This window comes from Artibeus jamaicensis, unplaced genomic scaffold (genome assembly GCF_021234435.1).
Source record: "Artibeus jamaicensis isolate MK-2021 breed Jamaican fruit bat unplaced genomic scaffold, CSHL_Jam_final contig_233, whole genome shotgun sequence".
Lineage (NCBI taxonomy): Eukaryota > Metazoa > Chordata > Mammalia > Chiroptera > Phyllostomidae > Artibeus > Artibeus jamaicensis.
This window is the reverse complement of record NW_026521486.1, coordinates 23,413,672-23,477,642: the sequence shown is the minus strand read 5'-3', so window position 1 is coordinate 23,477,642 and position 63,971 is coordinate 23,413,672. Positions and strand designations below refer to the sequence as shown.

General features: G+C 36.6%; 4 protein-coding genes across 7 annotated transcripts; 2 read left to right on the top strand and 2 right to left on the bottom strand.

Moving 5' to 3' along the window:
• The first annotated feature begins 2,948 nt into the window (after positions 1-2,948).
• On the top strand, positions 2,949-21,000 carry CLEC1A (C-type lectin domain family 1 member A). 2 transcript variants are annotated; one of them, XM_053662235.1, is made up of 6 exons: positions 2,949-3,243; positions 13,528-13,626; positions 14,999-15,175; positions 17,756-17,907; positions 18,607-18,722; positions 19,800-21,000. In XM_053662235.1, exons 1-6 carry the CDS (start codon positions 3,129-3,131, stop codon positions 19,978-19,980), a joined length of 840 nt encoding a protein of 279 aa, XP_053518210.1. In that variant the 5' UTR covers positions 2,949-3,128; the 3' UTR covers positions 19,981-21,000. The 2 variants fall into 2 exon arrangements, with proteins under 2 accessions (XP_053518210.1, XP_037023760.2); XM_037167865.2 differs by having other exon boundaries at positions 18,604-18,722; positions 19,800-20,999.
• Positions 21,001-24,691: 3,691 nt separating this feature from the next.
• Positions 24,692-34,693, bottom strand: CLEC9A (C-type lectin domain containing 9A). The gene is made up of 6 exons (XM_037167772.2): positions 34,447-34,693; positions 33,134-33,214; positions 27,798-27,944; positions 27,284-27,435; positions 25,890-26,011; positions 24,692-25,228 (listed from the first exon to the last, which is right to left on the bottom strand). Exons 1-6 carry the CDS (start codon positions 34,535-34,537, stop codon positions 25,096-25,098), a joined length of 726 nt encoding a protein of 241 aa, XP_037023667.2. The 5' UTR covers positions 34,538-34,693; the 3' UTR covers positions 24,692-25,095.
• A 4,950-nt stretch (positions 34,694-39,643) lies between these two features.
• On the bottom strand, positions 39,644-44,161 carry CLEC1B (C-type lectin domain family 1 member B). 2 transcript variants are annotated; one of them, XM_037167857.2, is made up of 6 exons: positions 43,968-44,161; positions 43,463-43,561; positions 42,134-42,253; positions 41,823-41,974; positions 41,410-41,516; positions 39,644-39,850 (listed from the first exon to the last, which is right to left on the bottom strand). In XM_037167857.2, exons 1-6 carry the CDS (start codon positions 44,071-44,073, stop codon positions 39,706-39,708), a joined length of 729 nt encoding a protein of 242 aa, XP_037023752.2. In that variant the 5' UTR covers positions 44,074-44,161; the 3' UTR covers positions 39,644-39,705. The 2 variants fall into 2 exon arrangements, with proteins under 2 accessions (XP_037023752.2, XP_037023753.2); XM_037167858.2 differs by lacking the exon at positions 43,463-43,561.
• Positions 44,162-56,218: 12,057 nt separating this feature from the next.
• Positions 56,219-62,998, top strand: CLEC12B (C-type lectin domain family 12 member B). 2 transcript variants are annotated; one of them, XM_053662201.1, is made up of 6 exons: positions 56,219-56,300; positions 58,340-58,438; positions 60,245-60,463; positions 60,959-61,113; positions 61,296-61,411; positions 62,935-62,998. In XM_053662201.1, exons 1-6 carry the CDS (start codon positions 56,219-56,221, stop codon positions 62,996-62,998), a joined length of 735 nt encoding a protein of 244 aa, XP_053518176.1. The 2 variants fall into 2 exon arrangements, with proteins under 2 accessions (XP_053518176.1, XP_037023668.2); XM_037167773.2 differs by having other exon boundaries at positions 62,848-62,998.
• Positions 62,999-63,971: the final 973 nt, after the last annotated feature.

Genomic DNA, 63,971 nt, shown 5'->3' with positions numbered 1-63,971 from the left:
ATGGTGTTAAGGAAGATCGCTCTAGGTTGTTCAAGGCACTCTATGCCTGATGTGTTAACACATGTTCATACCACAGGTAACATGGAAATGCCCGTGGGAATGATCAGAAAGCATCCACAATTTTCCAAGACACAGAAAAGGAAAATAGCCACTAGCTGAAATTATGGTTAAAGGGTAAATTCAAGATGAGTAATGAGAAAACACTATCTGATCTTCCTTGACCTATTGCAATAATATTTAAAGTGTTCTTCCAGCATTCACCTTATCCTTCTATAGCTAGTGGGTTGGCTAAAAGTTCATTCATTTTATTTCCCGTAAAATGACTCTAGTAGCACTTAGTTGTCTTTAACTGCATTTGAAATAATTTTGTTAGGTTCTATTGTGACAGCTGTCATATCAGTGTGCATTAAAAAAACTTATCAAAATTGGTGAATTTTTGTGTAGCCATTTTAATATTGAAGATGAAAGAAAATAAGCAACATTTTTGGTATATTATGCCTTATTATTTCAAGAAAGGTAAAAATGCAGCTAAAACACACAAAAGAGATTTGTGCAGTGTATGGAGAAAGTGCTGTGATTGATCAAATGTATCAAAAGTGGTTTGGGAAGTTCCATGCTAGAGAATTCTTGCTGGATGATGCTCTAGCAAGAGGGGAAGTCGATAGCGATCAAATCCAGACGTGGAGATCGATCAACATTCTATCACATGGGAAATAGCCATCATACTCAAAACATTCAAATAAATAAAGTTACTGATGAAAATGAAAAGTGTGTCTTTTACAGAAAAAATATGGATTTTGGGGCCAACACAATATTTCTAAACATAACAGAGTGATTCCATTACATTTAAAACAAATCATGTCAGCCTTCAACTAAAACTCTCTATGATTTCCTATATATCTCAGAGTGAAAAAAAGCAAAAAAACTTTAAATCGTCTATAAGATAATTACTGTGGCCCACTTTACTCCTTTGAGCTAATTTATTTTCTCATTCCACTTAGGACACTGATTTCTCTTTTGTTTCTCACCTATTGCTGGCATGCTTCTACCTCAGCTTTTGAGGCTCCCTGTTGCCTTACCTGACTGATTCTTTTTTTTTAAAATATTTTATTTATTTATTTTTCGAGAGAGGGGAAGGAAAGGAGAAAGAGTGGGAGAGAAATATCAATGTATGGTTGCCTCTCATGCGTCCTCTGCTGGGAACTGGCCTGCAACCCAGGCATGTGCCCTGACTGGGAATCGAACCGCGATACTCTGGTTCGCAGGCCCGCGCTCAATCCACTGAGCTATGCTAGCCAGGGCCACCTGACTGATTCTTACCCCAGAAATTTGCAGGCCTTTCACCTATTTCAAGTCTCTGCAAAAATATTATTTCTTAATGTGACCAACTCTACCTTATTTAAAATTAGCAACCTTCCTACCTGTACATTTTTAATCTCCCTTATCCTCCATATATTTTCATACCTTATCATAGTCTAATTAACTCTACTGTTTACTTACTATCTTTCTTTTATACCATCTGCTTTCCTCCATAGTATGTAGGCTCTAAAGGGGCAGAGAGTTTTATTTTATACCGATATGTCTCATAAAATAGTAGCAGCATTAATGTAAGTGTTCAAAAATATTTTTGTCATTGTTGAAAAAATTATTTCAAGACAAGGAGCAAAATGTTAATACAGATTGTTTGGCAAAAATTGTCAAGGATCTCCATGAATCACTGCTGTTTGGAAAATAGTTCTAATTGCTATTTCACTAGAATCATAATTATCAGCACCTCCTAAATGAATATTTTTCAGGCCCCAGGTATTTGGATTTCTAAAATTCTGTCTTCTTTCTTCATTCTTACATGTGCTTCATTTACTGTTTTCTTCAAAAATTTTACTACCTTCTTTTCTATAAACTTTCTAATACACCAACTGAAGGAAAATGACCAAATAAGTTTTTATATCCTACTTTTTACAAGACATTGTGCAAGAGAAATATCTCTTTAGTTTTGTTTCATTTAGAATAAGTAATACATAGCTTGCGACACTTGATGAATCCACAATATAATTCCTGATGCATCCCTTGTAAATGCTGGCTCCCCTAATCTGAGGACTTTCTGCATGCTATATTTAGCATGCTTGATTTAGCCAAGCTATTTTTCCAAATGTAGAAAAGTATTAGTAGAATAATATAATACTATTGTACTGATTTGGAATTTTTGGACATTCTCTGAAACAAACTTCTCATTTCCTTCCTCATTTAGGATGTTTGAGCACAAATTGTTACCTAGCTTCCTAACATCACAGGAAGACTAAAGTCTTCCTAAAGACTTTCAGTACTAATTCCAAAAGTCTTTACTTCCAGTAAAATGTGTTCATGATCGTACTGTACCTGATATGCTATAAAATGTTAAATTGAGCCCACATACTGTAAGAAGAAAGAATATTGAGTTGACAACCAAAAAGCACTTTTAAAGTGAATTCTCTCACCAAGCTGCTATGCGACTTTAGAGCCATTTCTCACCTAGCTCAATCCCCCTTTTTGTAAAATGAAAGAGTGAATCAGTTAGATACCCTCAAAAGCACTCTTTTGTGCTGACATTCTATGTATAAGGTGCTTTTATACTATAGCCTTCAAGAAAGGAAGAGGTTGGTCCTACAGTCTCTTCTGCTTTCTCAAAGAGACAGATGTTAAATTTAATCTAAGTGACTCTGAATGTGTGATGGGTAAGAAGTATGTAACATCTCCCTCTGAGAGGGAGATGATTTCCAGAGTCTGGAGGAATCTCCCTGCAATTGCAAAGTGCTGCCTTCTTTACACAGTTAAACAGGAAGTACAAACAGATGAACACAGGAGATCTGAGAGGCGCAGCCCCTTCGGTAATTGTTCAGACACAGCCCGCCCAAATAGAAAACACATGCTATTTCCCTTTTGCCTGACCAATTTGGCATTCAGAGTACAAATTCACGGCAGAGGGGTTGGGCCTCGCCGGGCAGGAACCAGAGTCAGAGGCTTCCCTGCTACTTGCTGGGAGAGGACACCAGGACTGCCTGTCAGTGCCTTGATTCCCGAACTGTCTCATAGAAGCCGGGCAGCGCAGAGCAATCCAACCACAGCTCACCCCCACCTCTGCGGGAATCCCGATGCAGGCCAAGTACAGCAGCACGAGGAACATGCTGGATGCTGATGGGGACACCACCATGAGCCTGCACTCTCAAGCCTCTACTACATCTTATCGTCCAGAGCGTGGGCACACAGGTACTCTGTCCCCCGGAGTCCCAGTTGGCCAGATCCTTGAGAAATGCATGCGATAAGCTGCCTTTCTGAGGAATGTACACTATAGAGGAAAGGCAGAGGAATGTTCTCTTGGTGTACAATTAATGCGAACTCTTCACTTTCCACCTCTTGCATGTGACCTTCTATATGAACATCTCAAGAATTAAATTCAGTATATAAACAGATGTTTGGTTTTCTAAGGTTCTCTTGCTGGCAAAGTGCTTTCCAGTCGAGGGTGTGTTGTTTTTACCTTACCAGTTAGGTAGAGCATAGAGAGGTGAGAGAGCATGTCCAAGTAAAGCACTGTGCCTTCCCCTCCCTGCCATCCCATTGAAGGGATGAAGTCCAGTGCTGTTTTATTCACCATCTGTGATCTAATCTGGACACTTAGATGATAAAGGCCACCTCCTTGTTAGTTTTGCACTCATAGCTTTGGAGTGAGGTTTCCAAGCAGATACATTAAACTTGGTATTTTGTAATAATTGTTCTGCATCATGAAGTTGTGAGGACTTGGGAGAGTCATATCAGCATGAGCTGTTTGGCTTTATCATCTGTGAAATGAGAGGAAGATGCCTTCCTCTCCTTTCAAGAAAGTGAATGCCTTCTAAGGTCACTTCAGCTCTGACAGTCAGGAATCCAGGGATTTGTATGGTGGCCTCAGGCACAAATACACCCCATTGCCTCTTCCCTTTTGTTCTACCGAGTTCTAGAGTGTTACTGAGATAATTGAATTAAATTATAAAAGTATTTAACTTCAGTTACATTTAGCTTTCATCTTTTGCTTTTATTTCCAATGATCTACTCTGTGACATATTAATAAAATATATGTTTCAGTCTATAGAAGAGATAATTCACATGCATAGAGAAGGATCTTATTTCCCGGGCAACTCAGCCTGAGGTAAAAATGTGTCCTGAGGTCCAATGGAAGACCTCTCACTGCCACACAGATAGGATTAGGTTCTGGTACCAGGTAAGTCACTTACTGAAAAATTGTGTGATATTGGACATGTTACTTAAGCATTATGGGCCCTCAGTTTCTTCATTTGTAGAATACTAATGATGATAAACATACACATAGTGATTAACATGGGCCTGATATTGCTTTAAGTGTTTTATACAGATTATTTCATATTACATAGAAGCAACAAATTCTCACATATAGGATGACTGTGAGTACTTAGGGTAATAAGCTATGTAAAGTCCTCAGTACATTGCAGACACACCAAAAATGTGAGTTTCTTTTCAATAACCCATTCCCTTGGGGATTCCTAAGGGGTTCTGTTTATATTTTTGTGTCAGTCTGTATCTGAGAAATCCTCACTGACTGTCTGTATCTTAACATGTCCTTTCTCTTTTAACCATATCCTGCTTTTCTTCACCTTTGTGAATCTGCACACACATTTTTTTCGTGTTGTCTCCCATTTTTCTTTAGCTTTAGGTTTTATTCCTTACTCCTACTAAACCTTTCCATTTAACTTCTATTTATTGCATGATCTGCTGCCTGAGAATCACTGATGAGAGATGCGAGTTTTTAGTTTTTTCCCTAAACTCTCTCGTAGGCTGTGAGGGGATACTGGGGAATTTCCAGCCTCCTTGACGTGAACCAAAGTGACAATGTTGGAACGTCAGTTTCTGCTGTCATTATATATGTGTCATAGGATATGATAGTTTTCCTCCAACAAATCCTGTGAAGAGTTGGAGTTTAGGGCTGTAGTTTTAGGTGGTTTGTGTATAACTTCACATTTCACCTTTGATGAGAGCCAGGAACTCTCACAAGGATTAGTGATCAGCATGATGAGGAACAGGGTGTACAAGTAAATTCCGCTGAGGATTGAGGGTGGAGAGGGAAGTGGAGTGGAATAAAACATCTGGCAACATTTTTGTAAGAAGTGGAAGCTGAAACAGTAGGAGTAGAGGTTACAAAGCAGTGTCTTCCAGGAAAACATGGCATATGAAAATACTAGGTTGGCCAAAAAGTCCGTGTTTTTTTTCTGTAAAGTAAAATGCACATTTTTCATTTTCACCAATAACTTTATTGATTTGGATGTTTTGAGTATGCCGGCTATCTCCCATGTGATAGAATGTTTGTTGATCTCAATTAATGTCTCAATTTGATCGCTATCGACTCCAACTGGTCTACCTGACCATGGAGCATCATCCAGCAAGAAGTCTGTAGCACGGAACTTTGCAAACCACTTTCCATGCAGTACATCAGTCACAGCTCCTTCTCCATACACAGCACACATCCTTTTTTTTTGGGGACATTTCAGTTGCGTTTTTACATTTCTTGAAATAAAAAAGCATAATATGCCAAAAATGTTGCTTGTTTCTTCCATCTTCAATATTAAAATGGTTACATAAAAAATTCACCAATTTCGATAAGCTTGGTTTTAAATGCATACTGATATGACACCTTTCATAATACAATCTAACAAAATTATTTCAAATAAAGTTAAAGACAACTAAGTGCTGCTAGAGCCATCTTATAAAAAAAACAAATAAACTTTTTGGCCAGCAATAGTTATCTTATCCTCCATGTATGATAACTTGTTTTTGTCTTGTGATAATGCAATTATTTAGAGCACTGTCACTGTAGAAGTCTGTTTCTTAGAAAATAGATCTGAAATACTTTTGTTGTTAAAAAGACAGAGTAAAAAATCTCTGGGATTTTTTTCCCTTTTTTGGCAATACAGAGGATTCAGATTCAACATAATGCTGTGGGACAGTTACAACTATAACCTTTTAGAATTAATAAAAATAAGTGAAATACATTTATTTATTTTCTAGATTTCAATTTTTTAATATAAAGTAGTTTGCATTTAAAAATATGGCTAAATGATTAGGAAGATAGAAAGTGAAAATACAAGTGAATACCCTTCTGCCTTCTTTCCAAAAGCTTATGCTGGGGTCATGCTATCCCAGACCTGTTACAAAGCACTGAGGGTATAATGCCAAACATGATATGACCCCTGCCAATGGGGAAACTTAAATTCTAATACAGTTCCCAGCTCAGCAATAAGTGTGATCATTGCCATGATGAAAGCATTCACGTGGACCAATGGAGAACTTGCTCACTTCTGTGTGGCAGGGGAAGAGGGTATCAGGGAAATTTTGAGAGAGGGGGTAACCATTCAGTTGAGTTGACTTTGAGGTGTTCCTCATGATATGGAAGCAGAAATGGGAAGGTTTAAGGAGCTGGGTGCCCTCTGGGAAGACACACAAGAGAAAACCAAGGAGGTCTTCATTAACTTTGTGTTTCAGAGAAGTATAAGCAATATGTGATGGCTGAGGTGTAGAGTTGGAGAGGGGGAAGCTTGGTAACAGGGTAAGTCTAGAAAGTTAAAGAATACCTTTTATGTCACACTGAGGTATTCTGATTCTATCCAGCAGGTAAAATGAGTTAACTGAAGGATCTACACCGGTAGTAATATAATGCATTTTGAGTTTTTAGAAGACCATCCAGGCTACAATGAGGAGGATGGGTTGCAGAAGTACAAAACTGAATGAACTAATACAGATTTTGCACTAGGACAAGCATGGTATTAGAAGAACCTGACCTGAGGTAGTATTGGAATAGAAGAAAAAATCAAATATGAAAGATGAGAGGAGGAAGAATTTAAAGAATTGGTGACTGGGTACAAGGGGGAAGAGAAGGAAATGGAGAGCAGAGGCTGACTATGTTCCAGCTTATACTATGTAGATGGTGCTGCCATTCACTGAGATGGAAACTACAGGCAGAATAGGAAAGACGAATTCAGTGTGAGTGTGAGATGCCAGTAAGAGAAGGGACGCATATGGTCAGTGTTGCCCAAAGACACTTGTGTATGTAGTATGTGGGTTGAAGGCAAGGATTCTGAGCTACATATTTATATGAAAATTGTCAGTATTAGGTAAGAATTAAACTTTCTGAGAATGAGTGATGTCACTGAAGAAGGGAATGTAAAGTCAAATAGCAAAATAAAAAAGAAGAAGAAGAGTGCCAATGAAAGAATTTTAGGAAATGCAATATTGAGGGGCTAGCTGGTCAAAGGATTTCAGTAGGTCAGTGGTAGAAGTGGACCAGGAGAGGGAGGCATCTAGGCAGCCAAGAGACAATAAAACAAATGGAAAAGTCAACAGTAGTGAATAGTGAATTTTAAAAACAACAATCAATGCTGCAGAGAGTTCATGTGAGAGGAAGGCTACAAACAATTCATTGTTTAACAATAAAAAGGAAAATAGAATATCGGTCATTTTTAAGAGCATGGATTTGAAAGCAACTAATAGTTAAGAAAATAATTTGTCATTTTCTCTTTTTTATTTTTCTCCTCTGTTTTGAATAACCTAGGTATAAAGATAAAAGATAGTATGTTAGAGCTAAGGTATTATGGAGCTATGTGAGTATTTTTTAATATTATTTAAAGTCTGGGAGGTTCTAACTCAATTGTAGCTTGAAAAAATGTACAATTGAAACACTTCGCAGGGCTAATATACTGAGGAGTGAGAAAATGACATGAAACTGATGGGTCAAAATTCCTGTGGAAGATCAAAGGTAATCCTATCAAAGTGAATATGAAAACCTATTTGGATTTAATGAATAAAGATTATCGACAAATTCAAGTTTCACTTTTTATTACTTATATTAATTACAATATTTCTCAATTTTCTTGCATTTTTACCTTTATTTTCTCAGCTATAACATTAACACTTCATTGAAGATTCATGACATAAACCATATCTAATCAATTTAATAAATCTTTTAAGCATATGACTAAATATTAAGCCTTTAATGGTAGACACTGTAGAGAATCTATCTTAGGTGCTTAGAGAAGCAGAAGAAATAATCTGAATTAATAATTCTAAGAAAATGTTATGTAGTGCTATGGAATATATGTAGGAAGCCACAAAAGCAAATAGGAACAGATAGCTGTGTTTATTCATGTGCATATTTTTGAATGAGCTGACATTTGCTCTGGTCTGTAAGGCTGAGTCCAAGTTTTCCTGGTAGAATGAGATGAGGCACTGGCTGGCCTTTCCATTGTGAGGGCCACACGTTCAAAGATAAAAACAGAGTGGTAAGGAACTAGCTTGGTGCGGTGTAATCATGGGTAAAACTAAGAATGACAAGAGTTCAAAGGGAAAGATGAAGTGTTAGTTTTGGATTGGAACTTAGATGAGAGTAAAAAATTGGGGGAATCATCAGACAAGTGAAACATGATGAGAAGGTAAATGATTGGGACGAAGAACAGTGAGTCCTCGAAGGGCGGAGTGAATGAGGGAGATTTGGGCAGGTGAGGCAAAATGTAGTATGGGATGGTACTGTGCAGGGCTTTATGCAGCATGCTAAGAAACCTTGTTTCTTTAAGGAAGAGATTAAACTTATATACATTATAATGTCCACTTTGGAGGTAGAATGAAAAATGTATTATTTAAGGTGACTGTTACTGAGATTTCACAATATAGAGGTAAAAATTTACAAGTGACAAAACCTTAGAGTCTTTCTATGACACTATATGAAACTGCCATAGAAGGCAAATATTAATGTGGGATTTGTTGGGTGGGTGAGGAAATGATTTAAAACATTCAGCTCTAGAACGAGAGTCCTTCCGCAGCACTTCTGTCTCCATCACTTACTAGCTATTCAACCCTAAGCAAATGAAGTAACTCCTCACTACTTCAGATTTCTTATGCAACTAAGGTAGAAAATGGCACCCTCTTGAATAATTTTTGGGAGATTCAAATGAAATACCACAGCATCTATAACACCCTTGAGAAGTATATTATCAGCAGCTATATGTCCTTGGGTAAGTTAGCTAAACCCTCTGGAACTCAATTAATTGCCTGCTTGTGAAATGGGGTTGACAACAATATCTACCTCTTAGAGACTTTGGAAGGGGAGGTGAGATCATTCATAAGGTGTGTATCTCAGTAACTCATGGAATATTAGCAACTGCCATTAATGGTAGTTTTGAATTACACATATTTCAGAAATGAAATTCCTTGATTGGGATATAAAATGGAGTCACCTAAGTTTTACTCAAAAGAAAAAAATACAGTTGAGTTCCTAAATCTAATTGCCCTAAATAAGAAACTTGATGTATTCTGGAAATAATGTATGTTTTCAGATGTATATTCTATTGGAATTGTAGGGAGAATAATACCGTTTTGCTTTTAGAGAGAATGGAACTAGCAAATACTTGAACTAGACTCATAAGAGAAAGGAAACATGGATTGTTATGAACACTGAAAAACGCTCTCAACCCAAGGGCCTCAAACACTGTCCCATGAGGAGGTTTGCTATGTGCCACGTGCAAAGATGAAGGGAACGAGAAGTTTCTAGAAAAAAATTAAAAAATTCAAAAATATATCCAAAGATTAGGTGTAAGTTAGCAATAATTGAAAAATATTAAAAGAACAGTGAACTAAAGAATGAGAGATGTATTTTCTAAAATGTTAACCCTTGTTTCTCTGTGAGTCCTGGTTCACGGGAGAGTTTACAAAGTGTGGTGTCAGTGTGACAATTTAACTAGTTTAACTAGTTTGCACAGTGTGGCTTTATGCAAATTACTTAAATTCTCTTTGTCTCTCCCAGCGTTTATGATCCTTTCCATTTTGGAGGCATACTAACTGACTAACTTAGTAATGTCCATTTCATTTCTTAGAGGCCCAGAGAACGGAGGTGTGCAAAATTTTTCCTCTCTAATGCCTGGTGAAGAGTAACTGGTTTAGCGTGACAACTTTCTTCATCCACAAAGTTTCTCATAGCTACAAAGGAATTTGTATTTAAAACTTTACCTTGGCCTTTTATAGTATAGTTATAGTAAGAAGATACAGAAAAGGGCTGCTTTTTTTCTCTATATATCTTATTATTCCTAGGGATGTTTATATCATTCCTTTGCCTGCCCACACCTTTTTCTAAACATGCCCCAGGAGACAGCATAGGGTTCTCTTCCAAAAAATAAAGATGCAATGAAGCCAAGCCAAACTGAAGCAGCTTATTTTTCTTATTTTTAGGTGGGGGTGGTCCCTAGAGAGAGACCTCATTGTAATCAGAGGCACTTGAACTAAAACTCAGGAATATTAAACACATTTAGAGAAAAATACCCAGAGAGGGAAAAAGAAAAAGGGAAGCTTGCAACTCCATAGTCTTTCCATCTGAAAGGCTAGTTTCTTAGAAATAACCATACCTGGTACAGAAACTCCCTAGGGTTTTGTTTTTCTGAATCTTTACATAAAACAGGAAGATATTTTGAATACTTGGGGAGAGGGATCAAGGGGAAGGAAGGGAAGGGAAGAAGAGAGAAGGATGGAGAGAAAGAGAGGAAGAGAAGTCAGAGTAGAAAAATTCTCAAATGATCAAGGAAAGATGATTCCCTGAGAAGTTAATTTGTTAAACTCTGTTTCCTTAACAAAAGACATGCTACATTTCTTTCCTATTTTGTTCTAGAAGCAGCTTTAGGAAGGATTGTGTATTTATTCTTTGCATGGATATAATTATTAGTACATCATGTTTTAACCCCTAAAGTCCATGCCCTCACTTCACAATAAGAATTTATGTTTATGCTTATTAATCCTTTGGACAGAAAATCAACATCTTTCTTACCCCTAATATTATATATAGGAAAACCATTTTCTTAAAGAATAAATAACTTAGTTGATTCCATATTCTTTATTCTTTACCTTTTTATTACTTTGAATTTGTCCAAAAATATTAATCATAAAAAGGGACCCTATTTTTTAAAAATTATGCCTTTACAGGTGTATTAATATAAATAGGTCTGAGCAGGGTAAACGAACATGTAACAGATAATTATGTATAGTAGACACATTCATCCTTTCATTCATTCACTCATTTGACATTAACTGAACTTATTTCCACTGATGTTCTGTGTGCTAAACAAACAATATTCTTTTTCATGATGGAACTTGCTTTCTACTGGGTAAGGTGGATGTAAACCAAAAGAAATAAGATATATATCTGATGGTAATAAAAGATATGGAGAAAAATAAATCTACCATAGTGGATGGTCCACAGATGCACGGGTATCTGTGGAATGTATAAACATCCACCTGGTTCGTGTTCTTTGGCTACGCAGAACTTTAAAAAGTCCTGGGGTTTTGGAGTAGATGTTTCTACTCATGTTCATTTATGCTCTGCTGACCTGAGATACTCTAAAGGTCAATGCCTTGGGAAGTCAGAAGTTTCCAGGAGAATTTAGACCAAACTGACATAGGCCAGATCTCTCAGATCTCTTCATTATTCAGAATCTCACGTCAGTGGATAGAATCCAGTACAGCTAGGAGATGAGTTTACTAAGTCTTCCCCCTACTGACAGAAATATTGATGAAAAGTCAATAGATTTTAAAAAATCAGTGTGTAAGGTTTAACTGGAGATAATTTGTGCCTTTGTAAAAATTAGGTAGTATAAGTAATATTCATTTTTTTATGATTTCATTCTTCATTCAAATATGCATTGGCCCTTCTGAGCCAGGCTCAATTTTCAGTACTGGAAATACAATGCTGAACAAGATAGACAAGATCACTCTTTTAATGAGGTATACTACATCCAAGGGGGGAAAGATAAAGAAAAAAACAAACAAAAATGATGAACATGATACTTAATAATCTTATTTTTAAAGAACCATATACAGTGGGGTAATGTGCTACATGGTCCTCCCCTAAGGTCCTCCCCTAAGGATGTGCCATTTAAACTTAAAGCTGAACCAGGAAGGAGCCTCCCAGCACACCTGGCTGTGGATCACTTGATGCCGGGGAAGAGGCAGAGTTAACACAAAGGCACTGAAACAGGGACAGGCTTGTTAGCTCCAGGGATAAACAGGCCACCGTGGGTAGAGCATTTGCCTGAGGTCAGAGTGCTACAGAAAGGGATGAGAATGGACCAGGTGGGGTCTAGGTAAAAAAGGTTCTTACAGAATTTTATTCTAAGTGCAATAAAGCTATTGGAAGTCTTTAGTTTAAGTCGGGAAGTAGTGTAATCAAACTTCCATTTTCCAAAAAAAGGTCAGCCTGAGTCTTTATGAAAAGTGATTCGGATTTTATTAGAACTGTAATGCAAGCCATTGAAAAAATTTTAGAGGAGATGATTTTTAAGGAAAATGAAGAATCACGTTTTAAAATGTATGAATTCCTGCTCCATGATTTCCCTACCAGATTGTAAATGCCAAAGGACAGTGATGATATTTTCTACTTCTATATATCCTTACCATTTCTCATTCCCTGTTTGTAAATAATATTTAGTATTGTACAAATTTCTATACCTAGAATATATTCTGTGGTGGACTTTTCTAAAGAGGAGATGACCTTACGTATCTTTAATCTTTCTGTTTTAGAACCTGACTTGAATTCCCAGTGAAGTTAGACTCACAAGTCATGAAGAGACCAATGTGTTTGAGGGTCTCTCTCTCCCTTTGTTTTATTTTAATCACAAAGCTGGATGCTACCTGCACTGGTTAGGGGTCTTCCTTGTCAGCTATAACAACAGGTCATTCAGCTTGATAGCTGATCTCATTAGGTGATGGGCTCATTTTCCACTAAGTAGAGCCCCTAAAATGACCACATGGTAAACTTGTGAGGGTGTGGGCAAGGGATATCGTCTATAGCTTTTTTATTACTTAATTGCTTCACAATTAAGATAGCTTGGATCTCTCTCTTGAGAAATTGATGGTCGTGTTTCCATCTCTTTTTAGAAAGCTATAATTTAATGAACAAATAAAATCATTACTAAAGAGGAACTTTTGACAAAGAAATCTCCAACAGAAACAGTAAAATGATCCTTTCTCTTTACTGATATGCAGTTTGCTTCTTGGGAAAAGCATTTATGGAAACTTGGGAGGGATGGTATTTTGCAAAAGTGATAAAAAATTCATCTCTTCTCTGATGATGTAAAAAAATTGTTCTTTGTTAAGGCATTTACATGAGAGTCTTGTATAACTCACATTTTGACAGGAAAAACGTTATGTGAATGGCTACATAAAGGTCAGAGGAATGCACAACTCCATTACCGCAAAGCAGACTGGGCGGGTGTGGGCGGGGCGCGTGAAAGAATCCAACCTTGGTACGTACGTGAGGCTTGGCCCGTACATGAGGCTTGGCCCACAGGTTTCTGACGACGATTTTCTGAGGACAGAAGGAATGTGATCTAGTCCCTGATTCCTGTTGTCCTGTAGAATGTGTTCTTCCCCAGAACCAACTCCTCTCGCTTGAAGCTGACATACATCCAAGAGGATGAAAAAGTGAAACCCTGCCTTTCCTCTCGTTCCCTGTAGAGCACCGGCCTCCCTCTTCAGCTTGGCGTCCAGTGGCCTTGACCCTGCTCCTTTTGTGCCTGGTGCTGCTGATTGGCCTGGCAGTACTGGGGTTTGTGTGTAAGTCTGCACTCTGACTTGGGGGAGGATCCTGGCTCCAAGGTTTGTCTGGGAAGAGGAATATTCATTATGGAATATATTTCTTTACACTTTAATTCTAGAGCCTGTGAATAATTCAATGGACCTTATTCTAAAGTATCTATGTAAACAGTGAGTACTGGAAGAAGCATTAAAATGCAGAAATCATTTGCCAGACTTTTATAGTCTCTTTGAGATAAGAGGTTTTTTATCCCTTTGTTTATATGCCAGTATTTAAAATCAACAATTTCGAATAAACAAATGCTTCATCTCCTTCCTTTCCACAAAAGAGTTGAGGCAGTGATCTTTGCTGTTAGCCTGCCTGGCTCATCAGGCTGGTACAGAGGGAAGACATTTCCTCTATACCTCAACTCTGCCGTGTGAGGAGGACAGACCACGCAGGTCCTTTCTCACCATACCATTTTTCAAAAGGTCCAGGAAGGTATAAAATCATTTTGCAAAAACCTATGAACATTAAATAGGAAAAATTCATGCATGCAGTCAATTACAAACTAGTAAGGACAAGCTCAAAAACTTAAAAAAGGAAGTGGACACATTCTCTTCATCAGATCAAGACGCTACAGCAACGTTTCCAGGAACACTTGAAGAAGGTGATGCAAGATAAAGGGTTACATCGAAGGGCAGGTTTGAATGTCAAAAATTTGGTGTTCATAGGAAATGTTCAAACTTTTGTTATCTTAAATTTTATAATTAAAAAATTAATGTTTTTACCCTGACCCCCAAATTTCTATTTTATTTTAATATAACTATTGTTTTGCAACCACCATTCATTTTAGGGATGTAAAGCTGTGCTCATGAGTCATCGAGGGCTTTTATCTTAAATTTGAGATCCTGGATTTTATACCTAAGTGTTGAAATATTTTAACCAAGTGATATTAACTTACTTATACTCATTGAGCCAAAGTGCGAATGTATAAAAATATAGAAATGATAATGTGACCATTTTAATGACTGAATGAGGTAACAAGGTACATTGTCAATTCTAAATGTAATGCTCAAAGGATATATAGATTTGTAGTTTGGGCTTGAGTGCTGGTTTGAGAATATACATAAAGATTTAGTAAACAGTAAATATGATTAAGGAATTCATTTCTGAAGTTAGAAACTGTTACTACAACTCCACATTTTCACATAAGAAAGCATACTTGAAAAATTTATTTGCCCACGAAAATAGAATTTAGTATGTACTACATTCCAACCTTGAATATAGGTAATGTGAGATCTCAGAGCGTGAGATCATAAGCGATATACTGTTTTGTTTTCTTTATATGTAGAAAATAGAAATAGAAACGAAGAAATAAACTGTCCAGTCTAACTTGGTAACTTGGGTTAGTTTTCCAGTTCCACTTGCTCTCCAATATTCAGAAAGACAGCATTTCTACAATGGAAGAAAAATTGGGGAATCTCTCTCAACAGCTGCAATCCCTCCAAACCCAGAAAAGGAAGCTTGTAGAAACTCTGCAGCATGTGGCTGAGAAATTCTGTCGTGAGCTCTACAACAAAACTGGAGGTGAGTCCTGGTCACTGAGCTCCCTCTGCCCTCACAACATGTGTCAATATAGGTCTGAATTTCCCATCAGTGTATCAGGGAACCCATGTATTAATTAAATAGCTGTATTATTTAACTAGGTGTCCGACACACTTAATACTTTGGGTATACAGATTGTGTCTGGTTATTAGGATCATTTAGCTCAAACACATCTGTGCAATAATACATGAAGGGATTCTTGAAATTCAGACATTTCAGACCAGGCAAGAGCCCTGTGATGTGAATGCATCTTCATATTCAGGGAATAATAAGGCGCCTATTGCCTGGAGGGAGTGAGTAGAAGACTAATAGGAAATGAGGAAGGCCTTATTTATGACATCAGGGGATATCGTAAGGGATTTGGCTTCTACTTTGAGCAAGATGAGGATTCATTATAGGCTCTTGAGCAGAGGAAATACACTGACGGGAATTTTTAAAGGCTTGCTTTGCAAATGTATTGAATACAGACTGGAAGAGGGAAGGATAGGAACGTAGAAATCATATGAGATGGGTATTGCAGCAATCCAGGTAAAAGATAGTGCCTCGAGCTAGAATATGACCGGTGGAGACGAGCTCATGATGGAATAAATGGGTTGTGAGAGAAAAGGGTTGTGAGAGTCAAAGATATCTCCAAAGTTTGGGGGCAGAGCAACTAGAATCACAGAGATGTGATCAAGTAAAGTGGGGGAGAATTCAGTAGTTATACAGGGGAAGGTAGGAAACCAGGAATGTCATTTTGTGCAAGCTGAATTTGAAATACGTATAATTTAGATATCCAAGTGGAGCTATGGAAAGGCAGTTTGGTATACAAGAGGTAACATCTGGGGCAGAGATATAAACTGACTGACTATGAAATCTCCCAAATTATTTATTTGTTTAAATATTTTTACCTTATGGAATATTTCATACATACAGAAAAATACAAACAATCATATAATATCCATTTGTATTGACCACTCAGATTTTAACATGTTAACATTTGACACCAAATTGTTTTTATAATAAAGGTATTTTAATGGAGTTATTGAGTTCCTATCTCACCAAATACCCGCAAGGGACTTGGTTATGGGTCCCCAATTCTCAAAGGCCCAAGGCCATGTTCCCACATGTGTACTAAAGCCACAACTGTCAGGGCTTAGTTCCTATATTTACAAACACTTCCCACAGTAACCCATCTTACTCTTGACCTATGCACTTAATTGTCTAACTTTGGTGCCCATCTCAATTTCTGATACATAGAGATTTACCATTCTAATTCATACTTGGCTTAATATCTATTTTTTTCTAAAATTTTATTTACTTGTGTTTAGAAAGAGAAAAGAGTTCATATCTTATTGGTATACTGAGGTCTGTCAGGAAAGAGTCCAGCCATTGTTAATATAACAAGAACAGTTTGTGCGACATCTATGTAGCCTGGTAGCCAAGGAGGGTGGACTGGAATGAGCATATGTGAACAATGATGACTTCGCTTGTACCCATCAGGGGGTGTGGTAGACGCCATTGAGTGAGCATGTGTGCTGTGTGGCCATCCATTCAAAATGACTGAGTAAATAGAGCAACGAATCTGCATCAAATTTTGTGTTAAGCTTGAACATTTCTCCATGGGAACTATTCAGATGATTCAGAAGCCTTTCAGGGATGATGTAATGAGTGCAGAACAAATAAAACTGTGATACAAATGCATCTGAGATGGTCGAGAATCTGTTGAAAGTGATGCACATTCTGGAAGGCCTGCAATAAACAGAACACTTGAGATGTTCAATGTGTACAGGCTGCAACCAACAAAGATCTGTGTGAGGCCCCAAGGTGCCTACTTTGAAGGGGCCCGAGGTGTCATTGTACTATGTACAATATTTCTTGTATTTTTTATCTTCTCCAATAAATGTCTCCTGCGAACCAGAGGATTGCGGTTTAATTCCTAGTCAGGGCATATTCCTGGGTTGCAGACCAGTTCCCTGCAGGCCAGTTCCCAGCAGAGGATGCACGAAAGGCAACCATACATTGATGTTTCTCTCCCTTTCTCCTTCCCCTCTAAAGATAAATAAATAAATAAAATCTTTTTTAAAATTAAATAAATAAATAAATGTCTCTATTTTTCACAGTATATGCTAAATACTTTCTGGACAGACCTGTATATTGAATTTTAAAAATCTTTTTACTAGTATATAAGAGGATTTTGAAGAATAAATTTGCAAAAACTTCAATTGTTTCTTAAGTGTAATGCATGTTGAGTTTCTGAACATATAAAAAGTTCTTTATGCATTGAACATCCTCTCTCTATACTGATTGCATAGCCAAGAGCAGGGAAGAGCTAGATTCAGTATCCATGAAAGCCGGTAGTCTCTGTTTTAATTTCCACTGTATGCTCAGGACCAATCACAATTCCTGGCATATAGTAGGTGGTAGATAAATGTTTGTAGTTATCATTGCCTGGGCAATTAAATACCTAAGAGAAAGGAAATCCATTATTTATCGTGTTATCAAATACTGTATAAGTTCAAGAGAGGAAAGAAAACAGACCTGGGTAAAAAAATAACTTATCAAAATTGGTTTCTTTCCAAGAGCACAGGTGTAGCCCTTGCCCAGAAAAGTGGAAATGGCATGGGGACAAATGCTACCAATTTTATGAAGAGAGCAAGAGCTGGCAGGACTGTGACTATTTCTGTATTGCTGAGAACTCAACCATGCTGAAGATAAACACACAAGAAATCTTGGTAAGGTCCCAAGTTTGGGTCAGTGTTTGAAGTATTCTCAGAAAGATGTCTTTGAAACAGCTATGCAAGAAGAATCTAGGCAGTCAGGGTTCACAGACTCTCCATTTTATTTCAATCAGGGATATATATAAATTTATACACACTTATGTATATAAAAACATATGAACATTTCTCTTTCTCCCTTTCCTAGTTTGAGACATAATCCATCTTTTCAAATTCTCCTTTTACTTCCTTTGACATTAAATTGTATTCGTTGTTCTCTTCTTCCTGGTCAGTCCCTTTTGCATGTATTTATAAAGGTTACTCCCCCATTCCTGCATTTTTACTTCCATTTCCCAGAATCACTCCTCTTTGTAAATCTGCCTCCCATATTTTTATATAAAATCTTAGTGTTCATCCTGTGATTTGAAAGTAACAAGTCACTTAAAAAGCTTGGTTGATGTGAATCTTGGTTTCAGGATATTAGTATGTCCTCTGTGCTTATAAAGACAAATGAAATTCTTTAATTTGGACAAATTAACTGACCTTAGCATAGATGCTTTCCTTTTATGTGTACTATTTATTATCTGAGTGAGGCAGGAGTCATGTGTTCTCATATTAAAAGTGTTGGCTGTAAAAGTGTCACTACACATTTCTGTATATATATGTTATTGTAACATGTCTAAAAGCTAAACATTTTCTTTTGTGCCTGTTCAGCAGTTTGCCATGCCTCACAGCTACTCGGAGTTTTACTACTCTTACTGGATAGGGTTATCGCGCAACAGCAGTGACAAGGCCTGGCTGTGGACTGATGGAACACCGTACGCTTCTGAGCCGTAAGCCATCAGCATATTTTGTGGGGAAGGCGTGTAGTGCAGCAAATTGGTTCAACAAGCATTAATTGAACATCTACTTTGTATTAGATACTATATTGGTAGGAGGATGTCCAAGGATTTATAAAACTGCTTTCTCCTTAATGGCTTCTAAACCAGTGAGGGAGACAGATAAAGTGTTAACAAAATAGTGGAGAAAGTTCTTTGTCTGGTTGCTTTCAGAAAATTTCATTTCAGGCCCTGAAGTTTCTTGGAGCATTAAAGTGGTTTGGAATTCACTGAACGAGAAATGGGAAAGAGAGAGAGAGAGACAGAGGATGAGAATGAATGGATCTTCTATGGATTAATAAACTGAAGCCCAGGTTGTGATAGCGACTTGTCTAAGGTCACAAAACTTCACAACTTGTCAATACCAGAGATAGTATAAGACCTCAGATTTCTTTGCTTTCTGTGCTCTTAAATGGGGAGCACGTCTTTAAAAATGCAGTGTCTGAGGATAAATTTACTGACAATATAAATAATATTATTATCCAAAGTTAGCTCTATTTATATAATTTGTATATGAGTAGGCATGATATTCCTTGAAATAGGCCAATATTGATAATGTTTATCAATATTGATAATAATATTGATACTAAAATATATTATAATTTAAAGCCATATTTGAAAAAAACACCTCTCTTTTCTATGTACAAATATGACTTATTCTTCCAGGAAATAGGATATGTGCAACATAATCATTTTTATTCTATAGTTAAGTAAACTGAGTCACAGAGAAGGTAGGTAATTGCTCAGATGGCTATAAAATTGCAAGTTAAAGTTGGACTATAACATTTGTCATAGTTTTTGGTAGAAATTGTTTTCATTGTTTTGGGTGACCTGATGCTTCTAAGAATAACTGTGGAAGTTGAAGGGCTGGAAAGAAAGAGCTTGGCAACTCCATCTTCCCCGTAAACTCATTCTGGACACCTTTGCTACAGTTTTATCAAGCTAGGAGTATTTCTTACATACCTTCTAAGTTCTTAGGATTTCTTTTTAGAAATAAACCATAAATTAATTAACTTTTTTTTCTTTTTTAAGGTTTAGGATTGTAACAGATATCACCAGCATAAGAGACAGGGACTGTGTAACCATCCTCAATGGAAAGGTTTTCTCAAAAAACTGCCGAGAGTTGAGACGGTGTGCATGCGAAAAAATGGCTGCCACGGTCAAGGTAGAGAGACTCCTTAGCTCCTCGGAACCGTTGTGTGGAGTTGATTGACCCTCTAGCTGCAACCACAGCTTTGCCCTCCCTTCAGACATGCTGAAGATCAGAAGAAAAGTTCATCTCTTTGTGTACACTTGGTTTCAAACTATTCTCTTTCATTTGACCCATGCTTATAAAACAATTCAACAAAAGTTTCAGCCAAAGCAAGATCAATGCAAAGGATATTTGAGACATAGGGAAATGGGAAAAATCAGGAAAGGCAATCCCTCAACTGGCACAAGAAGGATTTTCATTTCTAGCTCAAGATCACCAGCGCTTCTGAGCTTGGGAGTTCATGAAAATATTTACCAGCATGAAGAAATCTCAATTATGTATCATCAACTGGTCCTGGAAACCCATAAAATTATTAGCCACCTTCTTGATTTTGAGATAACTTCCTAGTGTTCTTCCCACTCAGCATCTAATATCATTTCCCTTTTTCCATGTCTTCCTTAATATTTAGAGGAGTGAGGAACTTAAATGGAGGAAATAAATGTATGTAACATCTTTTGTAGCAACAGTCAATTGGTCCATGAGAGATCTGATACCATGCTACCAAATACACAACTAATTTGTTTGTTTGGTTTCTTTTGCTTAAGTTATTTTTCTTCCCTTCTGAATCTCTCAGTAAATACCCCATCTGCTGTGTCCGTGGCCTGCTTCTCACCAGGCTAATTCTTCTTATTAGAACCTTACCTCTTACAAACCTATCTCCCTATGTCTATTTAAGATTCCAGTGATTGTCTCCTTCCCTGAGGAATTTCTTCTGTGATAGAAATGTTGTCAACTCAGTTCTGTGTCAGAATTACTCTCCCCGGTGCTCTCTTCAGAGACTGAAGACCAGAACTACAGTCAGTCTATTTATGTGCATCTGGAATGGTTTGGTTTTCATTTTTATTTTCTTCATTTGATCCATGTTTATATTCAGGTACTAAAGATTTAATAATAATAAATTAAAATAATGTGAAATATGTGTGACTTTAGAATGGATTTGTGACTTCGGGAAAAATTTAGTGTGTAAATACTCTTCAAAAGATTGTAAAAGTCAGTGTTCTGCTTGCACTTTACTGAGACTTTGGGCTCTACCAGAGTACTGATTATTTGAATATTTGAGGAAAATAAGAAGTCTTTGAGATCATGCTGTCTTCAGGAGGATGGTTTTAACAGTTTTTAAAATGAAATCCTTTGCAGCACACTGTCATCAATATGTGGCTCAAGGTGAGTGAACCGAACTGCAATAGGGCAAGTCATTCAATCAGGTCATGGGACGTGGGAGACTTTGACATACATAGTTGCCCTCTTGTGGAGGTGGCCCTCTCTCAGGATGGCAATATGCACAACCCCAATCACGAATTACAGATTTCTTTCTTAAGATTTTTCCTTTCAATGTTCTGCCTATTAGCTGGGAAATTTTTCAGTGTTAAAAAAATTTTGTGTTGATTTACGGTGTTGGGCAAAGAGAACAGCATTTGTGATCATCAAGCAGGAATTTGAGATCCCTAATTTTTTATTTATTTTTACAAAATTACTTTATTTCAACAAGCTTATTTTATTAAATATAAAGTGGAAATATTTACAATTCCCTCATGTTGCTGAAATGTTAGCTGAAATGAGGTAAATGTGAAATTCGTTCCATAATTTAAATTGTAATATAAAATTTAAGGGATATTAAAAATATGCAAAAAGCAGGTATTTTAAACTATAGAGGAGCACAAACGAGCATAAATAACCTTGTTTGGAGACCTGTGTTTGTGAACAAATGGTAGAGACACCTGCATTGGGGAGCTGTGGATATTACTGAATATTTTCCATGATGAGTGCAGATATTTAATATACACAGTTAATGTAGTAAGCACATAACAAGAAATATGGATAAGGCATCTCATTAAGTGTTATTATTCACTCAATGAAAGTTAAGTGTTATTTAAGCCTTGTTACTGAAGCAAGAAAATATGGTTAATATGAGAAAGTCAGATGACATTGTGGACTGACTTGTAATATAGGGACAGGCACATAGGTTTTGACTCCAGTGTTCAGGACTGGATGAGAAGAGTCTCTTTAAATGGCACTGCCTGAATGAGTCCAGCTGCCCGGAGTGGGTATTAAATAGTATTCTCCATAAAAATCTGCAGTCTAAGGGGAAGCATCTCTTTAGTGAAGAAGGAAAAAATAATTATTTAGCATTTGGGGCTATTTTTTAGCTTATTTCCCTCCATCTTTGCCTTCAAGAATCCCCTCATCTGTATAACAAAGCTCACAATACTAATCACATTATGAGCAAATATTTCAGAAAACAGAAAAAAAGTATGGCACAACATTCTCTCCGCAATTAAAAAAAATTATGAGTAGAAAATAATCATTATGAATTTGAAAATATGGTTTGCTGAGATCGATTTTCCATTGAGAATCAGAGAAGGCAGCCCCCATGAATAGATTTTTCAGCAGGAGAAGACCTTGTATGTTTAGGTAATTCTGGAGAAGTTGCCAGAAAAGCCAAACGAGGAATGTGGCCTTTCCTGGTAGACCTGAATTCCCCAGGGTACACAGTGAGTTCTTTCTTTTCCTGAGGATATTGAACCGGCTCTTAAAACTTATCAACAGGAAACAGGCCATGAGTCCTGTAACAGCAGGAAGCGTGAGAGAAGTATAATGAGAGCTTCTACTTTGGGGATATAAACAGATTATGAAATAAATAGAAAGTCTAGCAGGTTGTCTCAGGGTGGGCCTTAATACGTGAGAGTCAAATACTTTGTAAAGGGACTCTTGTCATTTTTGAAAAATACAAAAAATGGCATAATCTGATTTATAGTGTGCATAACTTCTTTACAAGGTTATTGTGTGACTAGATTATTAGAATCTCATACTACTTCCTATTATTCTTTCAATCTTACTAGTGTAATGTTTTTCTTTTTGCATACTTAATGTACTTTAACCATACCACATTACAAAGCCTCTTTAGGTTTGTAGGGTAGAGTTTTATATTTCCTTTTCTTTCCCCTGTTTTAAGAGCTCACTTGGAACTCAGTGAGCAGAGGACTCAAGACACCCAATTCATTACTGGTGGGACTAGGGTGTGGAACTGGTTACACCAGGGCAAAGGCCCAGTCTCTCTCTCTCCATTGCCTTGAAAAAGCCCTTGATAACCTGGGCCAAAAGCAACCTTACGGATGGAAAAAAATCTTCCACCCATAACACCCGTGTGGAGAGCACTGTTGTCACTGAGGGAATTTGAAGGAGATCTTGCCAGCAGCGGTGCAGATGCAATTCTGACTTGTAAATACTGCAGCGCATACTGGAAGGATGACGTCAGCCGAAGGATGTTTGCCTTTTGCCTCATTGTACTTTTTCTAACCAGAGTTATTAAATGCTTCCTATGATTTCCCTAAACATAGCTCCATGACAAAACTTGGAAGAATCTTGAAGACAAACAGCCTTCACTACTAAAAATTGTTATTGTTCCCCCTTTACTCCAGGTTATAGTATCCAGCTGCCAGCTGCCAGCTGTGAAAACCGAAAGCATAGTGTTTTCTTTGCTCGTCTTCTTCCCTAGGTTCAGCAGAAAAGTAGAGAAAATCCCTTGTATTGAAATCCTCACCATTTAAACTGCAGGTCAAGGGTAACTAAATTAAAAAATAAAAAAACATCCCTTCCCATCCTTACAGGACCTTTTCCTTCAGAAGTCACCTTTTTCAATAGACTTCTAGGTCTCACTTACATGATTTGCACTGTTTCCGTGAATTAGCTTATTTGACTTTATTTATTTAAATGGTGCCTTTATTATAAAGAAAGATGAGAATCTAGTGTGGCTCAACTACTCCTTGTGCAAATGAAAGATTTTTAAAAAGTGTGTTGAATTTAGCAAATATTTGATGAACATCTACTGTATAGTAAGTTGTTGTAAGGATGGTAAGTGGAGAGTAATATAGTGATTTTTCCTTCTGACAGATCATAACATACTTTCATACCCACTGTCCCTTGGGAACAAGCTAACCCATGTCGAGAAGCCTGCAAACTTAGGACACAGATTGTCTATAGATGTATTTGAAGAGATTCATTCACTTTAAGAAAGATAACCTCTCCAGATAGTTGCTGGTACTTTACATATAAACATGATCTTCTCAACATTCCTGGGACATAAAGAGAAAAAGGGTCACTTTTGCCTGGAATGCACACATAACATTGATACCTAGAGATTACTGGCAAGGTACTTCAGGTAATAACAGCAAGTACCAACACAGTGTCAAATTCCATGTGAGGCACTATTATCAGCAATTTACATATATTAATGATTTTAGGCTCAAAAATATTTTGAAATAACTTCTATTATTATTTTACAATAAAGAAAGTGAGGCACAGAAAGATGCAATTGAAAGTGCCGGAGTGCTACGCTTTTGGGACCCAGACGGTGAGTCCTCTGATTTGTGAGTGGCGGGATAGTCAGTGAAGGAGAGGGGAGGCTCACACGCAGCTGCGGTTCACTGGAACCGCGCTGGTGTCTGGTGTCGGCAGCCTGACTTTCCCTTCCACTTTTGTGAAGAGTTCTCGTAGTTCATCTCTCCTGTAGAAATCTATGGTCCTAAAAAAAGGTATTGTCTTATTGGCAGCAGACATCGGCCTTTCTTCCTTCCGATTTGAAAATCCATATCCCTGTGTTCACATCCCCCCAGACTCATAACGATGCCTTGGAAGCCTAGCAAATGAATAAGAGATCTGGCAGACAGGGACCTTAAAAGGCTACATTTATTTATTTACCTAAAAAAAATCAATCATCTAGAACTGCATCATTTCCCCAGTGACTTACAGATTTCTATATGTTTATGGTCACTTTAGATTTTTTTAAAAAGCATGACAAATCACAGTGATTTTTCTTCAGTTTGTTCTCAACCCTTCAGGGTTTTGTCCTCTAAATCAATTTTATTCCTGGCAATTTGAACACTGTCAAAATAATGTCTGGGATATACTGAAGAATATTACCCAGTGTAAATGCAAAAATAAGTTTTGAGTCCCAGGCAGCTAGTTAAGCTCACATATAACGTTACTTTTGCACTTGCTCCTTGGCATTTTGCAACAGGTTTTCCAATGGCCTGTTCCAAATACTATGGCAATGGATCACTTCAAACCCAACTTCTTTCACACAGAGGATGTTAGCACGTACTTCTCACAGATAGCGTATTTCCAACTGCTGCAGTTAGTGGAAGAAAGGCTCTTGTTTCTGAGGTATCCACAGAGCTGGTGAGTTGAAGGCGGTCTCTGTGTTGGGAACCTGGAGAGGCAAATCAGGGTATCCGAGGTTAAGTATGGAGCTTACAGTCATGCTGTTGTGGGTAACTCACGAGAGGTGTGTACCCTTTATTTTGTTCTATTTTCTTTGAATATGGCACTCTTCTGGAGTAATCTTCCAGAGCTGTTCTCGCTCAGTAAAAATATGTTAATATAACTTGAACAAACTATGTATAAAAGCATAAAGACAGGCTCTGAATTAGACTATCTTTCCTGACTCTTAATTCTCAGAATACTAAAGCATCTAATTCTGTTCACCAATTTTCCCTAGGTCTATCTGAAAACCTTAATTATGCAAATTGCTTAATAATTTCTATAATCTCTTTTCCTTAGCACTCTCTAGTCATTAAATTATACAAAGAAAATATACTTGATAATTAAATAATACTGTTCATTCAGACTCAGATTTAGTGTAAATGTCCTGCAGGATAATGGCAGTGAGGATGAGAAGGAAGAAGATTTAGAAGCCATAAAGCTACTCATTAATTATCTCAGCTTTGATTCTAATCAGAAGCCTATGAAATTATGATGCTGGTTGTGTTTCCTGGAGAAAACCTAATAAATAAAAGAAAAGGAACATTTGAATTTCCTCATGTGTTTTTTTTTTCTTGTAACTTTGTGATCTTTCCCCCTGAAACACTTACAGGTCGGAGGAAGGAGAGGAGCCATCTTGCCAAAGCCAAGGTTGGCTAGGTCCATCCTGAGCGAGTCCCACCCAGTAATCATGGTCACTTTTGATCTTCCTCAGGCTGCCAATGATAAAGTCCTATAAGGAACAAGACCTGGATGGTGAATGGGGGGAACCCCAACAATAAACTACCATGACCCATAAAGTGTGCAATTTTTCCTAGACAGAAATTAATGGGAAATTGGTGGAAGGTGAGGATGAGTGGGATGTTGGGGAGTGGGTGGGGAAGAAATGGAGACAACGGTACTTGAACAACAATTTAAAAACTACGTATATATAATATAAAAAAGAAATACATTTTATAGATTTTTTCTGTTGCCATATGATCAATGTATTGTTGAAGACCATGGGAAAGTAAACATCTGGCCTTAAAAGAGTTTTACCAGATTTAGAGTCTGGCAGATACATATGTCAAAAAAGGTAAATGTTATACTGAACTCTCACTATCAGAAGAAGAAATAAAATATCCTTGGCAACACAGAGCACATAGGTCATTCTTTCTCAGTAGACTTCTACATGAAAAAGTTTAAAAGATTCCAGAAGCAACTTAACTAAAGGCATATTGTATTAGAAGAAACATTACTAGCACTTGTCAACAAATTTGCCCAGAAAGCATAGTGAAAACCCAATATTGTAATAAATTAGTTCAAGTTACCTTCTTACTACATACACTTAACAAATTCTTCTCCCATTATTCTTGTAAAAATAAACTTTGACTAATTACTGAACACAGTGGCATACACTTTTAATAAGGCCAGTAATGTGTAACTGTGCATTCTGCTTCACGCATATATATGGGTAGAATGATTTTAGAAAAACATCTAATTGTCTGCTTGTTAAGATATTAGTAAATTGGGTTAAATGTCAGTTAAACAATTCATTTAGTAAATGCTCATTTTCACACACCTGTCCATTTCATGACATCACCTCACTTTTTGTACTTCTGATTTTCCATAATAATTGAAATTTTTTATGGGTTATTATACTTCTCTACATCATTAAACATAATTATTTAAAACATATATACAATCATAGTATGTGTATCTTAGAGTAGATTAGCCTGTCACAAAACGGTACTTCTCTTACTCCTTCCCATTTTTGATTAACAAAGGACAGAACTAACATATGCCCGTTGGTTTGGGGATAGTATCCTGTTTTATTGTTTGTTCATCCGATTAAAAGGAACACAAACCATACTAATTTTTACTTTCTTTCTTTTAAACTTTTATTACCACTAACATATTACTGTTATAAACTATCAAGGAATTCTATTTTGTTACAATCATTCCTTTCTTTTAATGGGTAACATGATATTTTCAGAATGACATGAAACCATAAAACAGTGTTTACCATTTCTTCTTTGCTCTCTATTTGTAGAAGGTCAGAACCCTCCTTCAAACAATCCTCTTTGCTGTTTTGCCAAATTTTCCAATTTTCAAAGACACGGTAACAACTTTTTCCATTCTGAATCCAGTTGTCTGGACAACAGCTGCAGACAGAAGCTTTGAATAAAATATTTTGAGTAATATTGAGTAATTTGGAACAACAATTAAAGAAGCATGTATATTTGAATGATTGGATCAAACATCTGCCTACTAATGTCACAAATTTCACTTTGAAATCAGAGTGAATGTTTTCTTTATCTGCATTTCTTGGAACCTCTGTATTTTCTACATACTGCTGATATACATAAATAAGATTGAATTGGAGAGTGGATCATAATTATGTCTTTTCTATTATAAGATGCTGACCATGATTTTGTAGAGAATGAAATGTGTGTCATTGCTAGTTGTTTTTTTTTCTTTAGGGTTTGGTGCATAGATTTGCATGTGCGAAGTAAAAACTTATTTCCCATATCAGTTACCTGAACTGAAAGGGTTTTGCCTCAAGGCTTGGTAATGCTTTAGCTGGAGGTCATGGCTCCTCTTCCACTCTGTGAAGTTCGACAGTGCTATATCCTGCTGGGTGAGCTTCTCTTCCTGCTTCCTTACAATAGCGGACACCTGGAACCCTTCAAACAAGAAGAACCACTTCTAATAAATTCCTGACAAGTTATGAGTCATTCTTCAACACAGTCTAAAGACAACCACCCATCTCTAATAATTTTTTGTGACTTTATTTGCATGAAGTTTTTAAATTACATTGTTTAAGAATTGCCTACTGTGCTATGCTGTACACATGAAACTAATACAAAATAATTTTGAATTTAAATTGTAATTGAAAAATCAAATAAAAATACATATCTAAAGGAAATGTGGGGAAAGGCTTTATTAATAAAATTGATACTTATTTTAAAACCAAAACAATTTATATTGTTCAAAAATAAAAAACTAAAAAGGGTACACAGCAAAAAGTGTCTTTGCTGCCCCGTCTTCTTAGTCACCCAGCTCTACTTTTCCAGAGCAGCCAGGCTTACCAATTTTATTTTCATTCTTCTAGAGGAATTTTGAATTTTGAAAAATGAACATTAAATGCCCTTACTCGCCTTTACACAAATGGTAGCAATTGGGTTACATGGCTTTGTACCTTTTATTTTAACCCTTAAAATTTATTTCGGACACAATTTTATGTCAGTATATAAAGAGCTTTCTGGTCATTTCACTATAACTGTATGGCAGACCCTTCTGTGGATCTGCCATGTATCTAATGCATCATGATTTAGTTGAGTGATTTTCCATTGACTTTTGTAATCTTTTGGTATTACAGAGGTAAATACGGTAATAAGTTAACCTTAATTATACAGAATTTCGCGCATGTGCAAGTCCATTTTTAAGATAAATTGCTAGAACAGGTAATGTGCACTTATTTAAACCATGTTAGATACTTCCAAATGTATCTAATGTCATATATGCTGATGCAAATGATACCTCAATATCATCTGAATTTGCAATTATCTTATGTTTGATGTTGAATTTTTGGGTATATGTAAATAAAAGTCAGCTGTATTTCTTTTTATATGAAGTGTATAATTATATCCCATGTAATTTTTTTCATTGGTTTCTAGTCTTTTCCTTTCTGTTTCATATGAGGCCCTTATTGACCTTGAGAGTTAATTCAGGCAGGCTTAGAACCTGCCTGAGCAGGACTTCTAAAGTGTCCACATGTAACTGACCTCTGGACAAGACATCAAGCATACTATTAGCGTAGCTTAGTAATCATCAGTCTGAGAATTTGGGGGGCCAGATTATACTAGCTTGTCAGCATTGTTTCTTGATGACATATGACTGATGCTTTGCCCCTGGTTACAAGGAGACCCTGAGAAGTCTTTGCTGTTGAGAGTGGTGACATTGCAGGAATGTGCATGGGTGATCAGCAAAATGTTCCCAGCAAGACTCCATTTGGGGGTCCCTGGTACCAGGGTGCTCGGTGTATACCACGGTGGTTTTTCTGATTTAAGAGAGACATTGTGCTCTGAAAGGATATTGCAAGGGGAAGAAAGAGCACCTGCCTATAGCTGGTCTCCCCAGACCTCTTACTGTAATCTTTATCTTTACGTTATTGCTGTCGTTAGATTATACCCTCTTCTTGTAATAAACTATAGAGTCTTAAGCACTGTGACTTTGGGCCTTATAGTCCTACAAGTCCTCTGTAACAGCCAGTCCTGTTTAACTGATTCTAGTAGTGTAAGTTATATTTTGATAAAGTTTGCCTTCTGTGTGATACAAGCTACAGCAACATTTTCCCACTTTGTCTTTGGACTTGGCCTGTTGTAGTTTACCCCACATTGATCAGATTTTTTTTTTGTCATTTGTAATAAGAGTTTTATGCTGGAGATTAAACTTGTATGTTTATTTTATATTTGCTTTTTGATGCTGCTGGAATTTTTTGTTGTAAATTATAAGATATGACTTCAACATTTTCCCCTAAATGGCTACATATTTTCTCATGCCATTTACTGAATCTTTCCCCTCCATACTCTTTAGCTGCCATCTTTAACTTACTGTGAATTTCTAATGAAGTACTTAATTAGGCAATATTTCTATTGTTCTAAGTATATTCAATTCACCTAACTTGTCTTTTCATCTGTCAGTACCACACAGCCTTAGTGGTTTTAGGGTTTTAATTTATTTTAATATCTGATAGACCCAATCCTCGTAATTACACATTGCATTTACCTGAATTTTTGGTGGTTGTCATCTTACAAGTCTGGTTAACTTATTAAGCCAGTTCTTTCAAAAAATCCTGTTATAAAGCATCTATTCCTATTTTGTGAAATATTTTTCTCAACATTGATATTAATTTTTTATCCTATTTTATTTTTGTAGAATTTCTTGAACCAGTGGCTCAATGTTTTTAGTCAATTATGGAAAGTATTTATCCGCTACATGTTACAATATTACTTTTGCCCAGCGCTCCCTGACTTTTCTTGGGTTTATGATGGCACATGTGCTTGTCAGCTCTGTCTCAGGGCAGACTTGGCTCCAGTTCTGGTCTGCTCCTAATAGAAATTATTGTCATGAAGGGGAAGTTTATGGGTAAAAAAAGCAATTTGCATCTGCATGCTGTTTGTCTCCCAGTTAACTGGTCAACATTCATCATCAAATATTTAATTTGCACATCTGCATATTGCACATCTGCATATTCTGATCTGTTTTAGTCATCAGCATTGCTACTGAGATGAAAATGCTAAAACTCCAGAGCCATGGACTAGAGAAAAGAGGTGCCCATGTCCTGTCCGTCTGTGGGCAGAGCATGTGACCCAGGCTGTCCGTGGCTTTCTTCCTAACAAAAGGCTGCATCTCACCAGAGTGGGGAGTAGGACAGTGGTGTTATGCGTTTTATCTAATCAATAATTTTGCTTGTGTAGATAATAAAAAAATAATAATCTTCTTTATAGGAATTTGAAGCATTATTCTAAAATTTTTAGTTTAGCTGAGTACTTTAGATTAGCTATATCTTTAAGGTTATTGTTGCTTTGCTTATTACTACTTGAAAGGCTTATGTTCCATAAAACTGCAATAAAACTCAGAAAGGGAAATGAGGCTTTTCTTTAGTTCTTCCCAAGTGAGAAGGAACGCACTGTGCCTTTAACTAGTGTTAGGGTTATAATTAATTTGCATTAAGTGAGTAATATAGATTAAACACTATGATTACCTGGGAAAATATAATATACCATATTTTTATGAAGGGAGAGGAAGACAATAAAAGCATTTGTTTTAAGATGTTATATGTTGTACCTAATTAATGCATCAGGAAAATAAAAAAAGTATTTAAAAACAAATGAACAAATCTGAATTCTTAGGCAATATTTTGGACTGTAGAGTTTTTAAAATAGTAAGACAATTAACATAAGTAACATGGTAAGGAAAAAAGACAAGAGTCAGATGGAAACAGAAAATCAATTCAACTTTAAATTTGCCATGCCTACTCCTCCTCTTCCTTTCCCTGTGTGCTTTATGATGTATGTGTGCACGTCCTGAATTTAAATGGCCCCTTAATGACAGGCACTTGAGTTCCATCTAATCTTTTGTCCCCCTTATTGCTACATATGCAGGTTTATCTACAGAAAAAAACTTTCAAAAGTGGGATTTCTGGGTCAAAATCAATTAATACCATTTAAGATAACCAGAGTTTGTTAAGCACATGATTGTCTTGGTTATCTAACTAGACTTTATGAACTATGCAGAAAAGAAAAATTAAGTATCCACTATACAGCAAATTTTTTGAGAACATGAAAAATGCACAGTATGTTTTTATTAATATCTTTAGTATGTACTGTATGTTTTGGGGTTATATAATAATTGATGATTGGATATTAATGTATTTTCATATTTTAAAAGTTCTATATTTTAGTCATTTGACAATGTTGCTTGGAAATTTTTTTCATTGAAAGAGTTTATGTAGTTTCTTTTATTTTCTTATCCCCAGTAGTTTAAAAACTAACATTTAATTTATTATGCATAACTGATACTTAAACCATATCTTTTAATATTTGCAAAGTCAGTTAAATATGAATTCATGTTTTTAAAATATGGCTTGTTTTAGTTAGAATACAACTTGGCACAGTATTCCATTAAAAGTTCCCAGTTTTTACAGGAGAAACTAAATTATTATATGTCAGTTTACTTATCTGTTAGTTCTTTTTCAACTCTGCAGCTATGATTCCAGTATATTTGCTTGATAGATATTTAAATGTGAGTTTCTTTAGAAAAGTAGCCTGGCATTTGTGATCATACACACACACACACACACACACACACACACACACATATTTTAATAAAGCACAGATGGAAGGTTGGGTGAGATCAGGAAATCTTTCTGGAATCTCTAGCGCTTAGGGGAGATATCCAAAGTCACCATTACTTTTGGAGCTCTAACAAATTATTAAATCATTCTTCTCAGTACCATCAGGAAAATGAATTTGTAACTAACATGAACAAGGTCAAGTTTCTTACACCTTGTGGAAGCAAATCTGAACCCTTTACTTCCTCATTTCAGAACTCATAGTTCTCCCTCACCAGCTAATGCCTGCTAGGAAAAAAGTGATTTACTAAAGCATACGAGAAAGAAAACTATCTTGACAATAACCTTCACCTCTGTCTCAGCAAATTTCTTAGTGCTAGCATGAGTGATAATCAAGGTTCTTAGTCACTTTTCTGGAAACTGCAGCTTCATAATAAATATATTTCATAAAAAATTTACTTGCTAGAGGTAAAAACATCTCAAATTTGGACTAAAGGGAATAAATAAATATGATTAAATATTAGTCAAATAAAGCTCTCAGGCTTGCATTAAACATTAAATTGCACCCTATCTAATATAAAGTGAAAAGTGAACTCTTATTAAAATAATTTACACAAGTCAAGTTTAGAATAAATGCATATTAGCAAAGGTAGAGCATTTACTAAAATTTAGCATACTTTGGCATGCTAACACGATCCACAAATTGAATCATAATATGAGTAAATATTTACATGTTTGTTCCCAAAGAGACTTATGGAGTTAGATTTGAGTTAAACATCAAACAAGTGAACATTAAAAGTTATAACAGCATTCAGGTATTTAGAGTGTTATAGCATTAATTAAATTAGGAAGTCATTATTTTGCCATTTTATATGCATTTAGGTATTTATAATTGATTTATTTATCCATTTGTAAATCATGAAGTTTTATTTATTATAATGTACATATATAATTTTCTATAAAACTACATGTCATATAATATATGTAGATTATTTTAAGGTACCTTTTTATACTTACACTTAATAGCCAAGAAAACGGAGGCAGCTAAGGAGCCCACACAGATAATACATGCTATCACCATCACAAGACACCATGTTCCTAAATAAGGAGCAGGAATGATAAAACTGAGTCAGAAAATGTCGGTGAACAGCTGGGCCAGGAATAGACTAGGCTGAGTCTATGTAACTGTAACAGGAAAAGGAGAACTCACACTTTTTGAAATTCAAGTTATAACTTGGATTACATTTGACTGCAAGAAATGTCAAATTGAACAGCTTCAATAACACACTTCTCTTACCCTCATATGAGACCACAACCTTACTAACTAGTTATGTTTGCTTTGTTGCATCTCCTCATCTCTCCTAAGTGTCACTCGAACATGATTGGTTTGAAGATATTTCTTTCTAAACATAGTGTTGGATGAGGAACATTTTTTCCAGGTAATTTTGCAACTGTTCTGGAAGGAAAAATGAAGGTTATGTAATCGGTTATATTCTAAAATGTGTCTTTGGATGGTGTGGTAGCTGAATAACGGACCAGCCCTAGACATCCAGGTCCTGATCCCTGGAATCTTTGAAGAAGTAAATTAATGATTTTAGGATGGGGAGATTATTCTGTTCTGTCCGCGCCCTTCTAAGTGAGAGGTAGGAGATCAGAGGTACAGTGTGTGATACCATGATGGGAGAAGGCATGATGCTGCTGTCTTCGAAGATAGAGGAAGAAGCCATGAGCCGTGAGAAGCAGGAAATGCTGCACTAGAACTGGAAACAGACAAGGGAATGGACTCTCTCCTAGAGCCTCGATTGCAGCCCCGTGAGACCCTTGTCTGACTTCTCATCTCCAGACCTGTAAGGCAATAGGTCTGTGTTGTACTGAGCTCACTGTGGTAATTTGTTACCTCAACCATAGGAAACGAATACAAAGATTAAACTTAATAAAGACAGACAGAACTGATTACTATAGCAGACAGTTCCAGGCTGATGAGAGCTTGCCAGTTTTTCAATGTCTGTTTTCTCTTTATTTCTTAACATTTATCAGATAATTTGTGAAAGAGTATTTTATGCAAACCTGAAGTAATAAAAACATGATTTTTTTCACTTTTTTCCCCCAATCCAGGAATTCTTTCTCTTGGAGAGAAAGTGCTATATATTTGCCAAGTCCTTTTGCCTTTTCATCTTTACTTACCCCTCTGTTTATTTTTGAATGTTAGCATACCATGCACGTTACCATACTCTGACATGGGTTGCCTCATTAGAAAAATCACCTGGGGTCAATATACAGTAAGAAATAAAACATAAACTGCAAATTCTTGGATTAAATAGAGTGGTTACCTGAACATTTGGTGGAAGACAGATGTTTCTGATAAGCACTCGGCTTTGGAGTGTCCCACTGAAGGGACGTGTAGATTTCTTCACCCTGCATGTCTGAGGCGCTTTGATAGGTGAGGCAGTCCACAGGAGAAGCTAAGACAAGTAACTCCCTTTGCAGTCAGGAACAGATTGGCGAAAGAACTGAAATTGGCAATTTTTACATAAAATGTTAGGGTTTAAGGAATAGAATAAATGCATCTTCATCCAGAAAGTAGAAGTTCATAAAGTTTAAGCCAAAGCACAACTTGCTAAAGAAGGAAATGAGAAGGGAACTGAATTCAAACAGCCAATGATTAAACATGTTAGTGGTCTGATTTCTAAGACGTAGCAGATGCTGAAGGTAATCACACTGGGTCACTGCTAACATGAAAAATAAGTGCGAAAATGCACTTATATTTGGTATAGAACACAAAGTATGGGAATGATCTAAATAGCAAAGGTACAAGAGCATGGGCAAACCACGGTGTAAGATGTCAATCACTTTGGATCCTTCAGTAAGAAAGCAGGGAAGGGATTGCATCCCTAAAATAAATTGACAAACTGTATTATTTAGGCTAATGCAGTTGCTGTGACAAGCAAATAGCAAAATGTCTGTCACTTAACACAATAAAAATTAATTTCTTGTTCACATAACATTCTAGCTTTAGTAATCCTGGTTAGTGGGTAGTTTTCATCCAAATGGAATCCAGGCTTTTTCTGTCTTGTGAAACATTCAAGTCTTCTACTTCTAGTCACTGGAACAGAAGAGAAGGTGGAAAAGCCACATCAGCTGCTTCAAAGCCATGACCTAGAAGTAACATGTATTACCCTTCACGTGCACTAATGTAATGCCCTTGGATCTGAAGGTTGGTTCGGATAATATAACTTTTGCCTAGCTAGCAAACTTTCCATGTCAACTTTACTCTAGACAGGAAATATGAATTATTTAGTAGACAAATGGCCATTTCTGCCCCATGCTGTGACTATTGCTCTGGTATTGAGAAATTCAATACTTTGTCATTGGTTATTTGTCCCTTTGGCCAAAGGTCATATTTTAATAATTTACCGCCTGCCAACCCCAACATTCTGCAAAATTGCGGTGTGCTGTTTTTGTTTCAGTGTTTCACTAGATCAATCGTTGATCTCTGTAGCAGAAGGAAACAAATGGCACTCAAGGGTAACCTAAGGGCAGTGATACAGACGCTGTTTATAAAGTTTTGGGGAAGATTAACAGAAGCAAAATGGAAGGTGATATACATTTTGGGATGCTGTTGTTACCCTTAGTCCTGAAGGGTTCGGGGAAGGGTGTTTAATGAAACTTTGTCACCTGACAGAGGCTGTGGTCCAAGATAGAAAACATCAGCCTCCGCCAAACCAAGACATGGTAGAAAGAGAGCCTGGGAACCAAGTCCCCTGACCACTCTTTCCCTTCACCCTCTGATCACTGGCAGCACCTCCCTGCAGCTAACTCAGCTGGCAGCCAGAGGCCAACTCCGCCCAAGTGAGGCTGATACAGGGTGCAGCCAAGGGGGGAGGTGCAAAAAAAGATTTGGAATGGTGTCCAGAACTCCACCTAAAGCGTATAGGAATATTGGAGAGACATATAAGATGTCTTTCCTCCTTCCCCCCACAGGTGTGAGTTGGGGGAAGGGACACATGGAGCAGGAACATGCAGGGCTGTTTTGTACAGCCACAGCCTTGCAGCTAATCCATGGCGTGGTCATTTAACATATCTGTAGCCTTCGGCGGGTCACTTGGATATGTTAAATGGCTGTGGCCAGGCTTGGAGGTAGGGGGCTGAAGTCATTTACCCCACAATTTGTAACTGGGGGCAGGTCCCCCAAGTTACAGCTCCTGCATGGGAGCTTGGAGAAGATCGGCTCCAGGACAGGGGGCAATACCTGCCCAGACTAACAATGGCAGCCCAGTAAACTTGTAATAATACAAAAGTACTGCAGGTATAACTGATCATGGGAGGAGTTGGAAATAGGGGTACAGAGGAAGATTGGCCTGAGGATTTAAAAAGCCAGACACAGCAGCCACTGAGGGGAGAGCCACGCGGTTTCAGCAAAGTAAGGGTCCCCTCTTGGTCAGGTGAGGGAGAGCCATGTGGTTTTGGCAGAGTGCAGACCCCCTCTTTCCCAGGTGAAAGGAAAAACCACACAGCTTTGCCAGAATGGAGATCCCGGCAGCCAGGTGAAGAAGAAAGACACATGCTTTTGGTGGAGTGCGGACCCCTGCAGTTTTGGTAGAAAAGGCTCATGCGGGTTTGGGGTGCCCCCTTTGGCAGCGTGGCCTGGGAAGCAGAAGAGACTTTGACTGGAACTTGGTACAAAGAACTCTTGCTAGTGGACCATGAGAGGGTACCACATGACTTTGGATTAACTAGAGATTCTGCAGGGCGACACAGCTGATGGTGCCAGCAGCCTGAAAAACAGACGTGTGCTCTTTTCCTGATTTATGGTACCCAGAGTTGGGACAGTGGGAGAATGGAGAGCTGTGTGTGTGTGTGTGTGTGTGTGTGTGTGTGTGTGTGTGTAGGTGTATACCCTAAATGACTTTGATATTTTATTGGAGGCATTAGGCCTGAATAGCATTAAATAAACATTTTTTTCCACAAATCTCTGGCATTGAGAGATGTCTTTCCAATTGGCGGCAGACAGAAGAGACCAGTAGATATTAGTATTCCGTCCTTGAGAGGGGCCCCTGTTGTTCTGTAGCAGTTTCTGGCGTCCCTGGGTGGGCCATATATTGCCCCCACCGGACCTGTTGTTCGGTAACAAGGCTGTTCATTTGTGTTCTGCCTCCCAAGGCACAGGGTGGGGATAACAAGGTCTCAAGAAGCAAATAAAGAATGTTCAGAAAATTCTCCAAGTATTTGACATGACTTTCATGTGACCTGAGATTCTGATCTGAAACCTAATTGTGACCTAATCAGGGAAATGATTTTTATCTTCAGGAGAAAAAATAAAGACACCAAAAGTATATCAAATGTACATTAAGACTAAACTCAGAAACATAGTTGAATGTGTTGTCAGTAATTTCCAGATTCTGTCGGATTTTATCAGCACTGACTATGATGCTGAGAAAGATGTAGTTTTTCCAAATATAGTGTATTCTCTATAAATTTCTTTGGGAACCACTGGGTCCTCCCAATAAAAGATTAATATGTTACTTGTGTCACATTTGATGGTTTTAATCAGACCATTTTTTATTTCTTATTCATTATAGTCCAAATACTGTTTCAAAGGACTTTGAAATGAATTATTCTGATTATCACACAACCTATAAAGTAGGTTCTACTATCAGTATATTGTATCTTCACTGTAAGCCAAGGCACAGAGAAGTCAAGTTATTTACTCAAGTCAAAGAGCTGGTATTTAAAACCAGGTGGTCTGGTCACAGTATCCATGTGATTCTGATTTCATGTACACAATACTTTTGATATGAGTATAAACAATAAAAATAAAAAACACTCCTGTTACATTTTTCAGATTGCATTTTTGCCATGTACTAAGATATTATTTGAAATTTTGCTGCGCCATGGTGATGTATAAATGTGTTTATTCAATTTAGTAGAGATAAGACATTAGAGTCCAGAGATATAACTGCTTTTTAGGTGGTTTTTAGAATTATTAGTTCCTATTTGGTTTCTCTAAATAAATAAGTAAAAATAGAAAAAGAATGATACTAACCTCCCAAAGCCAAGATCTCAAGACATTTAAAGTAGAAACAGAATCTGAGGTGTTTTTTTAAATGTCTTTAAATGTTAGTATACAAAGCTATAAAATTAGTACATATTTATTACGTTCATCACATGCTTGGTACTCTGCTTAATACTTTATATAATTACACTAATAATCCTCAGAATTACCTTATGAATAAGGTTGTAATATTAAACTCATTTTATAAATGAAGAAACTGAATTTGAAAGAGACTAAGTAACTTACCAAAAGCCACATAGGATTTCAGTTCTAATGTAATGTTTCTTGAAATATATCAGAGATGACTTATAGGAGAGTTTATTAAAAGATAGGGCTGTCTCCTCAGCCTTTCAACTGAGTACCGTAACTATTTGTGTTTGAATGTCTAATGTTTTAACAAACATCTCAGCTGAGATGTTCGAGAATCATGTTTATAAATTTTATCACCACTAATTTAAAAAGAAAGATTACATTCAGGGAAACTGTGGCAAGGAAATGCAATTTTTGCCTGTTATCCTAAAGGGTGCCTCTTCACATAGCTATAAATATTTCATGAGCTACTCAGCAAAAACCAAGTATAGAGCTCTCAGGAAAAGAACTAGATAAAGCATTTTGACTTGCTGTTCTGTCTCTTAGCCTACGGCCTCGTTAAGAACCATTTACTCATTTTAAAGCCCCATCAGGTTTCTTGCAAACTTTATTTTCTTTCTTTGAAGAAAAAAAATGACTGCTGTTGAGTCTTACAAGAGTTAAACTTGTAATAGATATTATATGTGTATAGTGTTTTACTGATTGTGGTGTTTTATAATGAATTATCTCACTCCATAAGAATAAAATATTTTTCTGTTCCTTGTGAGGCAGAAACTGTGCTTGGTGTTGGGCATAGGAGAGCGAATAGGAAAGTCACGGTGTCTGCCTTCAAGGAGTTTCTGATACAGTTAATGCTCTGAAGTTTTATGTTGTAGAACTGTGAGGTCTACCAGCCAGCTATTATCTTATTTTAAATATAGGAAAAAGGAAGTTAAAGAGATTACGTGACATGGTTGTGCTTTAAGTAAATGATCACACCATCTAAATTATTCTACAGATTCCGAGTTTCGTGTCCTTTCTACTACCTTATGCTGTCTTTCAAACTTAGATATTTTATATAGTTTTCAAACTTGAATCTTTTTTACAGCTTAAGTCAACTAAGCCCTAACTTTTCTTGTTCCAACTTAAAATGGATGTGTTTATGTCTGAAGATATAGTGAGTCATAAAATGTTGAGATAGTTAGAAATGGAAGGTGAGAAGAAAATTAATAAAAAGAGAGAGGAACTGGGAATCTTTCGGACATATAAAAAGGAGACTTAGTAATAAAGGGTTGCATAAAGAAAGGACTAAGAGGTATTGGTAAAAAAAAAAAAAAACCTAATGTAAAGATGACTCCAAGGGGAATAAAGGGGAAAATAAGCAATTTTATGGCTAGTGATGCTTTCATTCAGATCTTTTATTACACAATCAAACATTTGTCTGTGCCATCCTGCCCATCTTTTTGCATTAAAGTAGTTTGTCCCCCTTTGCCATGTCTGCCTTTCTCTCACACATTAAATAATGTTTGTTCTGGCAGAAGGTAGGGTGAATTTTCCCAATATGAAAATAAGCACAATTCATGTTTTCTCTTGCATTTTCAGAAAGTTCAGACCTGTGAATGAAAAAGGTAGAATGAGTCCTTTGGAAGCCAAACAATGAACAGTCAAACTGTGTGTGTAATTTTGTTACATAAAATGGAGACAAACTTATGGGAAAAATAAAGTTAGAAAGAACCTTCAGATGGCTGAGAGACTGCCAGTGTTCTTGGAAGTATAAACTACGTACATTTGAAATGCTCAGTGCTATGTACATTTAAATTACTAATTTAATGTGGAATAAGATTAAGCTGCAGGTGAACAGTAGTGCAAGTGAATAGTACGAGTAGTTGCAAGTGAATAGTAGCCTAGAGGAAGAGATGGATGGGGATCTGAAGAGACTGGAAAGACTTTATCATTTTATATTGTTATAGACGATTATCCTTGAGTTCTGTCTTGAAGGAAGGGTAGGATTTGGATGAGCAGGGAGGAGGCAGGAGAGCCTCGTAGGGCAAGTGGCTGTACAGGATGGAAATGAGTCCATGAAAAAATTAGTTGATTAAATATTTTTGAAATAAAAGTTTATGTTATAAGGTAGCAAATATAAGACTGCACACTATATTGTGGTTGTTTATTCTCTCTACTACATTGCTTATGATAAGAAAACAAAACATGTGCATTTATTAACTCATTTGTCAAGTATCTATGGGATACCTAGCATGTATCAAAGTTGTTTTCTATGGTGGTGATAAAGTGGCTAAGAAAGACAAGATCCTTTCTGTTGGGGAACTTACATATAGTCGGGGGATACTGATTTTGCTGAAGGAACAGAGGGAATACCAATCTGCTTGCAATATTGTGAATGAGGCAGCAAGTGATAAGAGATAAAGTCCAAGGTCTACGAAAAGGCTTGCTGTAGCTGCAGGACCTTCATCTCCTACTCATAGTAAGTACTTAATAAATATTTGTAAATAAATTAACTAAAGATCTCAGTAATAATCAGATTGTACAAATTTGGGTTAATCAGTTTAACTTTTAATGAGAGAGATACTGCAGTTATGATATGAACAAAAGGTATTGAGACTGAAGATTGAAAAGCCACATTAAATAACTCAACATAATTGGCTCCTTTGCCTGAATTATTTGTGGAAGGATGGAGCCTTCTGATGTGGACATTAGAACCACTTTGTGAATGATGATGTGCCTGATTCTTGGAGACCCCTAAGGTGGAAGATTAGGTCACTATTACTAAAAAGTCAAAAGAACCCACAAGTAACTTTCAACCATAAAATAGTAAGGGTAATTTTGTTCTAAAAATATGTGAAGAGAATTAGATTGAGTTAAAAATTATATTTCATAGTAAAAAGTAATGTGGTTAATAGAAACACATAAGAAAAAATACTGGGAATAGGAGTGTGTGTGATAAACAACAGAGGACTGGGAATTAGAATTGTCTTACTACCAGTGTGCCTTTGTTAGGATTAGGGTGTAAATTGTCCACCTTCTGCTTATGTAATACACAGTAGGGCATAGAGCTACCACCCAACTTTTAAGTAACTTGTACTCAAAAGGATAAAGTATCTCAGGAAAAAACATTGCTAGTTGTGGCTTGAATTCTGAGATTCCAATGGCTTACATATTTTTGGAGAAAACTGAGCCATCTTCCCACTTCCAGACTTTATCAGAGTTCTGGCGAGACAATCCAACCCAACGTATTAATGCAGTCCTGGATTTGATGTATTTCTGTTGCAGACACAGATAAATATAATGGTCAGAAGGCATATACAGTTCTTTGTCTTCATAAAGACAAAGCTTCTCATAATAAGACTCTGGGACAAAAAAAAGTTAGATTATATATCTATGTTAATTAATTTTATTTGATATTTAGAATTGTAGCAAGTTCACTTGTAGAATAAAAAGTACTCAGTAAAAAATGTAATTTTTACTGAGCTTGATAAGTTTCTCAGATCATCACAAACTGGAAAGCATGTTTCACTTCAGATTTTTTTCCTTATGATTTCAAAATATTTGCCGTGGGAATCTCCTTACCAGTATGTCCTGGTTGGCAATCGTCAACAGAGTGGCATTCCTATCGATACAGTACTGCTTACTCTCTTCCCAGGTTAAGTTGTGCCTGAAAAACCCATAGCACCTATCTTCATAAGGTCTCCAGTTTGGGGCACATGTGGTATTCTTATGCCCTTAAAGAGAAATCAAGCGTAGGAATCTTTTTATTCTAAATAGGGCTTACTTTTCCCCCAAATTCAATGTTTCCTGTCAATCTCAAGATTTCCCAGAGTTACCATCACAGAAGAACTTCAGGGGTAGGGAAGATAAAGAAGTTATGAAATCATACTTACTGAAATCATCCTTTTCTTTTGATTGATTTATTAAATCTTGGGAGGACTGGTTTGTTAAGTGTTGCAGAGTCCCTGGGAGACTTTTATTCTCAATTTGTAGGCAGTTTTGCTGTGTGACAACTAGATATAAAAATTAGTTAATAATTTGTAATAAAGGATAATAAGGGTAATGCAAAGAGCTTCCAATAAAGTAATTTCACTAGGATTATCAGTGCATGAAATGTTTGCAGATGCACATGAGTGAGTGAATTCTGCAAGGATGGTCAGGGGAAAGGGAGGCATAAAAAATGAGAGCTGAGAATAAGTGAGCTATTGGAAGGAGATAATCATACATAAGAAACTGTCTTGATCAAATCACGTGCCCATAGTGGCTGTTTTGAAAGTTTCCTTACGTACAGATTTCTAGGTGGATTTCACAAAGGTGAAGAAACTCTGTTATTTTGTTTTTCATGTAATGCCAAAACACTCATTTAATTTAAAAAAACATATTGAAAGTCATGGGAACAAGGAACCAACTGACAGGGACCAGAGGAGAGGGCAGAGGGGGACAAGGGAGGGAAGAAGGGAAAGGGTCTAGTTAAAGAACGAGGATAAACGGACTTGGACAACAGTGTGGGGGGCTGACTGTGGGGGGCTGGGCAGGGGAAAACAATGGGGGAGATTGGGACAACTGTGCTAGAACAACAATAAAAAAGAAATCTTGAGGTGATATGTTGTATATATGTATAAATGTATATGTTTGGAAACTAAGTATATTTGGGTACTAAAAAATATATATTAATTTTTAATGCAGAAAGTACTCAGGTGTTCAGATAAATAAAAATGGTGAATGTATAATTCTAAAATATAAAAATAAACAAGATCAGAAGCAACAACAGTATCGATGATAATATGACATTGGAAGGCTTTTGGATTTATAGGAAAATAAATTCCCTTTTAGGAAGAGGGAATGGAATGAGCCAAATCTCAGGCAGAGGGACAGAATTTATCTGTGAAACTGAGCTAACACCATGTTGGCTGGATCTTGAGATATACAGGATGAGAGGATGAAGTTTCAAATGATTAAGTGAGTCTGTGCTGAGGAGAACTCAAAGACTAGTTTAAATTTATTGAAAATCATGTTTAACTAATAAAAATGGAAAATACGATTTTACTCTATAGGAAGAAGTCAGAGTTCCCCTTTAGTGAGAGGATCTTGGCAGTTGTGTATAGGAAGATGGGAGTAGTGACAAATACATGAACAGTGACAATTTAGCTTAGTGGCATACACCAGGACCCTTGAAAGTTGCCTTTCTCAGATGTAATCATTGGCAATGAGTCAATACTTACACATAACCCCCAGAGCCACCAGCCCAATGACCAGCCCAGTGCACAAGAACAGCAGCACCAGAGCCATCACACGCCACCGTGATGAAGAAGCAGGGTCAGCTGTGGGCAAACAATAAAGAAGAAAGGGGGCAGGCAGTGTGGCGTACTTATGGGGCATGCTCCTGACCCGTCCTCTGGAGGTTCTTTGAGAGCTGTGAACATCACTGGCAGATCTTGCCAGTGTTCTTTCTCCTGGTGATCATTAACAGCAAGCACATTCCCTCTGGCATTAAACTCTATAGGCCTAAAGTAGTGTTCCCTGCTTGTATCTTTTCTTGTTTATAGTCTAAACAAGTCTATCTGATCCTATGTAGATACTATTCAAATGCAGTAGAAAAAGAAGGTTATTCAGGAAAATAAAACTCTATGTGCTATATTAGTAAAAAAAAAAAAAAAAAGGTGGGGGAAACTAGGGTTGGCCCTTTCAATAGTTAATTTTCAAATCATTGGCTCTGGGCATTCTTACCTGTGGGGAGAGCTGGTTTTCGAGTTTCGATATTTAAGGTCATGTATCCATCTTCATCCTGCATGGTGTTCTTTGCACTGCAAGTGAGCTCAGAGTCCAGTGACATGGCAAAATGTAGTGTCCACTTGTATGATTTCAATGTCTGTCAGTCTGTGGTCTTCTTCTCTCTCATGAGGTGGAGCCATGAGGTTTGTTTTTTTGTGTATTATTTTTCTTTGCAGGAAGCCCTTCCCTAGCTTCTTACAGATACATGAACCTTGAACATAAAAACACAAAAATAACAATAACTTGTGGAAAGGAATAGATAACAGCTTTTGTTTTCTGTTTCCTTCTCTTCAACTCCAAATGGGTATTCTTACAGAGGAAAAAAAGTTCATGTTTGGTCTTAACCCTAAGACAGTCTAAATCATTTGTTTAAATGAGCTAATATCTGATGATAATTCAGGGGTAAAACACCAACAAACATATAGTCTATGCCACTGTGAGGGAAAATCCAATATTATTTGCTCTAATATGGGCTAAATTAGATGTTAGAAGGGACCATTCCTAGTTATGATTTAAAACTCAAATGCTTTCATCTTTCTCAAATCAAATTCTTCAGAAATTCAAGGACTCCACATGAAGCAAACTTCATATCTTAGGTTTCAGTGTCAAAGGAAACAATCCAATAAAGTGAAATAGTGCAGACTTAGTATTGCTGTTCAGTAATTTTTGCACTTTTAATTGAATTTATAGGAATAGAAAAATTCCTAGTTTGATGAAAATCATATAATTTCAAGTATAGTGGTGCCATACTTGAAAAACTATTTTAGAATAAGGATGGTTTCCTAGTGCCCTTTACAACATAATACATTTATTCCACACATTTAACTTTATAAAATGAATTTTTAATTGTTACTTTAGCTTATATTGAAAGTGTTTATAAGAACAGCCATAGAAAGCTAGTTGATGTACTTACTATAGGAATACTGGTCAGGGTGTTACTATTTTGTCCTTAGTGTAGTTCTTACATTTCTTTTATTAAACCTTCATGGCCACAAAAGCTGCCCTTCTTCTGAAACTATTGGGAACTTTTATAAGTGATCTTATTTCTACTTCAGTTAGTAGAGTGTTAGGCTCCACTTTCAATGCAGTAATTATATAAGATCTCATGGCAGATATTTTGCTTACTTTCCATTAGCACATCTTGTACACATATTTTTCTTCCTGTTATCTCCTTTATTCTGAATTTTTGGTTGATTCATTTAAAATAATCTTTTACTTTAAAATTTCTTTCTATGTACACCTCAAATTATTTGCAGGATGGGGTAAAGAATAAACCGAATAAGCATGAAAGGTATTTTTGATTTCAAAAACCTAAACTTAGCATGATTTGGGTCTTTTCACCAAAAAAAAATCTTTAATTTAAAAATCCAAGATACTTTAAATAGAAGTTAAATTTGATAATGTCTAAAAATTAAGTAATCAACATTTTTAACTTCCTAAACCCAATTTTGTCACTGGGTTTCTTATCTCAGTTACAATACTCAATGATTCCCAATGATAAACACAGTAAATTTAGAGCATCCTGCCAGTATCTACCACTGCTTCTGTTCCAGTAACTTCTGTTTCAGCCAAAGTCGACTCTTTACTCTTTCTAACAGAGCTGATTACCCTCTCTTCCCTGGCCCACATCTACTCACAGACCAAGTCCTGAGCTTTTCCTCTCATCTAACTCCTCTTTTTTTGTTGTTGTTATTTTTTTCTGACACTGTCTTACTTTAGTGGGTTTTAGATACAGAAATGCCAAAAGACAATTGTGCCTAAGTGACAGAGAGAACAGTGTGGAGATTATGTTCAAGTGGCACCTTTTCAATGAAGCCTGACTCTGTTCTCTTAGTAACCAAGTAGGAACTTCTGATAATTTACAGTTAAATTAAATCAAATATGTGAACGAGAGATACACAAATATTTGGAAGCCCTTACATTTATTGTAAATATTTTCTTGCTCAATTAACAGAAAATTTAAGAAGACACTAAGTATAACAATTATCTTACTTTGTTGAAGTTTCTGTATTCTCTAGGTTTTGGGCAATTGGTTTAATTATAAAAATATTTCCTTTATGCCCTTGATAAACCATCAAGAATATTCTAGACTTGATTCTTGATCCACGAATGCTTAAAATTGTACCTGTAACACCACAAGTAGGTAAAACTGACATGGGTAACACTAAGTCTCAGATAATATTAATTTGCTACTCTCAGCTTCTAGACTATAATTTGTATTGATTTTGGGATTTTTGATCATTCTAGCCACAGAATGGTGGTCTTATGTCTAGGTCTATCTTTCATAAAAATAGATTTGCTTTTTTTGCATTTTCCAAGCATGGCTTTGTGGTGTTAAATGTATGCTAGTTGAGTACAGAGATCCTAAGGCTCAAAGGAGTTCCTGATAACATTTCATCTTAATTCTGCTTTCTTCCTCCACATATCCTATAAATACAAGCTGAGTTTCTCAGCAACAATTAATCAAAGAACTGCAGGAAAAACAGATAGCTATAACAAATTTTATTTTCCCTTTTACGAAATCCAGGGGCTTTCCTAGCTAACTCCTAATCACACTGCAGGGCATACTACTGACATATTTTATTGCTCCCACTTTTCCTAGTTCAGGAAACTGAAAAAAGTTCTTTTTTCCAAACAGCCTTAGAAGTTGGAATTTGAAATAAAAACCTTTATTTGTTTAATATTTTAGGGGTTAAGAGGCACTTTTACATAAGTTACTTCTTTTATCTAAAGCAAATAGTTAAGTAATATTGATTACATTTCAGACATTGAACTTAATGGTATTTGTAGAGAAAGTCATGGTACTAGTCCTATATAGCATAAAATCGTAGATTTTTTTCTATCTGACCTTTATTTTTCAGTATTCATTATTTTCCTCACCTCACCACACACAGGCCCACAATCTTGTCCCTCTTCCTTGTGTCACTCTTTTTTGTAGCCCATATAACTATCTGACACACATAAACTCTTCCTAGATACGTGAATTTTTGTCATTTGTCCCCTCAAGAGTGTATTTTGTAACTCTGAATTAGTTACTTGCATACAGTCATATCCAGTAGATATTGGTGAGTGAATACATACATACATGTATAATGACATATTCACTCTACATGTCAAAAGAGAAGTTGAAGGAACCTTGGAACTTTTCTATTATCACATATATAAAAAGCAGAACCATCTATTCCAAGTTCTTTCCACTACAGCATATGTATTTTAAACGTAGGCATTGTTCAGACTCCATATCTATGCTGATAGATGGAGAATGAGATAAAGACAGTGGGATCACGATGACAAGTTGTAGATGCAATAAGAAAGGGTATTAGTGGAGTGCATAAGATGGTGAATAAGACTAATCATATATACTGCATAGAATTCCATTGTGTAAATGTACCATAGTTTTCTGATACATTCATTTACAGATGAGTGTTCAGGTTACTTCCAACTCTTGGCTGTTGTAAATTATGCTCCTATGAACATTAGAATACAGAAGTTCTTTTGGATTGGTGTTTAAGGATTCTTAGTATGTAATCCCAGCAGTGGAATTGCCAGGTCAAAAGGCAGTTCCATTTTTAGTTTTCCGAGGAAATCCCATACTGTTTTCCACAGTGGCTGCACCACTCTGTCTTCCCACCAACAGTGTACTAGGGTTCCCTTTTCTCCACAACATCACCAGCACTTGTTTGTTGATTTGTTTATGATGGCCATTTTGACCAGTGTGAAGTGGTATTTCATTGTGGTTTTAATTTGTACCACTCTGATGCCTAGTGATGCTGAGCATCCTTTCATATGTCTCTGGGCCCTCTGTATGCCCTCTTTGGAGAAGGGTCTGTTCAGGTCCTTTGCCCACAGTGGAGTCATGTGAGTTCTTTATATATTTTGGAGATCAAACCCTTGTCTGAGGTATCATTTGCAAATTTATATTCCCATATGGTTCCCTTTTCATTTTGCTGATGTCTTCACAACAGCGTGGATGGATCTGGAGAGCATTATGCTAAGTGAAATAAGCCAGACAGTGAGAGACAAATACCATATGATCTCACCTATAAGCAGAACCTAATCAACAAAACAAACAAGTGAGCAAAATATAACCAGAAACATTGAAATAAAGAACAGACTGGTGGTAACAAGAGGGGAGGAGGGAGAGGGATAATGGGGGAAAATAGAGGAAGGGTTGTCAAGGAATATGTGTAAAGGACACATGGACAAAACCAAAGAGAGTAGGATCAAGGGTGGGAGGCAGTGATGGCTTCACTCCCTGCAGGGCAGGGGGGAGTGAAGACAACGATACTTGAAAAACAATAAAAAAACTAAAATAAAAAGGTATATTTTAAACAAAAGAGACTAATAAATATATAATGGTGGTTAGTTGATATGTGAAACAGAAAAACAAAAAGAAAATAATCTTGACTAATACGAATGCTATAATTGTCTTGAAACTGAAAAAATATGGGGAAATTGAGGATTTTGCAGTTGGCGATATTTTTAATAGACATTTTAATGTATACCACCTGTAAGATAATTCTTCGGTGCATTTACCTGTTCCCTTTCTCAGTCTTCTGAGTTAAAATTGTTAGTTCACCTTTGACTGACTAACCTCTTGCACACATTAAATACTGTTTATTTCTTGGAAAAAGCTAGAATTTTCTGTTATAAAAAAGGCATAATTAATGTTTTCTTTTTTATTTTTCAGAAGGCTTACACATGTGGATTGAACCCCAAAATTAGCTTTGTGGCCTGTTAATGAATTGAGCAATGAATAAGTACCAGACGGCAACTGTGTTCCAGAGCATTTGGGAACACGGGGTGGAATGAATAAAGGAAAAACCTGTGTGAGAGCACATCCGTACCACTGACTTTTTCACACATGCATACACAACAGCTGTAAGTAAACAAGTTATATAGTAATCAAATGGAATATATAAAACTCGAAGAAAAGGCAAAAGTACGTAGAAGAGTGGAAAAAGGAGTGCTTATCAGGCAGGGCGAACATCTGAACAAAACAATGAAGTGTGAGTAAGTATAAGGTGATCAAGGACAAATGAATTGATCAAACATATTTAAAATGAGAATTCATGTCACAACATACAGGAGCATGAGGTGTCATGCTAAATTCATTATAAAACATACATGACAGGTACAATTAATAAACTATTTGAACATGTGTTTATTAGTTACTGTGCATGTCCTAAGCACTGTTCCATTTTCTTGAGATCAAGTGATAAACAAAACACACAGAGTTGTGTTCTTATTGAGCTTATGTTCTAGTGGAAGTTTATGAACACAGATAGCAAATAAGCACAGAAAGAAAAGAGCAAGATAGCTTTCCGAGCATAATAAATGGTATGAAAGAAAATTTGTATAATGAACCTCTAGCGGTCAGGCTTAGGGCGGACCGTGGTTGTGCTCATTTGAATTGTGTTTAACTTTTACTAGAAATCCTTGAGCGATTGTACGGGTTTATTCCATTTTTAAGGTCACCCAGAACAGTTTAAGCTTACCTCTGATATAATAATAGTGATATCTACCATTTATTATTGCTTCTATATGCTTATATTAGTCACCTTTATAGTGAGCATTATGTTCATGCCAGTTTTTTTTTCTAACTTTAGCAATTCTTTATTAAACAAACATTATCTCCAGACCTCCAGTTATGTGCAAACCACTTTGATAGAAAATATGGGAGATAGAAAAATTTCTAAACAACATATTAGAATCTGACCACAGTATTAAAGGAGAAAAGTAAGATGTATATATATATCTGCCTTTAGTCTGTTTATAACCTAAGGTAAGAAAATAAATAAACAACATCCAACATTTTAAAAAGGTAACATAGCAGAAGATATATATGCAAACTGGGCAACTAAGAGGGAATTTAGAGCACAAGAGTTAAGTGACTTGTCAGAAGTCATAAGACAAACAAATGTTGATCCAGGATTTGAATCAACTAGTCTGTCTTCCTAACCCTTGGTTGTAATCACTATATTTTATTAAACCTGATTGGAGGAATAGCCTTTTCAAAATAAACTCCACCCAGTACTCATCCTCTGGCTCCTCCTTGTGGCTGTTTTTTTGTTGTTGTTTCTGCTTTTATCTTTATTTTCTTTAGGTCTTTGATGCCTCCAATATTAATTTTAACTTTTCTTCATTTCTTCTTGTATATAATTTTGAATTAATTCTCATTGTGGCCATTTTTTCCATACTAATAGATTCTTCCTTAAAAGTGTACTCTGACACAGGCAAAATCTGTGGGAATGGAATGGCCATTGAAGAACAGAATGAGAATACAACTTCCTATCCTGTGAATTTAGTATTTCTTTTAAGTATCCCAACTCAAAACTATTTCTATATTAAATACTTCCACTTTCTAGGGTTTTTTGTTTCTTTACTTATTTGTTTGTTTTGCAATGAGCAGTATTTTCTGATTTTTTTAAACACATGAAAACAACAAGAAAAGTAATTCTACATTTTTGGCTGAGAAGCTTTAAGTATGAAGTTTTTACTTACTGAGATGGGGAAGCATAGAATGAAATACACTGGGAAAGAGTTGTTCACTTTTTTATGTGTTAAGTTCGAAAATTCTATAACACATTGTGATAAATATGCCAAGTTTCCAATCAGTTATATGGGCTTGGAGATCAATAGACATGTACATTTGGAGGTCGTCAATATATGGCTGTTAGTTCAAACCATGAAGCTGGAACAACTACCCCCTACCAGAGATGAGTATAAACAGAAGAGTCCACAAACTGAACTCTGGGGCACAGGAACATTTTGAAGTCAGATAAAGAGGAATCAACAAATTTTATGAAGAATTAGGTGGTGCAGTGAGAGAGAGAGACAGAGAAATGGTATCCTGGAAAACAAAGTAAATTTTTTTTTGGAAAAGAATTTTAAGAAAAGGAGATAATCAGTGATGTCAAATGCTGCTTGTAAGCTAACATGAATCCTAAGAAATAGCCTTTGGGTGTGTTACTATGGAAGTTAATGGTGACTTGGACAGAAACGTTCTCATAGAAATAGTGGGAGAAAAACCCTGAGTAGAGTGGGTTCAGGAACACTGGGAAGAGACAGCAGGCACTAACAGCTTTTTGAACCATTTTGTCGTTAAGAGCATTAGATAAATGAGGTGATGGTGTTTATGTGTATGTGAGGGGGTGAGCGAGACCTTATTTTTTATTATATTTTTTTAATAGAACAGGGTGGGAACCCACGGACCACACCACCACACAGCACTCCCTGCCTGGGCCACCAGGGCTTGGAACATCTTCAAGATAAATGTTCCCTCCTGCCTTACAATGACACTTTAAAGCCTCAATAAAGTTTCATTTTTTAATAAAATAAATGAATAAATAAAACAGAAGATATTATATCACATATTTGTAAGTTGAGTGAACCAGTGGAAAACAGTAATGATTCTTGAAACAGATTAAGATAGAAAATTACAAGTTAAGTTCTGAGTAGGTAGATGGAATAGATTTCAACGTATAGATGGAATTGACTATAGATAAAAGTTTATACAGAAGTTGAAAAGGCTCCTTCCCTTCCCCTCTAAAGATAAATTTTAAAAAAAGTTTATACAATTTAACCATTGAAAATAGTTGAAAATGACATTGCCGTACATACAGATGAAAATGTTTTGTAAGTTTAGTAGGTGAAACAGAAAATGCTCTTCCAGTTGTTTTTATGTCTTCAAGATAATAGAAATCCAGATCACTCACTGAGTTTGAAGAAAAAAAATTGAGAGTTAAAGAATGAAGAGAAACCAGAAGTAATCTTCTAGGAGATTAACAAGATAGACTGATTAGTAAGAGTGCTGGCAAGTTAATGGAAAATATAACAAAGGCCAGTTAATACAATCACATTCAGCTACTCGTATGCAAGTATAAATAAAGTTGGATTTATTTACATAGATAGTTGGATTTATGTACATAGAGTTGGATTTAATCAGACTACCTTTTCCACGTGTATATGATGGATGAAGAGATAAGCAATAAAGCTGTGGCTGTATGTAAGAAAATGATTATTGTAATTGACTTGTTAATGGTTTAAACCAGGTAAAATAGGAAATGACACATGAAGGATTTATAGTAATAAAATGGTGATGTCATTAAATTTGATATCTTAATGGCCATCAAAGTACTGTGGATCACAGAATCACTATAAGGAGTGGGATGGAAACCTCAGGGCTGAGGTTAGAGAGTAGAGTATCTGAAACTGAAGTAAGAGAGGGGGTACTTATATTGGTAATGAAGTTGTCTAAACTCTAGCACAGCCGTGTAGAGTAGAATTTTCCGTGATGATGGAGATGTTGTATATTTGTGCCATGCAAGTCCATAGCCAGTGGCCTCCTGGGCTACAGAGCATTTGAAGTATGATTAATATGGTTGAGGAAATGAATTTTTAATTTTAATTAATTTAAGTTTAAATTGTTACATGTGGGTAGAAACTACCGCATTGCAGAGCATGCTTTAAAATATGATCGCCATAGTAGGTGGCTGACATAGGCATGTGATTAAGGTTATTGCAGCTAATTCCAGAAACTGGAAGCCCAGGGTATTGGAATTACCACCTACACAAGATGTCGGAATTGCTGATAATCATGCAGAGATGAACAAAGAGATTGAAGACCGTTGAAAAATGATAAAGAAATTTTAAAAAATGGCCTAGAATTTGGTACATGTCTGCAACAAGGTATGCTGTTTGGCAGTGTAGTCTGATGAAATGAGCTGGAGATGCTCGAAGTGTTTAAGGAAGAAAAGAATAGACAATGCTTTCTAAATCAATAAAATTATAAAATAATAAATTATAAATTATTACTGTACTAATAACTAATATAGTCTTTTAGGAAAACAATGGTAGAAAGTGTATAGAAAGTGTGATCAATCATTTTCTTTATAGAAATAGTTAGGACCCAGATGAGAGTTTTCATTATTTTAACCAAGTATTATTTCATATAAAATTATAAGAGGTTGATTCACAGGAACAAGTGTAAAGGACACATGGACAAAAACTAAGAGGGGTGGAAATGGGAGGGAGGTGGGGAGCACTGGGGGGGGTGGGCTGGGATGGGAGTAAAAGACAGAAAACTGTACTCGAACAATAATTAAGTAAAAGATAATAAAAATATTTAAAAAGCAGACACATGAAGACCTCCAATTCCCTAAAATACAAAGTAAAATAAAATAAAATAAAACAATAAGAGGTTGAATACTTTCTTAGGGAACTGAATGTATACGAAAAAAATAATGAAAATGAAAACAGTTTTTGCAAATTTTGGTGGAAGTGAAAGACCAGAACAGAGACCAAAAACCTTGCCAGTGTTCATTTCTAGAACTACCTGTTTGAGTTAACTTATTTCAATGCACTGCATTTACCTGATTCACCTAGAGTAGTAAACATAAACATAGGTTTATCACTCATTTCCGCATTTTTGCTGTGGAGTTCAGTTGAGCATGACCCAAAGCCTTCAAACCTGTCTTTCTTGATTGATCATGCCATTATATTTTTTTAAAAATGGACATGAACAAGAAATATATGTTCATTTATGTATTTAGAGAACATGCACAAATGTCACTGAATTATTGTTATTATTATTTAATTGTATTTCTGCAACTCATTGGCTATTCATTCTCCACCCTAAGGTGGGTACAGCTCATCCTGGAGTTCTTTGACTAAGATAACCTTTATACATAGGTGGAACTTAGCAGGTTTTGGATCATTCCCAGCCATTTGAAATCAAAAACCCACACTGTGTCCCTGAGTATAGTTATCTAATCTTCTTTCTATCATTTCAAAGGAAACACTTACAATAGCCAAGATTTGGAAGCAGCCCAACTGTCCATCAGTAGATGAGTGGACAAAGCAACTATAGTACATTTACACAATGAAATACTACTGGGCCATAAAAAAAGAAGAAAATTTTACCCTTTGCAACAACATGGGTGGACATGGGGAACGTTATGCTAAGTGAAATAAGCCAGTCAGAGAATGACAGCTACCACATGATTTCATTCACATGTGGAATCTAATGAACAATCTGAACTAATAAACAAAATAGAGACAGACTCATAGATGGAGAGCAGGCTGACATCTCAGTGGCAGGTCATTGGGTGGTGGGGGAATGAAGCGAAAAAGAAAAAAAGACGAATGGACATGGACAACAGGGTGGTGATTGCAGGGAGTGGGGAGGAAGGTGGGTGGGGAGAAGAGAGAATAAGGGGGACAAACGGTAATGGAAAATAAAATAAAAAATAAATAAAATATTCCACGAAAAACAAAACAAAAAGTATTCCTTAGTTTCCTAATGTTCATGGATAGCTGCCAAGTATATTTTGAGTTCTTTGTTTCCAATTTCTGTTGTACCAAACAGCACAAACAGAGCAGCTTAAACAACATGTTACTTATCTCATACTCTGTAGGTTACGAGTCTCAAGTGGGGGTTCACTGGGGTCTCATGCGGGCTGCGGGCTGGGCTGTGTCCCTTTCTGAAGGCTCAATGGGAGAATCAGTTTTGTTAACTTTCCATCTTCCAACTGCATTTCTTGGCTCCTGGATCCCCTCCTCCATGTTCAGCCAGCAACGTTGTATTTCTGCAACACTTCTGTGTCATCACCTCTCTCTGTGACTACATCAGAGAAAGGTACTCCACCTGTACAGGCTCATGTGATTCAATTGGTCCACTCAGATAAGGCAGGTCTGTAATCTTAATCACATCTGCAGTGTACCTTCTGCCATATAAACTACCACATTCAGAGATTCTGAGAATTAGGACATCTTTGGGGGGGTACTATTCTGCATACCACGAGTTCTTAACAACAGTTGACTTTCTTATATAAATGAGTAAACTTTATGGGAAGTTATGGCGAGATTACACAGTCTTTTAAGAGCTCTGACTCTGATGCGTATTGTGACTAAATGAGCAACCTCAAGTACATGCTGTTTTCCTTGTGTTCTTCCAAACAGTAACCAGAACACTTTCTATTCAACCTGTCAACTCGTTATTGCTCATGTGATGTTGTCGAAACTTAGAATATCGCAGTGGAAATCCTTGTGCAGTGAGCTCGCTTCAGTTTTATTGAAAACATCTTCTCAGGGCCTTTTTAGGCCTAAGATAGAGAAGAAGCAGTTGTTTCTTTTTTATGAAGTTTGTATTAACAAAATGTAAATAAGTTGCAGCTTAAAGAGACGTCAAGGCACAAAGATGCACTAGAGATTCTTTTGTGTCCAGTGTCCTAAATGAATATCCAGCACTGTTCGCATCTGCGATTGTCCCAAATTCCACCTCCTGATTTTTCGGACCTGAAAGACGACCTATTTTCTATGGGAGTTTTAGCTACCTTGCAACAGTCAGTGCCTGTGGGCTGCCCTCAGGCCAACACCAACCAAACTAGTTAAAGACAAAAACAAAAGCACCACATGCCACTCTTATTCTCTCCAGAATCTGCCTGCTGTTTTTCACTCTCTCGGAAGTTCAGATAGTTATTGTTTTAAATCTCATTCTGAATATTAGTTCTTATTTGCAGGAAGATTATTCTGTTAGGAGCTTAGCCATGCTGAAGGGAACTCCTTTCATACACAGTTTTAATACCTCTCAGTGTCTTCTCCATGCCTGATTGCTAACACTGCACACATCTCTCTCCCCCTTTTCTCTCTTTCTTTCTCTCCGCAACCCCTCATCACACACAATTGGATATCTTAAAATACCAGCCAGATGTGGGTAGGTTTTAACTACACAGCTCTCAGTGCAGGTGACTACACACCCCTTCCTGTCTTAGGATATGTGTCCGCTTTGTACCTAATATAGGTGGGTATAAACCACATCCAATGTGCCCATACAGAATAGCTGACCTTTAACACATGTAAAGAGGGCAACCTGACCCCCTATGGAAATATTGACAATCACGGGATTTCCTGAAGGAAATCACCATTCCTGCACTGCCTTCAAGTACCCCCTCTTTGTTTTATAGCAACAGACAAGGAGAAAGAGCAGACAGTTTGAAATCTGTAATACACTAGTTCTGAGGAGAATATTTGGCTTTCTCTGCAGAAAAACTGATTGTCCTTGTCCTTATGAAGGTTGTAGTGGGATGTGTCTTGGGCCAGTTGAGCGTCTGTGTACAAGCTCCCAGCCTGGGAAAAACATCTTGTTCCAGGCCTGAAGATATTGAAACATTAATGAACAGTTGGTAGTAGTGCTTTCTTCTACAATGTCGGAAGAAGTGACCTATGCAACACTCACATTTCAGGATTCCTTGGGAGCAGGAAATAGAAATGATCTAAGAAAAAGAGGTAAGGATTCAGAGAAAGCAAGATTTGACCTCAGGTGATGGATAGATTTTTAATGCTGTGAGGTCCTGGTTTTGATACCGATATTGAGGAGATGGGTGCTGTGGAAGCCTTGAAATGCAGACTAAGTTGTGGAATGTGTGAGTAGAATGAGCGTTTCCAACCTTGAGGGAAAATGTACGATATCACTATGTTTCACGAAGTCCTGTGTTAGTGAAAAATGTCAATTACACATGTCAAAAGCTGATTTTGGGGGTGAAGGGATTTCTTTTCATAAGTATAGTCCTTGATACTTATACCTCATGAAAGATGCCAGGAGAGTTTTCTTTGGAAAGCAGATTGGAGGACTATAAAATGGGGAAGGTAGAAAGAATTTTTTTTCAGGAGTATAAATTACTGAAGAGGAAAACTGGGGGATGAGTGAGTCAGAAATTAAAAAAAAGATAGTTTCTGTTTTATAGTATTTAAAAAATTAGGGAGTTGAAATTCCCAGTATAATGAGTAGTGTTTAATAAATAACAATATCAGTTTTAGTATTTTATATGCAGTGCATTACTTCTTTATTAAGATATAGTTGCAAAGTAAATGAAATACTATTAGTGCTTTTCTCAATGTATTAACGAGAAAATTGAGGCTGAAAAAAAATTGAATGATTTAACCAAGTTTATGCAACTCTTCTGTGGTAGAGTCCAGACTCAGTTCTAGCCTTTCACTCATTGACTTTAACCTAATTGGAAGAAACAGCGGTCTTTGTGGTCAGGAATCTGATTTAATACATCGGAGTACATCCCTCACCTTCCAGAATCCATTGACTATTCAAGTTGTTGTCCTTAATCATCTAAAACAGATGAACAATGTCCTCAAGGACCCTTTAGATTTATTTTTAGTTTAAGTGTGTGTGTGTGTGTGTGTGTGTGTGTGTGTGTGTGTGTGTGGTTTGAGAGAGGGTGATATATAAAAAAGAGTGGGGATAGACTTTGCATGTGTCTAACCATGACTATACATTATTTTTTTAATTAATTTTATTTAGTTATTTTTCAAGTACAGTTTTTTTTATTTCTCCCATCCCAGCAATATACATTATTTTTTAGAAAAATTTGACTTTAATCTTTAAGAAAGAGGGAGTAGTAAATGTGATTACTCAGTAGTGCACCAGGAGATTATACCCATCATTCTGAAATATTAGGTTAGATGCCATTAGATCCTGAATAAAGAAGAGGAAAGTAAGGTGAGTGAGAGAACCATTTGTGACAAATACAGGGTCAGGCAAACAGGTTTACAGTTGTGAGTACGTGAAGTATAGAGTTTATACTTGTATTATTATTTACTAATTATTGTGTTATTTTCCATACAAACAATGGTAAACTTACTATTTCCCTAACCTGTATATAGAATATTAAATTTTGAAGAGTTACCACTAGCTTTCTGGGTTTTTTTCCCTCTGGTTTATAGGTTAGCTTGCACATTGATTCCTTCTTTCATTCAGTATTGATTCATAACCTACTAGGTGATAAATAAAATGGGTAACAGCTAAAAATTGTGGAGGTTTGTAATTTCAAAAACTTGGGATCTCTTCTATTGTTAGGGTCATCAGGGGAATCAGTTTCCATTATGGCTTATTTGTGAATTCAGGAAACTTGGAGATGAAAGGTGTGTGATCATGTACAATAAAAAACTCAAACTTAGAAGACATTTACTGTAAAGGAAAGAAGAAGGGTAAAAGGAAAGGGGAAGGAGGGAAGGAAGGAAGGAAGGAAGGAAGGAAGGAAGGAAGGAAGGAAGGAAGGAAGGAAGGAAGGAAGGAAGGAAGGAAGGAAGGAAGGAAGGAAGGAAGGAAGGAAGGAAGGAAGGAAGGAGGAAGGAAGGAAGGAAGGAAGGAAATGGAGGAGAGCTGATGGCAGGACCGTTACAAGCACATTGTTTTAGGTATTTTCTAGATAGGGGCATTAAACCTTAGAAAGCTTCCTAAGTGTGAAAAGTGAACAGTTATGTGTAAACTCCAGGCAGCTCTGTTTGCTTATTCCTCTGTTGGCATTCTTCAGGGTATCCGGCTCCATCCCCCACATGGCGGTGGGCAGCCCTGAGTCTGCTAACTCTTTGTCTGTTGCTGCTGTTGGGGCTGGTGACCTTGGGGATTATGTGTAAGTATACTTGTATCAAACCCAAGAAAGCTGCTTAGGAAACATATTTGTACATTATGTGATTCCAGGTTGGCTTTTGTGATAGGTGCTACATTCCGAATGCTCTAATACTTACTGCTACTTCCTATCTCTCTCATTCTCCATGTCTCCAAGGCAAACCAACAAGGAAAATATTCTTATGAGGGTTGTATCCCAAATCATTCTCCTGCTAACCTAGACTAGGCTATGAAGACAACTTTTATTTTTCAGTTATTGGTTGGAATAAGGGGTCTCTTTTTTGCACAGAAACATATCCACTTATTATCCCAATAGTGAGACACAGAAAGCCAGGGGGAGCTGATTCAAGGAAGAGCATGCCCTGGCTGGCGTGGCTCAATGGATTGAGCACCAGCCTGTAAATCAAAGGGTTGCTTGTTTGGTTCCCAGTCAGGGCACACGCATGGGTTGTGTGCCAGGTGCCCAGTAGGGGGCACACAAGAAGCAACCACACACTGATATTTCTCTGCCTTCCCCTCTCTAAAAATAAATAAATAAAAACTTCAAAAAAAAAAAAGAAAGAAAGAAAGAGCATGGCATTTTTATTTACCTCTAAGACTTTGTACAAGACCAGCTTAAATTGCTCGCCCAAGACCTTCCTAGAGTAGAGACTACTTCTAAACTGTAGCAACAGCCTGCCTGCTATAAATGAAAAAGAGGTACAAACAAGAAGGAAGAATTGCCTGGTATACCTTACCCAGTAGATAGAAATCTTTACCACCTCTAGCAATGGAGGATCCACATCTAAACACAATAGTGAAAAAAGAATATTTTCTTTATTCTGACCCATCACTGGGCAGTCAGAGCTGGACAGAACAGGGAATCCTGAACTAACATTTATGAAACATCCTGATGACACACAGTCTAGGATGTTTTTCAGTATGTGATGTACAGAATAATGATGCAGCACAGTGTTCAATTTCAGGGCATTCACAGTCAAATTTTCAGTCATTATTTCTTGAGTGGTACCAACAGCTCCTCTGCTACTTTCACTTCTTTTTATGTATGTGAAATTTGATGGATAATTAGGATTTAGACATACCTGTTTGGACATATAAATCAAAGCTAATGATGTCACTTGATCTTTTAAAAATATATATAATGTCTGACAGCCCTAATAAATATTCAGTAGCCAATCATAAGAGATTAACAGGTGATCTGCAGTGATATATGTTTTAAAAAAAGAAGATACCATGTGCTTTCATTGCTTGTCTGTAGAAGAACGAATGTTTTCTTCCCCTAAAGTGCCGTGCTTTGAGTGGAATGGCAATAAATTTATTTTATTGGTCAATCATCTAATGTGCTTATTACAAGGCAGATTTTATGGACCTAGGACCAAAATTGATTAGGTGTGCCATTAAAATCTGGTAGTTTTTTTTAAACAAATATTCTAGATGGTCTGCATACTGTATTTGAGATACCCATTGCCCTCAAAGGATCCTGCTCCTATTAAAACAGTTACACAAACTAACTCCAAATGAATAGCAAAATGACTGGCACATCTTTAAGTGAAATGTCAGAAATATGTAAGTTTTAATTCATTATTTTAATACAAGAATGATAATAATTAAACATGAAATTATAAGAATGAACTCTAAACAATTTCAAATAGAAATGCATCTCGTGCATTTCTTCAATGACACCTCCATTATTAAGAGCTACTAATAAGTCTTAAACAATGTCAAGGAATATTTCTGTGTTAACAGAATTATCTAGGGCTATCATGAGAATGGGAGGATGTATGAACTTGTCTCCTGTTATGTCTTGGAGTTTTGCAGACCTCTAATGAAATTAACTCAGATTCAGAGAAATTGAGTCAACTTCAGAAAACCACCCATCAACGGCAGGATAATTTATCCCAGAAGCTGAGCAACTACAGAAACTTTTCCACGGAGGAGGCATTTCTCAAATCACAGATCTCCGGTCTATTGGAGAAGCAGGGACAAATGGCCATCAAACTCTGTCAAGAGCTGGTCATTCGCACTTCAGGTAATCAGGACCTGCTGACCAGCCAGATAAGTGTGTTGTCCTGGTTTAGGTTAACTGTGGGCACCACCTCTGGGAGTCTGAGGGGGTCACATTATCCAATGGCCCCCAATGATGTCAAGTTAATTTTACAGAAGGCAAGGGAACATATAAATTGATGTTTTATATTTTTGAAAACACAGAGGCAAGCTTGGGGAAGCATTGTGGAATGATATCAATCTGGTTATTTCAGCCCCTCACTTTATAAACTATTTTTAGGGGAGCCTGTTGTTATAACAAGTTAAAGATCTAACTGATGATTCTAAGGCCAGCAAACTGAGCCCTGAGAAGAGAATTCCAATCACATAATCAGGACACTTCATTTTCAGACGCTCCAAAAGCCGCATGTTTTCAGGGTCTCACACCCTATTATCAAATTAAATGATTGAGTTTCCAAAACCTTCCCCAATCACTCCAAAGTTGTTTACTTTGTACTTTTGGGTATAACTTCTTTTTCAGACCACAGATGTAATCCTTGTCCTAAGATGTGGCAATGGCACCAAAACAGTTGCTATTATTTTGCAACGAATGAAGAGAAAACCTGGACCAGTAGTAGAAAGCACTGCATGGACCAGAACTCCACCTTGGTGAAGATAGACAGCTTGGAAGAAAAGGTCCGAACAGCAGGATTACAGAAATTATTCGTATAATGGAAATTCTGATTCGCACAACAGGAATTCTGTGCATTTTCAATGAGAATTACTGAGTGAATTTAATGCACCTTCCCATTTATCTCACTTTGGCAAATGAAAATGTGGCTCTCACATAGTATTTTTTTTTCTTTTCTCTCCCTCAGGATTTTCTGAAGATACAACCCTTACCTAAGTTTCCTTTCTTCTGGTTGGGATTATCCTGGGATTCATCTGGCAGAAGTTGGCTTTGGGAGGATGGCTCTGACCCCTCTCCATCCTTGTAAGTCTCTGTTTGGGAAAAAGAAATGGAATACTGGATACATAAGTGATCTTATTTGTAACGATAGAGATATGGAACACTTTTCCTTTGCCTGTTGTCCCTCTGAGTATGTCGTCCTCGGAGAAATGTCTATTCAGACCCTCTGGCCATATTTTTAAATTTTGGTAATGAGAATGCTATAGTGTGTACAGATATCAAGTTATAATGTACATGTGAAACTTGTTATTAATTAATATTACCTCAGTAAAAAGTTCATTGTAAGAGTTATAAATCTAGACACAAAGAGAGTACAGCCTACAAAGAAAATAGATTTTCGGAATCAATACTGAAAGAAGGAGTACTGACTTTCATGTGTGTGACAAAGTCATGGCAAGACATTGAACTTCACCTATTAGTTTACATTTTTTATTTAACAAACACAAATAACACTATGTTCAAACTGCTTAATAAATACTAGCCCTATGATTAAAGCATATTATATTCTAATTTTATAGATGAAAATTGTCATAGCTTAAATAACTTGCCCATGGCCACTCGGGTCAAAAGTGGCAAAATCAGGACTAAGAGTGTGATCACAAGCTCACCTTCCCAGCTTCTCTGGCTCCCCGGTGCTTGCAGTCCAGAAGGTTTATTATAAGAATGTACACTCAAAATCAAACAATTGTCAGCTATTTGCTAACAAAAAGAAAATCTACATTGGTTGATTTTTTTTATTAGCAAAAAAACAGTTAATTTTCACTACAACAGTTAATTTTTTTAATGATGGGGACTTGGCAATTCAGTTGACAACTGTTTTTTGCACATTAACATGAAGCTCTTCATGGCTTTAATGAAAATATTTAAAGTATTTATAGAATATATAATATTTTTAAAGATGCATTTTTGACAGCTATTTAAAGACATGAAAAAAGTAGATGTCAACATAAAAATATGTCAAGGGGCACATAGTTTTGCAAAATTCTTTTAATGACTGACTACAAAACAAAATTTTTTGTGGGACAAATATAAAGAATGAACTGACAATGACCAGAGGGGAGGGGGAAGAGGGATGATGGGGAAAAAAGGGGAAGGGTCAAGTCAAGGAACGTGTATGAATGACCCACGGACAAGGACAACGAGGGGGAAGGATTGGATGTAAGAGGGGGCAGGGGGAGGGCAGGGGAGAGTAACGAGGGAAAATGGGGACACCTGTAATTGAGCAATTAAAAAAAAACTACAAATAAAAAATGAAAAAATAAATTCTACCTGGGATTACCATTAACTTGAAAAAAGAACTTACATACATGCCAGTTTAAGAGATTTTGTTTTGTTGTGAAGTCTCCCAACATTCAGATATATGATATTCGGTAACTGTGGACACTGAATCATGATCAAATTTTAATATTTGATATATAGATTAATTTTTAATTTATAATTAATTTTGAATTAATTTTCAGATTTAGTACTAAAGAATATGCCCAAATCAATGGATCCAAAGGATGTGCCTATTTTCAAGACGGAAATATTTATACTTCCCGCTGCAGTGCTGAAATTTCTTGGATTTGTGAGAAGACAGCAGCATTAGTGAAGATTGAAGATTTGGATTGATGAGCTTTGTCCAAATTCAGCAAAATGTAGGACAGTTGGGATTAAGTTCATGTGAGGAGGGAGACAGCTATCTCAGCAGAGCCAAAGGAGATTGAGAAGTGACTGTGTACTGAAACTATCAGGCAAATAAACTTGCTTCACAGACCATTCTCCACCTCACTGTTCGGTGCTTTCTGATCTGATGTTCTGGGTATTGCTGCAGACTTAAGGGAACAGCTGTTCTAGGTCCCTATCATTCTGTCTCAGAATCATTTTATTGACCTTTCCTCTCTGAAATAAAAGACTCTTTCCTTGCTTTGTTGTTACATATGCACACGTGCTCTGGGGTGTTATATGAATATTTCATCAGTCAGAACTGACACAGACCACAGCCCTGGAACGAGGGCCAGGAGACCTTGCTGTTAGAGCTGCTGGACCATATAGAGGGTGGGGGGTCCCGTTAGGAGTCCTGGTTGCTGGGCAACAGCACTATACCAAATGCCTTGGAAATAGCTCGGTCGATGATTTGCCTGTACCCCTGTGCACCAGGTAGGCATCAGCCTGCCCGTACAAAATCACTGGTCCTCTTCCGTCTGCCTGTGAAAATACATTTCAATTAATCTGTAAATTTAAATAATTTGTAATCTAGGTGAAGTGGCACATCATTTAACATTTATATTCTCTTTTATTTAAATTAATAATGTTGAGGTTATTCATGTGGCAATCAGGGTATTATTATTTGAAGTTTATTCTCTTATAATTGACATTTTATTTCATTCAGAAAAGTTTTAATAAATTAAAGAGATTAAGATATTAGAATAATCATTTTTAACTTTCCAAATTTTCCTTTGGCATTGTTTGCCAGTGTCTTTGCACATTAGATGATAAACATTGTAAATTTAGAGATCAGGTGTTTTTCTGGGACAAAAATTACTGACTTGAGGATATCAATAAAGAATATAGCTTTTATGTTCTCATCTAATTGTATTGCTAT

Coding starts and splice junctions, on each gene's coding strand:
- CLEC1B (XM_037167857.2), bottom strand. CDS start 44,073: ATGTCACTGGACTCTGAGCTCACTTGCAGTGCAAAGAACACCATGCAG. Junction 43,562..43,967: donor AAAACCAGCTCTCCCCACAG/GTAAGAATGCCC, acceptor GTTTGCCCACAG/CTGACCCTGCTTCTTCATCA. Junction 42,254..43,462: donor GGTGGCTCTGGGGGTTATGT/GTAAGTATTGAC, acceptor TTTTATATCTAG/TTGTCACACAGCAAAACTGC.
- CLEC9A (XM_037167772.2), bottom strand. CDS start 34,537: ATGCAGGGTGAAGAAATCTACACGTCCCTTCAGTGGGACACTCCAAAG. Junction 33,215..34,446: donor GTCTTCCACCAAATGTTCAG/GTAACCACTCTA, acceptor CTCCTTATTTAG/GAACATGGTGTCTTGTGATG. Junction 27,436..27,797: donor GCAAAACCCTTTCAGTTCAG/GTAACTGATATG, acceptor TTTTATTCAAAG/CTTCTGTCTGCAGCTGTTGT.
- CLEC1A (XM_037167865.2), top strand. CDS start 3,129: ATGCAGGCCAAGTACAGCAGCACGAGGAACATGCTGGATGCTGATGGG. Junction 13,627..14,998: donor GGCAGTACTGGGGTTTGTGT/GTAAGTCTGCAC, acceptor AACTTGGGTTAG/TTTTCCAGTTCCACTTGCTC. Junction 17,908..18,603: donor TAAACACACAAGAAATCTTG/GTAAGGTCCCAA, acceptor GTGCCTGTTCAG/CAGTTTGCCATGCCTCACAG.
- CLEC12B (XM_037167773.2), top strand. CDS start 56,219: ATGTCGGAAGAAGTGACCTATGCAACACTCACATTTCAGGATTCCTTG. Junction 56,301..58,339: donor AAATGATCTAAGAAAAAGAG/GTAAGGATTCAG, acceptor GGCATTCTTCAG/GGTATCCGGCTCCATCCCCC. Junction 61,114..61,295: donor TAGACAGCTTGGAAGAAAAG/GTCCGAACAGCA, acceptor TCTCTCCCTCAG/GATTTTCTGAAGATACAACC.